This window comes from Rhinatrema bivittatum, chromosome 5 (assembly GCF_901001135.1).
Source record: "Rhinatrema bivittatum chromosome 5, aRhiBiv1.1, whole genome shotgun sequence".
Taxonomy (NCBI): Eukaryota; Metazoa; Chordata; class Amphibia; order Gymnophiona; family Rhinatrematidae; genus Rhinatrema; species Rhinatrema bivittatum.
In genome coordinates, this window is record NC_042619.1 from 310,284,609 (window position 1) to 310,348,190 (window position 63,582).

General features: G+C 44.5%; 1 protein-coding gene across 2 annotated transcripts; it reads left to right on the top strand.

The window, feature by feature from the left end:
* Positions 1–3,412: 3,412 nt before the first annotated feature.
* ANKRD23 (ankyrin repeat domain 23) lies at positions 3,413–49,695 on the top strand. Of its 2 annotated transcripts, none has more exons than XM_029604305.1 (9): positions 3,413–3,563; positions 22,068–22,223; positions 22,977–23,114; positions 23,591–23,698; positions 24,829–24,927; positions 25,396–25,494; positions 34,182–34,280; positions 35,926–36,024; positions 43,859–49,695. In XM_029604305.1, exons 1-9 carry the CDS (start codon positions 3,537–3,539, stop codon positions 43,958–43,960), a joined length of 927 nt encoding a protein of 308 aa, XP_029460165.1. In that variant the 5' UTR covers positions 3,413–3,536; the 3' UTR covers positions 43,961–49,695. The 2 variants fall into 2 exon arrangements, with proteins under 2 accessions (XP_029460165.1, XP_029460164.1); XM_029604304.1 differs by lacking the exon at positions 3,413–3,563 and adding an exon at positions 21,204–21,248.
* The last annotated feature ends 13,887 nt before the right edge of the window (positions 49,696–63,582 follow it).

A 63,582-nucleotide genomic window follows, 5' to 3' on the forward strand; every position in this document is an offset into this window, starting at 1 on the left:
ACTCTCACCTGCAAGCATTGACTTGGAAATTCTCACATTATAATATGGCCTCCTTCCCTCTGCCCTTAAGTTCTGCCTGCGAGACATCTCCCTCGTCTCTATGGAATCCTTGACTTCCTCCATACCACAACATTATAGCCAATATCCCATCCTTATATCTCTTAATCCCCTAATCTCTTCTACCTGCAAGATTTATGTTAGTATTCATTGTGAGCCTGTTCTGATGAAGGCATTTACTTTGTCTAGTGCTGTTTACATTATAGGTGTTGCGTATGTTCTTATAATAACAACTTCCTGAGCCATATGGGCCATTACCATTGGAAAAAGTGGTGATGAGAGTAGCATGCTTTGCAGTACATTAGCTCATCCAAACTGTCCCTGAGGAGTCTTAAAGTCCTGCACTGCAGATTTAACCTTGATTTAACCTTGAAGTGTTTCTCTCGGAGTGGGGAGGAGCGGGTATGGCCAGGAAAGATAAACAACATGGGAGGCGGAGAATAAATGACACACAATCTGCTCCAGTTATTTACAACCACCTGGCCCCTTGTTTTCCTAACCCAGAATATCTGCTGTCACCATTACAGAGTTCCTTACATAGTTCTGTCTCCCGATGGAATGCTTTCAAACCCAACTTCCCTCGCTCCCTCCCCACTTTCTTTCCCCTCCTGCTCCTGTTAAATTCTCACTTTTATTCAACAAGAACTGAGGTCAGAGGAAATACAAATTCCTCGGCAGCAGAGGGAGAGGAATGAGGAGGGATAAAAAGAGCCCCTGAGAGAGGGGAAAGAAAGCTTAAGTTATGAGGCAGACACTGATCAAACACATAATATAGATATTAAAAATATAATCATATAACACCAGTGTATACTGAAACAAATAATTACACTTAACATTTATTTTTTATTTTATTCTTGTGAAATTGAAACATAATTACAAATATTTCTTGCACAGAAAGTGAAACATGCAGCAAATTAAGAAAAGAGCGTTGTATTTTTTGGTAGCCCAAAATTAAAGGGAGAGGTGGAAGGAAAAATCTCTAGGATGTAGGGTATAGCAAAGCAAAAAGGTAAAAACATTATAAAAGAGAACATCAGTTTCTCTTTAACTGGCCTCGCTTTACAACTTATCAAGGTCTATTACCCTCATTAATTAGATGAACCCAGCCTTTTTTAATCCAGAAATAATCTGTTGTGATGGCCCAAAAATCAATTTGTAAAATGAAGATTTGTATTATATTTCTTTTAAATGTAATCCATCAAGGTATATGAATGATCAGTGAATAATCAAGTATAAATAAATAAATAAGATACATTTACAAGAAAATTGGACTACAAGAAAAGCATGGAGTGCCTCAGCTCCTGGTGCATTGCAAAACATTTTTTCTATGCTCTTTGTGTTGATCGGGAAATATCTGGAAACATCCAGTCTTTTTGGTCATACAGTAAAGCTCTCCCTTTACAGAAAAGCCGTCTAATGATGGAGTCCCTATCTTGAGGAAATACATAGAGTCCCTCTCCGCGGTGATCTTCTTCTTGGGGTATTCACCTGTCCAGGTAGTGAAAAGGAAACCCTGCTGATAGGTGGTAGGTCTTCAGTCAGGACCTTCAACACCTCCAAGAGGCATTTCCTATACAGGTCAGTTGAAAGATTGGCAGGAAAGTTTGGAACGTTCAAAACATGTTGAAATGTCTTGCATAATTTCCCCAATTCTCCACATTCTGATGTAAAACTGACCTGTTCTGTACCAGTCCCTTCTAGGTAGAGGACATCTAGGTGAATGTTGTTCCAGCATCCCCACTTTCTCCATCTGGGAAGTCAGGGAGACCTTACTTGACTGCATCTGTTGATGTATATCCAAGGTCAACTAATGAGGATACAGCCTGCTCTAAGGAGGCTAAACTGTCCACACTGAATCTAGTTATACTGGGGACTTTGACCAAAGAGGGTCTGGTGGAAAGCCCTGCTAGCATCAAATTACACTTAATTTTCAACAAATAAGAGAAGACTATTTTCAAAATTATTCTTAGCATTATCATATAAATTTCATTTTTCCACTTAGCTTTGGGGAAAATGGGAAGCGCTCATCAAAACTGCACTCTTGGAAAGCAACCAAGACCCTAACATGAACCATGTTTCACTTACAAATACATTGCTCATGCACAGACACAAATGTGCATGAGCGTTTCTTTTCACGTGTTATAGTTTCAATTTCATTTTACACCCCCTGTTAACTGTAAACCAGCATGATGTGATTTTATCATGAATGCCGGTATAGAAAAATGCTAAATAAATAAATAAAATAAAATAAATAAATAAAATAAATAAATAAATAAATAAATATATGGATTGGATATATATATATATATATATATATATATATATATATACAATTTATATATACCGAGAGAGCGAGACACACTCTGACACTTAACATAGAAAATGATGGCAGAAAAGGTCCATCCAGTCTGCTCAGCAAGCTTATGGTAGCATCTGCTGCGCCATACAAATCACCCCCTTTCTTGGTTTCCCCAACCATCAAAGTCAGGGGCCCTTCTCGGTTGCTGTGCAAGTCCAATTCCCCGTTACCCCGTGCCATTGAAGCAGAGAGCAATGTTGGAGTTGCATCCAATGTATCAGGCTTATTGGTTAAGGGTAGTAATCACCACACCAGCAAGTTACCCCCATGCTTATTTGTTTTCCCAGACCGTAAAATCCAATGTCCTTGTTGGTTGCTGTCTGAATCTAATTCCCTTTTTCCTCTTTTCCCCCTGCCATAAAAGCAGAGAGCAATGAAGGAGTTGCATCAACAGTATGAAGGCTTATTGGTTAAAGGTAGTAACTGCTGCACCATGAAGTTACACCATGCACTCTTTTCTTCATTCCCATCCTCTAGCCTTTAGGGATCCACAGTGTTTATCCCATGCCCCTTTGAAATCTTTCCTGCATAGACCCTCTTCCCCATTCACCTCCCACATGCAACACCCCTGTCCCCAGTGCACACACACTGTCATTCGCTTAGAAACTGATAGGTAATTATAGTTTATTCCTGATCTCTTAGCATACATCTCATTGTATTATGGGATTTGAGGTCCATCATCTATTTGACTTCATCACTACAGGCACTACGATGAACCAGAGGAGGATGCCAGAAAACCAGGATTGGCCTAAAATCTTTCTTCAGAAACTGAGTGCTATAGGGGGACCTGACCCTTGGCAGGACTTGCCTCAGGGCACAGCACACTCCTATAGCTGAGTGGGCAGGTGCATGGAGTGACTTGGAACACTGAGTATTTATAACAGTGACTCCGACACTGTGTCTTGCAGAGTGCTGAAGTATGCCAGCTATCCCCAAGCCTCCGGAGTCTCTGCCTGGTGAGCACACCACAGGCCTGGACTCTAGCCCAGGCACATGCACGGGCAGAGACAGGACCCCCCGGGGGAGAGTGCCACACTGCAATAAAAGAGTTTAAAGAGCGACAGCTCCCAGCACTTGTAACCAGACAGGACTCTGGAGCAGACGGGGGCTCGGGGACAGCATGGAGATCATCAGCATTCAGCAGCTGGTAAGTGCTTCTTTCTTAGTACCTGCAGGGTGTTCCATCAGTCCCTCCACTGTGTCACTTAGGGAGATCTCTACCCCCAAATCCAGCTCTGAGACAGAGAAGCCCCCACAGCTCTCTCCCTGCTGTCATCCCTCCTTTAGCTGTGTCAGTAATGAGTCACTCCACAAGCCTCCTCTTGCTGTGTTGGTTATGAGAGAGGCTGTGCTGATGATCACTAGGTGATGGTTAGGAGGATGTCTCCCTAAGAGGGGTTTCTCTCACAGTCAGAAGAGAGGGTGACTGTCTCGCTATGAGAGTGTCTCTCACAGTGATGTGAATAGAGAGGATGACTCCCTATGAGAGTGTCTTCCTCACAGTGAGGGGAGGTGACAGGGTTACTGTCTCCCTGTAATAATTTTTGGATTTTTCCAAATGATTCTCAAGGCAGTATACAGCATTAGTAGAATTCAGATGCAATAAGTCCCTTTTCCAAAGAGCTTACAATCTGAGTGCCTGCTATAATAAGACATGAGTAAACAAATGTGTCCAGAACATCACATTTTCTTTAATAAAAAAAAAAAGAGTTCACGCCTGATGCAGTAAGGTAATGGTATGCTGATGTGTTAGGAGATAAAAGTACACAAACCCAAAAATGTGAGCAGAAAGACAGACATAGAGCACATAAAACATGACTTATACACATAAGCCATCTTTTCTGCATAAATCATGGTTAATGCACATAAACCCTTATTAATCAGGGCCTTGGCTATTATTGCACAATGCACAGAGGTGCACTTTTTAACACTGGAAATTTAACTCCTGGTCAGAGTTGGAGTAAAGTTGCTGGGGCTGAAGCTAGAGTTCATGGTCCCGCAGTCCTGTACTTGTGATTTTTGTGCAAAGAGCATACTTTGAGCACAACTTATGTAATTACATGGAAGAGGGCTAATTTGTGTGCATATTTTTAACTCAGGTTGGTGCACACATTGTACACTAAACTCCTTGTTAAATCAGGAGTAGAGTTGTGTGCACAAGCTTGTATTAACATTTACCTTATTACATCGGGGCCTAAGCAGGTACCTGAGGAAAAGGGGCGATAAAGTCGTGTGCTGAAGGTCACATGGCGTGTCAGTGGGGAAGGTGGGATATGAACCCTGATTTCCCAGGCTCTCAAGCTATGGCTCTAACCACTATGCTGTCTGTCTCACAGTGAGGGGGAGACTCCCTAAAAGGTTGTCTCTGTCAGTGGGGAGCGGTGAGATAATGGCTTTCTCCCTGTGAGGGTTTTCTCTCACAATGACAGAAGGAGAGAGGGTGACTGTTTTCCTATGATGCTGTCTCAGAGTGAGAGGAGGCAATGAGCAGGGCCGGTGCAAGGGTATTGGGTGCCCTAGGCGACCCTTGTGCTGCCGTTCCCAGTCGTCCCCCCCACCCCACCTGTTTCGGCGCCGACTGTCTCTTTTTCTCTTTGCCGCGAGCGGGGTAGGCCCCGTTTGTGGCACCTCTTGGCTGCTCTTCGGTGCCCCCTACGGCTCAGCGCCCTAGGCGACCGCCAAAGTTTGCCTAATGGACGCACCGGCCCTGGCAACGGGGTGACTGTCTGCCTATGAGGTTGTCTCTGTCAGTAAGGGGAGATGAGAAGGTGACTGTCTGCTTATAAGGTTTTTTCTGTCAGTGAGGGGAGGTGACAGGATGACTATCTAGCTATAAGAATGTCTTTTACAGCGAGGGAAATAAATGTTTTCAATTTCTTGCCCACCTTTACAAATAATACTCAGGATGGTTTTCAGCATTATTAGAATTCAGGTACAAGAAGTCTTTTCTCCAAAGAGTTTACAGTCTAAGTGGGTACCCAAAGCAAGGAGAGATAAAGTGACCTGCCTAAGGTCACACAGAGTGTCAGTGGGGAAAATGGGATTTGAACACTGATTTCCCTGGGCCTCGGCCCATTGCTCTAACCACTCACAGTGAAGGGAAGAGAGATGGTTACTGTCTCCCCAGGGGGCTGTCTCACATTGAGAAGAGGCAAGATTGTGACTGTCTCCTAATGATGTGGTTTCTGACAATAAGGAGAGGTGAGAGGGGGACTGTCTCCCGATGAGAGTGTCTCTCTCACAATGAGGAGAGGATGACTCCCTAAGAGAGTGTCACAGCAAGGTGAGAGGGGGACTGTCTCCTGATGAGAGTGTGTCTCTCACAGGGAGGAGAGGAAGACTCCCTAAGAGAGTGTCACAGCAAGGTGAGAGGGGGACTATCGCCAGATGAGAGTGTCTCTCTCACAGTGAGGAGAGGATGAGTCCCTAAGAGAGTGTCACAGCAAGGTGAGGGGGGACTATCTCCCTATGAGAGTGTCTCTCTCACAGTGAGGAGAGGATGACTCCCTAAGAGAGTGTCACAGCAAGGTGAGAGGGGGACTGTCTCCCGATGAGAGTGTGTCTCTCACAGGGAGGAGAGAGTGACTCCCTAAGAGAGTGTCACAGCAAGGTGAGAGGGGGACTATCGCCAGATGAGTGTCTCTCTCACAGTGAGAAGAGGATGAGTCCCTAAGAGAGTGTCACAGCAAGGTGAGAGGGGGACTATCGCCAGATGAGAGTGTCTCTCTCACAGTGAGGAGAGGATCACTCCCTAAGAGAGTGTCACAGCAAGGTGAGAGGGGGACTATCTCCCTATGAGAGTGTCTCTTTCACAGTGAGGAGAGGATGACTCCCTAAGAGAGTGTCACAGCAAGGTGAGAGGGGGACTATCTCTCTATGAGAGTGACTCTCACAGTGAGGAGAGGATGACTCCCTAAGAGAGTGTCACAGCAAGGTGAGAGGGGGACTATCTCCCGATGAGAGTGTCTCTCTCACAGTGAGGAAAGGATGACTCCCTAAGAGAGTGTCACAGCAAGGTGAGAGGGGGACTATCTCCCGATGAGAGTGTCTCTCACAATGAGAGTGTCTCTCTCACAGTGAGGAGAGGCGAATATCTCTCAGCAAGCAGAAAGAGTCATAATCTCCCAAGGAGAGTGTCCCTTTCACAGCGAGAAGCGGGTGATTGTCTCCCGATAACGGAGTCTTACCACAAGGAGAGGGGAGAAAATGACTGTTTCCCAATGACAGCATCTCTCTTACAATGAGGAAAGGGAAGAGGCTGACTGTCTCCCAATGAGGAGAGGAGAGAGGCTGACTGTTTCCCGATAGTGTCTCTATTATAGTGAATGAATATTATTTCATTCTTTTTTTAGCAAGCAAGGATTATTTTGTTTGCCTAATTATAAATGCAGAGCTGAATTTCCTATTGCATCACAATATTGCGAGATGAGTGCTATATATATACCTGAGGGTAGCTTTATAGCTACTTTTAAGCCCAGCAAATTCCTCCTGCTTAATCTGGGCTTTCAGCTCAATCAGAACACGCCTCCATTGGGTTACAACTCTATACCAGGGATATGCCCTCATTTTTACCGCTCTCCCCACTGCTTTCAAGCCCAACCATCACAGTCCCGGTCCCTAGCCAGGGGCCAGAGATTGTGGCTTGCTCAGTAGCCCCTTCCTTTTCCCTCGAGTCTGGCTTCTAGATGTCACTGCTGCCCAATGATTGGGCTTCCCACCTCCAGGCTCTGTGACTGCCACCTTGGCAGCTTCTCCAACCCCATTGTTCAGTTCCATTCCGTGAGGTAGGCTAGAAATGATACACCGAGAAAAATGGAAGCAAGGTTCCTGGGGATGGTATTTATTCCCTGTACCTTGTGATGCGGTGAGATAGAATATTCTTTATTCCCTACAGTGAGAACGAGGATAGAAATGCTTGGGGATGTGTGTTACCCTGTTCACATAACAGAGTATCTGTTACCCCGGCCACATCGGAGAATGTCTGAGTTGTTTTTTGTTTTTTTTAACAGGAGGTTAATTCTCCCGATTTAGCCAGTGCACAAATGTATTTGTGGCCCCAACTGGCAGGGTGTTAATCCTCCATTTCCCTCCCCTCGTCAGCACTTGTAGTATTGTACAGGTTCTCAGTGTCAGCAAAAAGGCCAAGAAGGGACTATTCTCATCACATACTTTGCTTTTGATCTTAGCCAAGAGATCTGAAAAAAAAAAAAATAAAAACAAAACAGGCAGACTAGATGGGTCAATTGGTCATCTACTGTGTTACTGTGAGGACAATCGCATGATATCTGTTACTGTGTCCACATAATTACGTCTTACTCTGTCCATACCACAGAGGGATCGATTTATCCATTAGAGGCAGGATAGGAGGACTGGGCAAATAGCTTTTCGGGTCATTCAACCAAATATTGTATTTTCTGTCCTTTGTTAAAAAAAACCCCCTCACTATTTGGGAAGCCAAATAGCAGCAAAAACACCATTAATAAGCGGATAATGAGGGATTTTGGATAGGGCTCTCTAACGGGCCGATACAGTAAAGTCCGCGGGAGAGTGGGCAAACAGGCCACTCTCCTGTGCGCGCGATTCTCTATTCAGATGAGGCCCGGCAGTAAAAACAGGCAAAAGGAGGCACTAGGGACACTAGCGCGTCCCTAGTGCCTCCTTTTGGACCGGAGCAGCGGCTGTCAGCGGGTTTGACAGCCGAAGCTCAATTTTGCCGGCGTCGGTTCTTGAGCTCGCTGACAGCTACGGGCTCGGAAACCGTACGCCGGCAAAATTGAGCATCCGATTTTCGACCCGACATCCGCAGGCTGACTTCACTTTTTTTTTTTTTTTTTTTTACTTTCTGAAACTTTCGGGGCCTCCAACTTAATATCGCCATAATATTAAGTCGGAGGGTGCCCAGAAAAGCAGTTTTTACTGCTTTTCTGTGCACTTTCCCGGTGCCCAAAGAAATTAGCGCCTACCTTTGGGTAGGCGCTAATTTCTGAAAGCAAAATGTGCGGCTTGGCTGCACATTTTGTTTTCTGAATTGTGCGGGTGCGGGTGCGGGTGCGGGTGCGGGTGCGGGTGCTATTAGGTTCGGGGGGGTTGGACGCGTGTTTTTGGCCCCTTACTGAATAAGGGGTAACGCTAGCGCGTCAAAAACGCGCGTCCAATGGCGGGTTAACAGTGCGCTTGTCGGAGCGCACTGTACTGTATCGGCCCGTAAGTTGTGGAATTCAGTATCACCCTTGTTAAACTATACATAAGTCTCATTATCCCTTTTACGACATGCAAAGTCACCCCTCTGAGGCCAGGCCCCTATGAAAAAGGCCAATGCAATAAAGTGCATTCAGCAGAATACACAGTTTTGCACATAGTTCTGGGCAAATGTGACTCCCAAGGCAGCAAGGATGTTTGTTCACAAAAATAAATGTGCAGATAGAACTCTGCATCCTGCTTAGTGCCCTCACATGGAAATCACATGCAAATTGAAGCATTAACGATTACTCCTAATACAGAGAGGTACGCAGGTTTTCTTAGCACTGGAAATGTTACTGCTGGTCAGAGGTGGAGTACGGTTTCCAGAACTTGTCAGTCTATGGGCAGAAACTGAAATTTCAACATCAGGACCTGGAGTCGGGATTTATACACAGAAAACACACAAAGTATGTGCACACAAAGTATGTTTTCTGTGCACACAAGAAATGGTTTCTGCACTGAAAGGATTTTTGTGCACATAAATCATGTTTTATGCACACAAAACATTTTTATTTTATTTATTTATTATTTTTGTTATACCGAGTTTCATGACAGATATCACATCAACCCGGTTTACAATTAACAATGTGTGTAAAGCATAGCGTAACGTATATTCCCAATAAACTGTGAAACTTTAAATACAGTGTATCAATACCGTGTGTGAGAAAGTTACAATAAAACAGGGAAAATTAACTTGGAGCTGGAATAGGGGGAAAATTGAACAATGCAATATATACATTTCTTCCAATTAATGAAATAGTATAGTAGAGTAAATAAATAAGCCTATGTGGATACATGTGATGGTACATAAATAAGAGACGGTAAAATAAGTGATCAAGGGAATAAATAAGACACAGTAGTGCCTGGAAAGATATGATAATAAAATGAAACGGTAGTGAGTAACCAAGAGAATAAATAAATAAGACACAGTAGTGCAAGGTAATGATATGATAATACTCAGCAGGTAAAGACGATAGTCCTCAGCAGGTAAAGATGAGTATAAGTTTATGGTAGGTGGATTCTTGGTTAGATCCAGTTATTGTAAACAAGTTTATGAAGATGAGTAAGGGTTTTATTCAAGGCTTGGAAATGCTTTTTTAAAAAGCCAAGTTTTAAGTCTTTTCTTAAATGTTAGAGCGCATGGCTCCTGTCTCAAATCAGGAGGGATGGAGTTCCACAACGCTGGACCAGCTGACGAGAAGGCTCTGAGACTCAAGGCTTTATGTTGGAAACATGAGTTTTGTGATCATAAATCACATCCTAGAGATCCCCCTGCTCTCCCAAGTTTAAAATGAGCATTCAGTAGCCTATGCTGAGTGCACATTTAACTCGAGTTTGTGTGCACATTTTCATTCGGCACACTTTTTTAACTCCCAATGCATTATCATACCATTAAGCTTACCTGTGCATTAAGAAACTATGCAATTAATTTCAGCACAGTTTTAACCCACACGTTATTGCATGGACCCCAAAAAGGGCAAAGGATATGCACAGAGCAAGAAGCCAAAATACCCACACTTCAGTCATCTCACTGCCTGTTTAAATATTCTCTCAAATATCTTGCATCCGGGTTCCACAGGAAACAATGGACAAACTACAGGAGCAGCAAGGCATTCTCTAGACAGATCAGCTCATTTATAAGAGAAGAATTGTTGGAAAACACACCCAGAAATGTGTAGAAATAGTAACTTATGCTAATTACCACACCAGAGCGCAGTGGCGTAGCCACGGGTGGGCCTGGGTGGGCAGCTGCCCACCCAATTTAGACCCAGGCCCACCCAACTGACACCAGAACTGCAAGGCTGTCGCGGGATCCCATCCCCGCGACAGTGAAGAGGAGAACCCATGCTTGGCACGCCATCACGGCACACGTGGGGAAGCGGTCCTACAACCATATGGCCGACTGATCTTCCTGTTTGGGGGGGGGGGGGGGAGGAGAGCGGAAGCGCCGCGCACAGTTTCCGCTTCCTCCCCCCAGAGCAGGAAGATCAGCTGGCCTCTCCTGCTGCCACTGGCCTCCTGCGTACGGCCGACCGATCTTCCTGTTTGGGGGGGGGGGAGAAGAGCGGAAGCGCTGCGCACAGCTTCCGCTCCCCCCCCCCCAGCAGGAAGATCGGTCGGCCGTATGGCTCGAAGATAGCAGGAGAGGCCAGCTGATCTTCCTGCTCTGGGGGGAGGAAGCGGAAACTGTGCGCGGCGCTTCCGCTCTCCTCCCCCCCCCCCCCCAAACAGGAAGATCGGTCGGCCATACGGCCCGAAGATAGCAGGAGGCCAGTGGCAGCAGGAGAGGCCAGCTGATCTTCCTGCTCTGGGGGGAGGAAGCGGAAACTGTGCACAGGCTTGAATGTGTATGTGAGGATGAGAATGGGAGCCTTGTTGTGTGTGTGTGGGTGAAAATCGGACCCTGGGTGTGTATGGGAGTGAGAATGGAGTCTTGAATGTGTGTGGGTGATAATGGAAGCTTGAATATGTGGGTGAGGTTGGAAGCTTGAATGTGTGTATATATGGGTGAGGATGGAAGCTTGAATGTGTATATATATGGGTGAGAATGGGAGCCTGGGTTTGTGTGTGTGGGTGAGAATGGAAGCTTGAATATGTGGGTAAGAATGGGTGTTTGAAAGTGTGTATGTGTGGGTGAGAATGGGACCTTAAATGTGTGTATGTGTGGGGGAGAATGGGTTTGTGTGTGTGGATGAGAATGGGTGCCTGGATGTGTGTCTGTGTGTGCATAAGAATATAAGCCTGGGGAGGGGTGAGAAAGTGAGAGCTTGTATGTGTGTCTGCAGAGAATGTGAGCTTGGGGGGGGGGGGGGGAGAGCATATGAGAGTGAGAGCCTGAGTGTGTGAGGGAGTCTGTGAGAGAAAGCATTTATGTATATATGTGTGTGTGTGTGGAAGGGAAGAAGACAGTAGTAGAAAAGACACTGAAGAGGAATTAGGAAATGAGCGACAAGGGAAAAAATGGGAAAGAGAGACCAGGACCAACTGATTAGAAAAATACAAAGATCAGACAACAAAGGTAAAAAAATATATATATAGAGAGAGAGAGAGAGAGAGAGAGAGAGATGTTAGCAATTTAAATATCTCTCAAAAAACTGCTGTAGCATCACAATTTTAACAACAAGAATTCTGAGTCACCTCAAGTGAGAGAAATTTTTTTTGAAATACCAGACCTCATAAACCGGCATAATTAGTAATGCTAAGTTAGCATAAATTGTATTTGCCCACGTTTATAATCATAGGTCACAGCTCTATATATTTTTTTATGCTTCCGTGTTTTTTATGCTTCCGTGAGAATAAAAATTGTCACTTATTGGTGGTAAAGATATAGTAAGTCACATTGACATGAACTTAACTTAAGTGAAGAAACGCCATGTTTTTCAGATGAGGCTAGCATAGAAAAAGCCCGACACTGGATCCGTGTTTCGGCTCGTGCCTTCGTCGGGGGCCGAAATAGATGGTGCTAGGGACGGCATGGGATGGCGGCGTCTGCCGATGTTGCGTTTCTTCCACCCAGCGTTTCTTCCACCCAGCTGGGTGAAAATTGTGATGCTACAGCAGTTTTTTGAGAGATTTATATTTCGCTGTTATCACTGCATGTAATTTTTGTAGAGAGTCTTTTTGGCATATAGCAATTTAAATGTCATCTTTGGGAATGTGCATTCTTATATTTTTGTATTTTGCTCTTTCTTAAGTATTCCACTGTTCAGACATTTTAGTTTCTCAGGCTTTCTATTTTGGCTTTATCTACATGTTTCTGTTTCTAATTTATAGTCTCTTATTTCTATATTAGGTAAGGGTCGGTCTCAGTTTTGCCTGTTTGTGACAGAAATGAGTATTTCTAGCATATAGTTTCTCTGTAGTAGTAGTCCAGCCTGTTCTGTTATTCCCGTAGGTGATGTATTAATGTTCTAGGGCCTGGTGTAGTATTTGCATTGCTGCTTTTTCATAAGGTTGCTGTTTGAATCCTGAGAGTCAGTGCTGTGATTGTTTGGCAAGGTTCCAGATGCCTCTTTGCAAGAGTTTGTTACTTCACAAAATAGCAGTGGAGGGTTATTTTTTGCTGAGATTACACCAGAATTTGAATTTTTTTTTTCATGTTACTTGTAATGTGAATTGCCCTAGCTCTGCGCTGCACCTGTTCTGATGATTAATTATATTTTATTGTATTTATGAAGATTTCTGGGTTTCTGCAAAGATGGTTCATGAAAGAATACATTAATTTTTGTTTTATTATATGATTGGATTTGATTGTTTTCTATACTTGAAATAATTGAAGTAAATTATTTTAAAGTTTCATACATGACACATAATGGCTGTTGCAAACTACTTAGAAAGCCATTCTAGGGTGCAGTATATGGCATTATTTATCAGTAAGAAAACAACTAGTAGACCTGCATGCCTTGTGCCCACCTATGTTAACCTTGTGCCCACCCAAAAAATCAATTCTGGCTACGCCACTGCCAGAGCGGGAAAGTAGTATTTATTTATTAACCGTTTTTCTATACTGTCGTTTGGAGACACCATCACAAAACGGTTTACAATTCGCACAATAAGAATATAAAATAATAAGATTACAATTCAAAATGTTAAAGTTTAAGAAAATAGTAAAATGAATAATAACATCAAAGGATAATACTTAAAACATAATTACATAAATATAAAGCCGTTAAGAGAGCATAAAAATCAAGTAGGAATAAAAACATAAAATCATAAATACTAAGAAAATACCAACTATTTCTACAGCATAAAGCTATCAACAAAGGTTACCAGGAAAGCATGAAAATGAATAAGCTATAGGTAAACTAGCTATAGATTGAAACTAGATAAAGTGGTACCTCAGTTCACCCCACTCCTTTTCCTGCTGTACTATGGAAGCACCTGCTCACCTCACAATCGGGCCGATACAGTAAAGCGCGGCCGCGGTTACCCTGTTTCTAACCCGCTTTGGACACTTAAGGTGAACCCGCGATTCAGTATCCGGTTTTACGCGTCCTTACCGCTTGCCGAAATGGACATGTATCCGTCTCCGCCCGCCGTATGTATATGATATGTTAATGATCGATTTAGCTATTCCCTCCGATACAGTAACGTGCGCCCAGATTATCGCCTTTTTAACCAGCTTATTTGCCGCGTCTTTAACCTGCATATTTACTGCCTACCCTGACCCTGGCGTTAGTGTGGTGTTCAGTCAGCTTCCCGCTGCCTTGAGCTGTATCTTCGCCCCCTCTGGATATCCCTCCTTCAACCTTCTCTGCACAAAAGTCATTTAAAACATGTTCCTTTCACTCTAGTGCCGGGCGGGCAAGGTCAGCTGGGAAGGCCCCATCTGGGCAGGCTTGCCCTGTCACCGCAGGCATAGAATCAGAGTTGGAGGCGCAGCAATCCCTTCTCCACAGCTGCAAATGGAGTGGTGGAGAGTGGAATAACATCGATCTCTTTCGCCAGCCATGACGTGACTCAGCTGACCGAGGTGATAAATGGGGTGAAGAGGACAAAGACTGACTCTGTAAACAGCTGTTACTTCCATTCTAGAGCCTTGAGCGCCCGGCTGGACGTCCAAGCCACGACCTCAGACATCCAAGGTCGCGGTGTCCATGATCGGAGGCAGCGGGAAGGTCCATGAACGGATGCCACAACCTCGGACGTCTGAAGTCGCGGCGTCCGTTCATGGACCTTCCCGCTGCCTTGAACGCCCGGCCGGACGTCCAAGCCGCGACCTTGGACGTCCGGCCAGGCGCTCAAGGCAGCGGGGTCTGTAGAAAAGAACCATCCACTTACCTGGTGGAATGACATTTCAAATGACATTTGTAATGACATTTCAAAGGACAGGTACCAGTGCACCCTGGATACTGTATAGGCGCTGCATACCGCTCTATACAGTAAAATGGATAGCGAGCGTCTACCGCTTCATTGACGTGCTTTGGACGCCGCTTGGATTTGCGTCTAATTTGAATACTGAATCGAGCGGTATGTGAACCAAAATATGCGCGCGGCAAACGAGCGGGCGCCCAGCACTGCCGTATTGTTTCTTACGCGTCCTTACTGTATCTGCCCGAATGTGTCTTTTGCCTCCTCCCAGTCAGTGTATCTGTGTCTCTTGTCCTGCCCTTATCATAAAGTATCTGATTACCTGCCCACCTGACATTCTAGCAATTCTCAAAAGCCATTTACCCACTTTAAGTGCACTCAACGTGGGTAAAATCTATGGAGAATTCAATTCAACCTCCTCCCCGGTTTTCCCCTCTGGGTGCAGCCACTTCCAGGCAGCAACTTTAAGCCAGTGAAATAATTTCCTAGGATTCTCTCCAGCCTGTAGAACTCCACTACAAAATTTGTGGTGGTAAGCTTCTGAGGTGAGCCCCGTTCTCCCTAGGATTGCTGCCTTGACTTCAGGATACGTGGCTGTCCCCTCCGGGTTGCTTGTTTGATAGGCTTCTTGACTCAGTCTGGTAAGTAAATTTCCTAAATATGTAGCCTATCTGGCCATCCTGCCAGTCTTGTGGTGCGCTCAAAATTCTTCAAGAACACATCTGGGTCCTCCCGAGGGATCATCTTCAGAAATATCGGCGACACCGATGGTGGGCAGGTCACAGCAGTTTGCACTGCCTGGGCGATCTGCATAATCATGGTATGCTGCCGCCTCCCCTGTGCTTGTAACACTTCCTGCTGGGTAATTTGCGCTTGCAGGGCATTCTGTAGCTGCTGTTGACCAGTAGCAAGAACTTGGATTACCTATTTCGTTTTTACGTCTCTCTCCGGGGATAGAAGAGCGGAAGAAAAAAAAAAATCTGCTGGCCTGTCAGGCCCTTACTTACTCCTCGATTATAGCCCCCTTGGCCTGTGCACAAGCTGGGTTGGATCTGGGAGGGCCCCAGGAAAGCAGTGTGGGGGGGGGGGGGGGAACTCTGCAAATGTTTTTTTTTCCTCTGCTATCTTGCTGCAGCTGTAGGTCCTTTGTTGTGTTTCACGCTTTAGGCAAGTGATCCCACTGCTGACACCATATGGTGTGTGCAGTTGGTGGCTGGTTCACAGCCAGAGGAAGACACTTGGACACTCTGTGTTATAGTGCTTTTTATTTACTGTGCAAGAAAGAATGGTTTCAACACAAAATAGCCATCAGCCCTCAGTTTGAAGTCAGCAGTGCTCTTCAGCAAACAAACCAAAACAGTCCCATGGTGGCCCTTATGGCAAAATTCACCCAATCTTTCATACAAGTAATCAGTGCGATTCACCTTACTTCAGGCTAGACGCTAATGTAGCTCAACTTCAAAATACATGCAGTTCACCAACCTTATAAATACGTGGTTCTTGCATAATCTGGGACTCCATCTGCTTCCCAGGGCCTCCCTAACCTTCTCAGGCCCTCAGGTTTTAAGGACTAGTAAAAAGTCCCTCCCTTCACCCAAGGTTCCCTATGGGATTCAGCCTTAAGGAGCACTGGGCGGAATAGATGTGCCAGTCTCTTAAGGTAGACTGAGGGAGTTGTTTATCAACTCCCTCACAATGCCCCACTCCCAAACAAGAATAGGTGACAGTTTTTAATTAGGTTTTCCCACTTTGTACAGACAGCTGACTTTTGCAGGTGATTTTAATACTGTTCTACAACCATACTTGAATTATTCTACACTGGATAACAGACATGATAAGAAGGTTAGGATGCTTTTAAAAAAAAACAAAAAACTATACTAGTGAGTTTGGATTGTTTGATGCAAGGAAAATGGTTATTCCAAAAGTTAAAGATTATACTTTGTATTCACATCCCTTTGATGCCTACACCAGAACAGATTATACATGAAAGCAAGGGCTGGAGGAGAGTGCACAGATTGGCTCCATTACTTAGTCAGGTCATGGATCTCTTAGGGTGGATGTTCATATCGCTCAGGATTCTGAGAGATGCTGCGTCTGGAAACTGAATCACAGAAGACTCTCAGATTTAAAAGTAGTAGATGAGATAAGGCACAAATTCAGAGAATATTTTACATTCAGTACTAGTTAAACTACTTTACAATCTACGTCATTGGATATATTTAAATGAATAACTTCACAACACACTCTGCTAGGCATAAGAAACTATCAACAGAGAGTAACTTGAACAAATAAATGAAAGAGATGGAAACTAAATACAAAAACAAAATACAAATAAAAAAACATTTTAAGAGAGTTGACTTATGCTAGGAAGAAACAAGAAAATTTTGCTGGAAAAATTCCAGTATTATCTGCTGATGTAAAAACAAATATATTATGAAAAGGGTAACAAGGCAGACAGAATTTTGGCTTTGAAGTTAATTAGATAAATTAATAAAGGGAATATTGATTCTATTAAATATGGAAAAGAGATGAAACCATTCCCTAGAAAGACTATCCCAAATGCTTCAGGGAAACACTATCTACATATCAACTGCAAATAGATTATCAAGCATAACCTTTCCCAGACTAGAACAAGAGAATTACAACCATTTACAGTGGAGGAACAATGAAAACCTTTACATGAATTGCCTGGGTTAAACAGATTTACTCCTAAGTATTATCAAGTATTTGGTGAAGAATTTGCTTGCTATATGGCAAGTCTGTTTAATGATTTCTTAGCTGATGTAACATTGCTGGAAATCACGATGAATGCAGGTATTATTGTAATACCAAAACTAGGTAAGGATTATACTTTATGTAAATCTATTTCCTTCTTCAATTCAGATGTCAAATTATTTGTTAAAGGTCTTGCCATAAAATTGAACAAAATTCTACCTGACCTGGTTCAGAGAGACCAAACAAGGCTTTGTACCTGGAAAGTAGTTATATAATCATATCTGGAAAATGATATATGTTTTCCATGTAGCCAAAATTAGTAATACACCAACTATGTTCCTCTCTCTCAATGCTGAAAAAGGGTTCAATAGAGCAGATTAGACATTTGTAAATTAGTGCTTTGGAAAGTAAGACTGGATCCTAATTTCTGAATTTGGATAAGAACATAAGACTTGCCATACTGGGTCAGACCAAAGGTCCATCAAGCCCAGCATCCTGTTTCCAACAGTGGCCATGGCCAATCCAGGTCACAAGTACCTGGCAGGATCCCAAAGGGTAGATATATTCCATGCTGCTATCCCAGGAATAAGAAGTGGATTTCTGCAACTCCACCTTAATAATGGTTTATGGACTTGTCCTCCAGGAACTTGTCCAAACCGTTTTTAAATGTAGCTACAATAATATCCTATGGCAACAAATTCTAGAGCTTAATTATGCATTGTGTAAAAAATATTGTCTTTATTAGTTTTAAATGTATTACCTATTAACTTATGTGTCCCCTTGTCTTTGTATTTTCTGAAACATTAAACAACCGATTAACCTTTACTCATTCCTCTCAACTCATTATTTTATAGACCTCAATCATATCCCTCTCTTCTCCAATCATATCCCTCTCTTCTCCAATCATATCCCTCTCTTCTCCAAGTTGAAGAGTCCTAACCTCTTTAGCCTTTCCTCATTGGAGAATCATTCCATCCCCTTTATCATTTTGGTTGCCCTTCTCTGTACCTTTTCTAATTCTGCTACATCTTTTTTAAGATGAGGTCGCACCATGGAGCGATGCAAAGGCATTATGATATTCTCTGTTTTATTCTCCACTCCTTTCCTAATAATGCCTAGAATTCTATTTGCTTTCATGGCTGCTGCTGCACACTAAGCAAAAGATTTCAATGGATTATCAACAATGATACCTAGATCCTTTTCCTGAGTGGTGACTCCTAATGTGGAACCTTGCATTGTGTAGCCATAATTTGGGATACTCTTCCTTAAGTGTACCACTTTGCACTTGATCATATTCAATTTCATTTGCATGCCCAGTTTCCCTGTTTTGCAAGGTCCTCTCTGACAATCCTCAGGTGATGGTGAAGGTAAATGGGGGTACTCTAAAGAATTTAAGGGGAACAAGAGGGGTGCACTCTGTCCCCATTGATCTTTGCTTTAATGATGTAGCCATTGCCTTCCAAGTTACATAAAAAATCTCAGTACTGTAGAAATCAAGATAGGAAAACCTGAAGAGAAATCAATAGATGATACCACCTTGGCAATCTCTTATATTTTATTGTTGAATTTACTGATAAAAATTAAGGGAATTTGGTAAAGCTTCATATTTTAAGGTGTACTGAAATGGCAGCCCTATTTGACTTTGGAAGAGGTAGAAGTTCAAAGGATTCACATGAACTTTCCATTTCAATGGAATGAGTATTAAATATTTGGGAATACAACTGATAAAAAAAACTAGATGTTAATTTCCCAGAACGAACTTCTAGGAAACTTTTAAAAAGTTCTAAAATGCTATACTAGATAAAGTATTTCATGGATTGGAAGAATCAGTACTTTCACAAAGTCAATAATGCCAAGGGTAGGCTATCTTGTTCTGTCCCTTCCAAAAAAAAAAATGCAGATTTTATGAGGAATTATAGGGTTTCCTGAATTTTCAAGAAAATATTACATAGGAAGAAATTAAAAGGAAGACTGGCAGTCCTGAACATGCAAAATTATTCCCATTCCTGTCAATAGACATCAGTTAGTGATTGGCACTAAGGACAGAATCTAAAACCCAGGTATAAACAGAGCAATCCTGTAGCCCTCAGTGGGAGCTGGAAGATGCCTTATGGCTGTCCGTGAAACATAGAGGAATTAATGGAGATAGTCATCCCTTGATAAAATTTGAGATTAATATATTAACTGTAGAGTGTCCATCGAAAACTTATCACAATTAATGCCAATACTGGATAACCCATTATTCCTTCCCAAAATATCCCCAGGTGTATTTAGAAACTGGAAAAGGAAAGGAAGGCCTAGTTTAGGTTAGGTTTTTATAGGTGCTTAGAGCATTGCTGCCACTGCCGTGCCTCTATATCGGGGCCTGCTGTGGCGCCACTTGTCCTCTCCAGCAGCAGTAACTGGAGAAAGAAAATTCAGCACGGGGATTCCTGCAGCCGTCGCACGCCGACAGGGCCTGCGGCACTCCGCTCCCCCCCCCACGCGCCAGCTTCCGGTTACCATGGAAACCCGTTCCAAATTCCAGGCTCAGAATTACAGGGCTGCGGAAAGAGCCCAGATGTTTGATCTTAATGAGCTAGGGTAGTTTGGAGAGGATATAACACACACATAGGACCCAAAAAGCACAAAGGAAGGCGATCTATGATAGCCTTCCTTTGTGATTTTCTTCTTTTCATTATAACACACACATATACACACACACCCTCCCGGATAGCTGTGAAAGGAATGTTTATGGGGCTGGGTCCCAGCCACAGTTCTGACTGAGCTGGAGCAGGAGGGAACAGCTGCCCCCTCCCCCACACTCTGCCCCATCACTAAAAGATGAACCCACTCCTGGGCCGTGGTCGCCAGGCCCAGCTCTGTCCCTGGGACAAGTCACTTTTCATCTCCCTGCGCTTCGGTTTACTCCACTGCACGTGGGTAATAGCAAGAATATGAATCGTCGTGGCTGCTGTCCCTGGGATTAACACGGCCAGATTTTATTTCTGAGCTATTGCAGTGAGGCTAGGGCAAAAGGCGCGCTATAAACCTACGTTATTAACATGGCGTTAAGCTCTTGTTTAGAAACAAAAATGACGCTAACCTGCAGTCAGAGCCGCAGCGGCTCTATTTATGATTTCCAGAACTGCATTGTGGTTCTGGGCGGTTATTCAGAATCACTTCCGAGGCTGTGACTTAATTCCTCAAGCATGACCAGCTCAGCCTTTATAAATAGGGCTCTGCTGAAACGCTGACGCCGTCTGACAGCTCAGGAACAGGTGTAGTCTATTAAATAAATGGCGGCTAAGCACTTGTGGGTATGTGCAGAATGCACGGGCACAGCCAAGCCACTTAATCAGATTCAACAATTAATATTAACAGCAAAGTGCCTGCTCCTAAACGGCAAAGGGAGAAGGGCACTACAGTCCCATGGAATCACCGCGCTGTGGAAGCGGTGAATTGCGGGTCGATGATCCCCTGCTCACGTGGCTGTGGCAGTTGTGAATTATATTCTGCTGCAGTTTAACCAGCAGAAAGCGTGATCTCATTTTGGCTGATCAGTAAAGCTACTGCCTCTGCACCTCAAGTTTTTTCATTTTTTTTTTATAGCCAGCAATTTACTCCTGCTCCCTTGAGTTTTTAGATCACTCAAAACCAGGGCTTGAGCCTTCATTTGTAGTTATCCTTAAATTTTTCTTCTATTTTATACCCCATCCCTACTTGCTTTAGTGCAGTCATTAAAGCATTATGATGATAGGCCTTGGTAGTGGACCATGCCCCCAGGGCTCCTTCTGGAACCCCCCCCCCCCCCCCCCCAATCATGAGACCTAAATTCTGCCACTAGGGGTCACCATTGTACACCTAGTGACTCCCTCTCTCACTCTCAGGGCTATGAAAGCTGCCCCCGCAGCATCCCTAGCCCTGGCTGACCCAGGAGGGATGTAGTTTCGAGAAACTAACCCATTTCCCTCCGGGCCAACCCAGGTTTGCTGATTCTAGCTCCACTTACCAACTACGAGAGCTGCAAATTAAAGGGCAATAATTCCATGGTCCCATGACTGTGCAAGCGGTGAACTACAGGCTGGTAATTCTACTTTGAGACAGTTATGGCAGCTGTGGATAATTCCATGCCTATATGACACTGGGATGTAATCTGTGAGTTCTAGGTGCTTAGCCACGAGTGTCACATTTTCTTAACCAGTTCCTCCAACTTCCCATCCTATCTTTCATTTTTTCATTGCACCTACTTTCCCACCCATCCACTTCCCTCTGTCTTTCGCCCTTTGCGGCCTACCCCCTTCATCTACCCTTCTGTCTTGCCCTTCTCAAGCTCATTCTCGCCTAGCTCTCTTCCTAAATTGCCTCATCTCACTCTCATCATCTCTTTCCTGTTTCCTGATGTTTCTCGCATCCTTGTTTCTTTCCCCTGCTCTGCTGGTTGTGAATGGGAATGTGAGCCCTGCCCCTGAAGGGTTGGAAGAGGACTGCATGGGCCGGCAGGCAGGAAAGGCACAACGAAGAGGATGGAATGAAAGAGGAGCAGGAGAGGCTGAGGATGAAGCAGAGATAGGAGAGGCTGGAAGGGCCAGAGAAATAAGAAGATGAATGAGAGGGGTGGGGTCTCTCTCGAATCTCTCGCAGCAGTGACATGGACGAGTGAGGGGTGGGGAATCTTTCTCAATAATGATTCTGACTATTGATGGGTGTAGGGTCTTTACCAGTAGCGACGCAGATGAGTTACTGGTGTGTGGCCTCTCTTAGCAGAGACGTGACCGAGTGAAGGATGTTGGGTGAGGGGTGTGCTGTGATCATTGTAATCGGTCTCCATGAGCATAGTTTCTCCTGACACTTTGTGAGGGGGGTGATACTTGTTGCTCAGCATACTTGTTCCCTCTCTACGTAGGTGAGCAGTGAGAGGAGCGAAGAGAAAGTGAGAGGGTGCGGAGTGTTGGCTGGAGATCTCATGCCAGAGGTCAGATGGCAGAAACAAGGCATTCTGGGAATCAAAGAAATCATCAAACAAGAAAAGCAGAAGGCAGAAGATGAGAAGAGGAAGAAGGTGATTGTTAGCTGACTGTGAGGGATTGTGGGTAATGTATAAGGTCACCTCTAAGAGAGACTGTGAATTTGATATATAGAAGGGTCTCTCTCAGAAATAGTTTCTATATTGGGTTTTTTGTGCTAGGGTAAAAGTCCGGAGGTAGGGAGGATGTGCTGGGGCAGGAGTGGGGGGTGTTGTAGGGAGACTGCCTCACCCCAGGTCCACCTGAAGAGGCTGAGCAGTTCTGATTTTGCCTTATTGCAAGCAGAGTTGTAGTTTTGATTTATCTAAGAAATGTAGGACTGCTTTTCCATGCATGCAGTGGGGACTGGTCAGAAGTGAACCAGCCTCTTTGGCTTGGTTCACTTCTGACATGGAAATCTGAGGGTGTGGGAGGAGAGGCTTGGATAGGAGGTGGGGTGGATCAGGACATGGAGCTGGGAATGGAGAATTAATCAGCAAGGCAGGTCTTGGCAGGAAGGAGTTGGGGTTAGAGCCAGGGAGGCAGGAGTATTCACTGGAGTAGAGCTTGGGAGTATTGGGTGTGGGTGCCCAGGTAGAGAGGAAGGGCTGAGGTAGGAGCTGGGGCTTGGGGAAAGGAGTCAGAGTACAGGGAGGAAACCCTGGGGTTGGAATCGGGGTGCAGGGAAGAATCACTAAGGTAAAACTTGGAGGTGTCGGGAGGTGGTGCTGGGGAAAAACCCAGAAATCATAGACAGACATTGTGGTTCGTCTCGGTTCCTTGTCTACATACGTATACCTCTTTGTTAGATTGAGACCTTCAATAACTCACGGATCCGTCTGGAAAATTTGGAGGATCTGCAAAGCATCGTTCGTGGAAGGAGAGAGAAGAAACCAAGAATAGCAAAGAAGGAGCCTGTCCCTTCAAAACCTGAGCCCCAGGAGACTGTGAGTATCCAAATCCTTCTGAAAGCCTTTCCCCAGAAGACAGTGAGTGCCAAAACCACTTTTAGCATGTTTCATGGAAAAGCAATTTAGAAATTAGAAATATGAATAAATAAAACAAACAAAGCTGAGCCCTAGGAGACTGAAACCCAGGAAACAGACGGCATCAAAGTCTCTTCCCCCATAGCCGAAATCCCAGCCCCAAGATGCAGTTCCTCCCCAGGAGGCAGTGAGTGACTGGCACTCCCCTGGCAAATGTACTTTCAGCACAGCGTGGGGTGGGAGTGTTTCGCTCCGCTGGGATTACAGCCCTGATTTCTGTCCTTTGTGCACTCTGGGCTCAGTATGGGCTGGGGAGTGGGTGGCAGAGCTCCCATTACCATGGGGGTCTGCGGTGGAACTATAGCGCTTTTCCTGTTCTCTGTGCACTCTCAGCCTGGGGTCTTTCTCACTCTGGGATCTATTGCTATTTCCTGCAGACAGAACCCGTGGATGTGCCAGAGTTCCTGAAGTCTGCGCTGGAGGGTAGAGTCCTGCTGGTAGACAAGTACCTGTCTGACGGGGGGAACCCAAATGTACATGATCAGGTAAGACGTACACCTTTGGGGAAGAGGGGAAACCAGCAGCTGCACTGAATCTCAGGCACCATCAGGGAAAGGGGGAGGCCTGTGTCGTGCCTGATCTCACACATCCCACCAAGAAGGGGACTATCATACTCAGGGGAGGAGGAGAGAAACCCCCTGCTATCCCTGGTCTCATGCACCCTTCAGGGAGGGACTGGAACCTTGCATAAAAACATGCTGGGGCAGATTAGGGGTGTGCATAGACATAGTTTTCATTTTGTATTGCTTTTTTTTTTGTTGTTGTTGCTTTTACTTTTGTATGTGGTTTAATTTGTTTTGTTTGTTTAAAAAGAAATAGAGAAAATGGAAAGTAAAATAAAATAGAACAAAAAAAAAAAGCTGCACAACTCAAGATCTCCCCTTCGCTACCAAAAAAAAAACAACCATTGCCAGTGCCATAAAAATTTAGAAATCCAAATGGAGAAGGAGCGATCCCCAGGTATTTCTGCCTCACTGGGTTGGGTCCCTTCTTAAAAATGGTGCCAGCCAGCCAGCCTTGAGACTGCCACTATTTTATTATGCAGAGGTTGACCTGTACAACAAAATGGCACCAGCAGTGTTTATTTGGAAGGGCAGGGGGTATGCCAGAGCTACTGGCTTCTTGAAACAACATGAAAGAAAAACAAACTTACTTTTGTTTTGCTTTAAAAAAAAAAATTGAAACGAAACAGGAAATGTATTAAAATTTGCCCAAGCACCTCCCTAGATTAGACCTATGATCCATCGAGTTCAGCATCTGACTCTGCCAGTCCAGATCACGCAGAAGCATCAGCGAGGTGGGGATGTTCTGATCCTGCAATGTGCAGCTCCACGTACTGTACTGTGCCTACCTCAGCAAGGGGGCAACCTGCACGGAGCGGCGGTTACTGCTGTGGGAAGCTTGCTGGGCAGGCTGGATGGACCATTTGGTCTTTTTCTGCCATCGTTACTATGTTACTGAGAGGGGGGTCCTGCAGAGATATGGCTCAGGTCTCTGCAGTGCGTGTGCACAGCGCTGCTCTGTCACTGTCTCCGTAGTGTGTGTTTTGGTGGGGACACGGGTGGGGGAGACAGAGCAGTGTCCTGCATAGATAACGTGTGATTCCTTTTTGCAGTTTCTGTGTACTGCCCTGCACCGTGCTTGTCTGAGAGGTAACCAACAAATAGTTGAGAATTTGTTGGACGCAGGAGCAACACTGGAGTCGAGGGACATGGTGAGTGAGGCTTAGGGGCCCCTGGTTACTGAGAGATCTGCCCTCTTTCCACGCTGCCTTGGTGTTTAATCTGAATGGGTGAGGCTGGGGTCGGAGTATTACATTGACTCCGTCAGCATTACATGTGGAGCAGGTTAGGAAATGGCTGAAACCTGCTCCTGCAACGTTGATGGCGTCAAGGGTAATGCTGCGAGAAACCTTCCCCCACAACCCTATCTCTTGGTGAGTAATCGGCATGGGTGAGGCTTGAGTCAGGGTACTCCTGAGACCATCCTCTTCCCCTAACCTCGGTGTCTAAATTAAATGGATGAAGCCTCCCTTGGTGTATAATCAGAGGCTGGGGTCAGGGTATTACTGAGATAATGCCCCCCTCCCCCTCAGTGTGTAATCTAGATGGGTGAGGCTGGGTCATGCTGTACCTGACACACTGCTGCAACATCTAATTTCTTATGCTTGTGTTTTTCACAGCTGGGAGGGACACCACTGCACTGGGCCTGCCGTGGGGGGCAGCTGGAGATCATCAAGCTGCTGCTGAGCAGGGGAGCAAAAATCTACCGGAAAGACAAGGTGAGAGTGGGGAGGTGGGGGCAGTATCCTATCCTACTCTGAGTATGTACCTACCTTAGAGGGGTTGTGAGGTGGAAGAGAGAGGGGCAGAAAGAGAGGAGGCAGACAGATAAGATTGGAGGAGTGGGCGATAAGGAAGGGAGCACTGAAATGAGAGAGGGGGGGGGGAAATCTTGAAGTGATATACAAGAACATAATATTTTCCATACTGGGTCAGATCAAAGGACCATCAAGCCCAGTATCCTGCTTCCAACAGTTGCCAATCTAGGTCACTGCCAGGATCCCAAAAGATTAATAAATTCTATGGTGCTTGTCCCAGGGATAAACCAGAATTTCCCCAAGTCCACCTTAATAATTATTTAATGGACTTTTCTTCCAAGAACTTGTCCAAACCTTTTTTTAAACCCAACTACACTAACAGGTTTTACCACCACCTCCAGCAAAGAATTCTAGAGCTTAATTATGCAATGAATAAAAAAACTATTTTCTCCTATTTGTTTTAAATGTATTACCTAGTAACTTCATTGCATGTCCCCTAGACTATGTACTTTTTGAAAGAATAAACAACCAATTCGCATTTACCTATTCCACTCCACTCATGATTTTATAGACCTCAATCATATCCCCCCCTCAGCCCTCTCTCCTCCAAGCTGAAGAGCCCTAACCTCTTTAGCCTTTCCTCATACGGGAATTGTTCCATCCCCTTTATCATTTTGGTGACATTTCTCTGTACCTTTTTAAATTGTACTATATCTTTCTTGAGATGTGGTGACCAGAACGGCAGACAATACTCGGGATGATGCCGCACCATGGAGCCACACAGAGGCATTAGGATATTCTCTGTTCTATTCTCCATTCCTTCCCTAAAAATTCCTAGCATTCTATTTGCTTTCTCATCCGCACACTGAGCAGAGAATGTCAACATATTCTCCACGATTATGCATAGATCCTTTTTCCTGCATGGTGACTCCCAATGTTGAACCTTGCATTGCGTAGCTATAATTTGGGTTGCGCTTCCCTATGTGCATCACTTTGCATTTTTCCACATTAAATGTCATCTGCCATTTGGATGCCTGGTCACCCAGTCTCCCAAGCTCCTTTTGCAATTTCTCATAATCTTCTTGTGATTTTAATAACTTTGAATAATTTTATATCATCAGCAAATGTGATCACCTCACTTGTTCCCATTTCTAGTTCATTTGTAAATATGTTAAAAAGCAGTGGTCCCAATATAGATTCCTGAGGCACTCTACTATTCATGTTTCTCCATTGTGAAAATTGACCATGTAGCCCTACTCTCTATTTTTCTATTTTTTAACCAGTTCTCCGTCCACAAAAGAATATTGCCTCCTGTGCCATGACTTTTTAAATTCCTCAAGAATCTCTCATTCGGTACTTTATCAAACACACTTTTTGAAAATCCAGATACGTTATATCAACTGGCTCGCCTTTGTCCACATGTTTATTCATGCCTTCACAAAAAAATGTAGCAGATTGGTGAGACAAGACTTCCCTTAGCTAACTTCATGTTGGCTTTGTCTCATTAAACAGTAATTGTGTTCATTATAATAGTTTCAATTATTTTGTCTGGCACTGATGTTAGGTTCACCGGTCTGTAGTTTCCTGGATCACCCTGGAGCCCTTTTAAAAAAAAAAACAAAAAACTGGCATTACGTTGGACATCCTCCAATCTTCAGGTACCATAGCTGATTTTAATGATAGTTTACAAATTGTTATTAGTAGGTCTTGTGAAAGGATATACATAAGAAAACTCTAGACACCTTAAAAGACCAGCACCAGAGAACTGGCCCAGTCTACCTTAAACCTAATACAGCAGGAAATCCTGGTCTTGAGCAGAGGTCCCTGGGAAAGGAATATAACTAGCCAGGCCCAGACGGGAACAGGAGGACCAGGGGAGAGAAGGAAGCCTATAGAAAGATAATACTGCTGAACTATAAGTTCTATTACTACAATTGTTCTTTTTGACTGCAAAGAATAGCAGAGCTGCTTTTGTTTGTTTCTTGACACAAATAAAGACATTTATGAAAGATTTTTGCCAGAGTCCAGCCTGAGTCTGTTCTCTGGCTACCCCAAGTCTACTCACAATGCCACATATGGTGTCAGTTCAGGCATTTCTGTTCTAAGCCTTGCACACACAGAGAAACCTCGCCAAAATGAAAAAAAGGGATGGTAATTATTTTTTCGCCTTTCTTTACTTTATCCTTTATTGGGCCTTGCTGCAGCAGCAACTGAAAGTTTAATTTTACAGCAGACTAAAAAGGATAGCTTCGTCTGGAGTGAGGGATTTATATCTATAGTGAATCAGAGCCGAACAGGCAGGTTTTGTTTTATTTTCCTGCAAGGAGAAAGAAAGTTATGTTTGAGTGCTCCAGAACAAGGCAGAGCTCTTCAGCAAGCTTTTGTGGTACCAGAGCCAGTAGGCTAGCATGTAGCGAGTCATAAAGGCCCTCAGTGAAAGGCAGCAGAAAACCTGGGAGTGGGGGAAGGCAGCGCACACCCTGAAGGAACAGGAGACCTAGGGGAGAAAAGGAAGCCTAGAGAAAGAGAATACTGCTGAACTGTATTACTACAATTGTTTGTTGAACTGTGAAGAATAGCAGAGCTGCCTTTCTGTTTCTTGTCACAAATAAAGATTTTTGCTAGAGTTCAGACACCCATTGCCTGTCAAGGCAGCTCAAAAGAAATAAAAAAAAAAATTTAAACATAGAAATATTTTCATATGGCAATACCCCCTCCTTTCAATACCCTTCCCCTTTTCACTAAATTGAGCCAAATAGCCCCCACTCCAATTCAAACGCCTCTCCCAGCCTCCCCAGTAGCAGCCCTCTCCCCCCACTGGATGTCCCTCCTTATACAGAATAAATTCCTTGGTAGTCTAGTGGCCCCCACCCTCCTCCGACAGACCACTCCCTCTGCCCCCCCCCCTGATCCTCCCTTACCTTAGAAAGGTACTCTGATGGTCCAAAGGTGGCTCAGAGCACCCCTAGGCCCCGGGCTGGTCAACAACATTTTCCAAAATAGCACCAACTGCCCTTTTCTCCTTTAAATAGCAATCCTGGTGGGGCTTTGCCCCTTTATATAGGGCATCAAGACGTGCCCTATATAAAGGGCACGTCTTGATGCCCTATATAAAGCACCCAGAGCATAGGGATGTGCGTTAACATTTTGATGCTCCAGGGAACAGTTAGCTACAGTTCCTCAGTTGGTGCAATTTGGGAAACAACATGGCTTCAGCCAGCTGCATTATTTTAGTTCTATAGGATTACCTATGCATTAGCTACTTTGCCTACATTAGTAAATTTTATGCATGCAAAGCAGCTTATTTCAATAGGGGTGGATTTTTAATAAAGTATCACACAATATTGCTGTGATTTGTGATTATGGCTCAATAAACGCTGTTTTTGTGTGTTAATCACTTATCATGGCTTAGTAAATGTACCCTTTAGATTGTGAGCCTCCTGGAGATGAGGAAATAACTACAGAACCTGAATGAAATTTGCTTTGAAATGTCACAAAAGGTGGAATATAAGTAAAAACTTATTAATATTGTGCTTTCTGACTTCAGCATATCACACCTGGCAACAAGATGTGCTACAGAATCTGCATTTGCCTGTTTTCCCGTTTTGTGCTTGAAGCATCTTCTCTGTAGTTCTGTGTTGCAATGATTAATCTCTCATCTTTAGGTTGAAGTTCTCTTCTCTTTAGTCATCCCTGTGTCAAGTTTTGATCTTCATGTGGTAATTGAAGTAACGTTTTATATTTCCCACTGTATTTTTGCTTTTGCCACTTATTTTAACTTGTTTGCTGGTTGAGCTTATCTTTAGCAAATTCTGTTGCTTCTTTCTTCATATATGCTGGTGAATACTCGCTCGTTCCTTCTATGGATTGCTTGTCCAAGTTTAAGGATGGAGATAGATTGTGATACTGTAGCATTTGTGTCTGTTGATGCTGATAAGTATATCTAGAGGCCTATGGTGCTTGCTCTGTATGTATAATCTATTTCTATAAGACAAAGTCCTACTTCAGCTCTTGGGATGTACAGTTTTAGCATATACTGGTTCTTATAGATCAGTTGGTGGTTATGTAGGAGTTTTCTTGTTCTTATATTCAATTGGTTGAGATATTCCTGGGGTCAGACTATGATTCCAAAATTATATGAAAGTTGAGGGATTGCAAGTTGATTGATGGCTTGTATCTTATTCCTTGCTGTTAAAGCACTTTTCAGTATTAGTTTCAGTCTCCTGTAGTACACTATGCTGATCTTTTCTCTTAGTGATTTGTGTTGGATTGTGCCCCTTCATTGACTCCTAGATATTTATATACACTTGCCAGCTCAAGTTCCCTTATATAAGTTTTCAGTCAGAGAGACGTTTTCAGTTTTGCTTAGTTTTTCTTCTCAGGAAAGTCATCTAAACACATGTGTTCAGGCCATATGTCATCCTGATGTCATCTGAGAAGCTTTTTACTTGTTGGAGTTATTATACTAAGTGATGATCACAGGAGCCATAAAGCTTCAAATCATAAATAGTAGGTGTGATGTTATCTGTGCATCATTAGCATCCCCTAAAATAATGCTAAATTTGTAGCCCAAGAACTTAATAACAGTACTCCCAGTTTGTTATTAACTAATATACCCGGGACTTTCCCCTGGTTAGTGTTAGGAAGCAATGCCCCCATTTACCCCCTTCCCCAACCCAGCAAACTGAGAACCAATGAGGTCAGGGCTCAGATCTCACTTCTGCCTCTGACCCGTCTCCTGACCTTGGGTAAATCACTTTGCCCTCCTTTGCCTCAGATATCAACTTAGATTGTAAGCACTCTGGGGCAAGAACCTATCTATTGCATCCGAATTGTAATTGCCTTGAGCAGAGGTTTGGGAAGGTGAGTAATTAAAACCAAATCTACCACTACCCTTTCTGTGGATATCATCCTTCCTGTCCCCTCAACACATAATCTTGGGGGTCATCGTTGATTCCTCCCTCTCCTTCTCCGTATACATCCAAAACCCGACTAAAATGTGTTATTTCTTTCTCTGTAACATCACCAAATTTTGTCCCTCCCTTTCTGAACAAATTACTAAAACCCTTATCCACTCTCTCATCAGCTCCTGCTTAGACCTTAACAACATTGCTCCTCACAGGTCTCTCCACTACAGGCTATTGAATATTCAGCTGCATGACTTATCACCTTCCAATGTCACAATGCACTGACCATTAGCTTCCCATCCATTTTCACATGTGGATGAGCACAAGCTTGAACTCTAAAGTTCCTTCATGCTACGGCTCATTATCTCTTCTCGCGTATTCCTGATCTCTCCCTGCACCCCTGCTCCATTCATTGGGCCCTTCCCCTTCCATCAGCTCCGCGCTTTCCAGCTTGCTGCACCTTATGCCTGGAACAGGCTTTCCAAACCAGCGCGTCATGCTCCCTCTACAGCACTATTCAGATTCATCCTAAAAACTCACCTTTTTAGCTGTAATCAAAATAAGGCCCTGTGATCCAAATCTTAAAAACTTCATAGTGAAGAAGAAAACTCTCTCTACAGCTGCATCAACATTTTGAAACAAACAAACAAAAAAAATGTAAACCAAGTGAGAAAGATGATGGAAGCTCCATAGAGTGGGGGCTGGCGCTTCTGTGCTATAGAAATGATAAGTAGCAGTGTATGTTGCACCTTGTGCTCTGCATACATTACTGCATACCTTTCCACATTAAATATCATCTAACTGACTGCCTACACAAGAATGTCCTTCTGTAAAATGGGTGAGTTCCTGTTGTGTATTTCCAAGCACTTATTTATCTGAGATCACATCTTCTAGATGCAACGTTTGACTGCTCTGGAGATGGTGGTACGATCTGGATGTGGGGAGCTTACATCAACCGCCTCCTGAAATGCTTTGGAATGTGAAGGGAGATGGAAGTAAAACTAACCTTTCTGGATGATGGGCGAGGCAAGGACAACTGCCAGAAATGTCCCTACTGTGAACTCATTAGTAGGGATGTGCAGAAGGGATGGATTCGTCCAATTCGGTATTCGAATTCGTCGGGACCCAAATACGTTGCATTTGTTTTCATAGGGGGGAAACCCGATTCGTCTATTAGTTGAATTCGGTATTCGTTTTCCATTAAAGTTGGAAAAACAAAAAAACCCCCCTTCCCAACCCTTTAAATTTAATTAACTACAACCCCCCCACCCTCCTGACCCCCCCCCCCCCCCCCCCAAGACTTGCCAAAAGTCCCTCGTGGTCCAGCGGGGGTCCTGGAGCGATCTCCTGCACTCGGGCTGTCGGCTGCCAGTATTCAAAATGGCGCTGATAGCCTTTGCCCTTACTATGTCACAGGGGCTACCGGTACCATTCGTCGGCCCCTGTCACATGGTAAGAGCAATGGATGGCTGGTGCCATCCATTGCACTCTCCTGCACTCGGGCCAGTGCCATCTTGTGCTCCTACCATGTGACAGGGGCTGACCAATAGCACCGGTAGCCCTTGTGACATAGTAAGGGCAAAGGCTATCGGCGCCATTTTGAATACCGGCAGTCAACGGCCCGAGTGCAGGAGATCGCTCCAGGACCCCCGCTGGACCACCAGGGACTTTTGGCAAGTCTTGGGGGGGTCAGGAGGGTGGGGGTTTTATTTGTTAATGATACGTTGCATTCGTGGGGGTTCACCATACGTTTCGGGAACCCACGAATGCAACGAATAGGGACCTATATATTGCGGATTGTGCATTCGTTCAAAACAAATGCACATCCCTACTCATTAGCAGACTGCAATATAAAGGACAAGAGCGATCAGTCAGCTGGTACGACACATGGAGGCGCTGGGACACCGTGAAGATAGTGTTATGCTGTATCAAGGTCACCAGCGACACCAGCACGATGGATGCAAAGGAAAAAGACAAAAAAGGACTGTCCTGGATAAGGAGAGAGATTTTGCAGGCAGTCACACTCTATAGCTAGCAACTGGGATGGATCTTTTAGAAGTGAGGACAAGAAAACTGGATGGACTGGACAGGCCGTTGGCCTTTTCCTGCCATCATCTACTATGTTACTATTATGGAGTTTGTGTGATTAGTGTTCATTACCCGAGGTTCAGATCTCTCGGGGAGTTCAAAGAATCATTACCTGAGGCTTGTGCACTCAGGGAGTTCAACCATCCTCTGCTACCAAGAATATTAAAAATCTTGAAACTTACCCTGCCTGGCTTCCTCCCCAGAGATAGTCAGTGATGAAACAGACTTTCAGTTTCAAAACATTAACATTTATTAAGCAGCTTAGAGATCTAATAAGAAATGGCAGTATCTGTTTATTTCATGCATGTATACAAAGTTAAGATAGAGGAATCTATAAGGAAATCAGATTGTGTTTCCTTATGGGAGTAAAGGAGCCTATCTTACAGAATATATTGTTTCGTGAGCAATGTCAGTTTACTCAAAGTTTTAAATTTGCCTTAGATTTTTATACTGTTATACATGGCTCGCATATGCTTACCCCTCCCCTCACTCATTCCCTACGTTTGCTGGTAATTTTCCTTCATGTGCCTCTCAAACATCACACATTCTGCTTACTCAGTACTTCCTTTGTTTCATGTAACTTGGCGCCTTTCTTATCAGGAATTCACTCTGCATTCTCACTCCGTTCTCAGCCTTGGGCTGATAATTACATTTTTCCCTCTTCAGGCCTTTTTATTCCAGTTACTAGTCAACATGAGGCAGTTTTCTTAAAGCAATAATTTAACCTAATTCTTCATTAGTAGAAATAGCAATATTGCTCTTTATTACTTCCTCTAGATCATTAGTAAAAATATTAAATAACAGTGGTCCTAGCACAGGACTACTAGTCCTAGTGGTCCTGTGAAATCCGGCTTGTGATCTTGTTCTAAGAGGGAATGAGAGGACGGAATGAAGTGGAAGGATGAATGACTGGGCGGGGATAAAAGGATTAATAGATGGGAGTTAGAGATGGGGGGAAAATGAATATTTGTCTTTATATGTGAGGGAGAGGGTTTGGATGATTGATTTTATTATTTTTGGTTTTCTTTATAGATTGAGGTGTTTGAGTTTTTTTTTTTGCAAAGTGGGTGAGGATAGGGGAATTGTTGGTTGTTTACATGGTTTGAGAATGTGATTTTTTTTTTTTGTACGTATGTTGATGGGAACACTGAAAACTGTTTAAAAGGTTTGAATGCTTGTGGCAAAATTGAAATTATGGTTTAGTAAATTCATACACTTTCCCCTCTTTGATGATTTACGTACAGTATGTCACAGCATCATGGCGCAGTATCCCAGCATCAGTACGTTACCGCCCAGTGTATCACTGCACACCCCCACAGCACAACGTCACAGCATCGCTGCACAGTATATCCAAGCACAGCATCACAACACTGTGACACAGCATCATTGAATCACAGCACAGCACGGTATGCATAGCATCATAATGTCACTGCGCAGGGCGTCTAAGCACAGCATTACAGCCCAGCGTGTCACAGGATCACGGCCCAGGGTCACATAAAAATGCCTTCCGTTTTTTGTTCTGCTCCCCTCCACTGGAGCCTCTCTCCTTATGACTTCCCATTCTGAATTTTAAGCAATAAATGGCACAGTCGCAAACCAGCCATGCAGAGGGAACAGTACGGCCTCACTGATGTCAATGTGCTTCCCTTGCAGCTGTGGAGCACGGCCCTGCATGTCGCTGTGCGAACAGGACACTGCGACTGTGTGGAGCATCTCATCGGCTGTGGAGCAAACATCAATGCACAAGACAAGGTACAGTCTTTGTCAATCAATCCTATGGTAATCCAAGCTCAGGCCATGAGCCACAGGTGCTGTCCAAGCTAGAGATGTGAATCGTGTGATCGATCGTCTTAACGATCGATTTCGGCTGGGGGGGGGGGGGAGGGAATCGGATCGTCGCAGTTTTGTTTTTTTAAATATCGTGTAAATCGGGGGAGGGCGGGAAAACCGGCACACTAAAACATCCCTAAAACCCACCCCGACCCTTTAAAATAAATCCCCCACCCTCCCGAACCCCCCCAAAATGCCTTAAATTACCTGGGGTCCAGAGGGGGGATCCCGGTGTGATCTTTTACTCTCGGGCCTCCGGTGCGTTGTAGAAATGGCGCCGGCGCTACCTTTGCCCTGTCATATGACAGGGCAAAGGTAGCGCCGGCGCCATTTTGTTTTTTGTCCCCCGACGTCAGGAGCGTAGGAGATCGCTCCCGGACCCCCGCTGGACCCCCAGGGACTTTTGGCCAGCTTGGGGGGGCCTCCTGACCCCCACAAGACTTGCCAAAAGTCCAGCGGGGGGTCCGGGAGCCACTTCCTGCACTCGAATCGTTTTGCCGTACAAAATGGCGCTGGCCATGCTGGCCAAAAGTCCAGCGGGGGTCCGGGAACGATCTCCTACTCTCCTGACGTCGGGGGACAAAAAAACAAAATGGCGCCGGCGCCACCGTTGCCCTGTCATATGACAGGGCAAAGGTAGCGCCGGCGCCATTTCTACAACGCACCGGAGGCCCGAGAGTAAAAGATCACACCGGGACACACACCCCCCCACTGGACCCCAGGTAATTTAAGGCATTTTGGGGGGGCTTCGGGAGGGTGGGGGATTTATTTTAAAGGATCGGGGTGGGTTTTAGGGTTGTTTTAGTGTGCCGGTTTTCCCGCCCTCCCCCTTCCCCGATTTATGATTTTTGACGATAAATCGGGGGAATTCCTATTAAATATCGCCTCTAACGATTTTTGACGATTTAAAATATATTGGACGATATTTTAAATCGTCAAAAAACGATTCACATCCCTAGTCCAAGCCAGAGTCCTCCTAAGGCTTAGGACAGTCTTATACATGTCCCGTGAAACATAGAATAGAATAACAATTCTGAGATCTGTCAAAACATCCAGAGCCAACATCTAGTCACATGATCCCTCCACAACGTATAACTGTGACCCCGCATTAGATTAGGGAGGAATTCCCCTGTGTAGAGAGGAAGGTGTCCTGGAGACTGCCTTCCCTCTACCATGACACAGAGCATCCCCTCCCCTTTACCACAACATGGAAAAGTTGCCTACCTAATCCTTTACCATGAAATGGAACCATTTCCATTTCGTTTCAGAGGAGGGTGTGGGAATAATCTCTGCTTCTCTCTCCACCATGCAATGGAATAGTTCCTGGATGCCCCCCTTACATGACATGGAAGAATCTCCTTCCTCCCGCTTCTATTGTGATGCATGACAATCTCCTGCCCCTCTATCTAATATGCCAGGAAAGAGTCTGTTGTAGCCATCCCCCCATCTATCAGTCCCTGCCCAGCTGTTTAGCAATAAGTACCAACACAATCCAATGTTTAAAGACAGGCAGCATTTCCTGGTTGACTGGATATCCCACATTATGTCTGAATTCTTCCCTTCACAGGAAGGGGACACACCAATGCACGATGCCATCCGGCTGGGCCGCTTCAAGGCTATGCAGATGCTGCTTATGTACGGAGCAAACCTCTCCATCAGAAACGAGGTCAGGCCTTTCTCCTCCCCTCTGCTCCCTGCGTCCCTTTCGTGTGGGAACTCGTCCTCCTTTCCTTATCATCCCTCCTCCTTCACCTGTCACCACTCCATTTTTCCTTCCTACTTGTGCTTCTCCATATCTTCTTCATGTGTCCTTCATACCTCTGCTCTCTACCACTTTTCCCCTCTCCTTCCTCCATTCCACTCACGTCCTTACTTTTCTGCACCACCACCCCTCTTTCTTCAATTCACCTTCTATTCACTCTTCCATCTGCCTCCTCTGCATCCCAACACCCGCCTTCCTGATCTCATTCTCCAATCAGTCACCCTTCATCTTTTCTACTTACTTCTGCCCCTTGACCTCATTCTCCATCTCTCGACCTTTTGTGTCTTCTTATGTCTGCTTCTCATCACACCCCTTCGTGGTGACCATGTCTGTCGTCTCTCGTCTATCTCTGTTCCCCATCACCCCATCTTCCTTCTGTCACCCTTGCAGGTGTCCTCCTTATCTCTAATACCTACCACTCCTCCTGACCTTGCTCTCTGCCTCGCATCCTTCTATCCATCTCTCTTACCTCTGCTGCCCATCACCTCTCTTTCCTGACCTCACCCTGCATTGCTCACTCTTCCTAGTTACCTCTGCTTTATCTCTGACCCTTACATCTGTCCTCCTTATCAGAGATGGATGATGACGTCAGGGAGCAGAGATAAGGAGGACAGAGTTTGTACTCGTTACCCCACCTTCCTGATTCAAATTCTTTTTGTTACTCTTCCATCTGATCTTGTCTCTGCTACCCATCACCTCTTTTTCCTGACCCTTCCATCCATCCTTTTTACCTCTGCTCATCACGCCTCCTTCCTGACCTCCTCCTTCTGTTACCCTTCCACCTCACTTCCTTCCCTCCTCACCTTGACACTGCATGTGTTTGTGAGCGTCTAGGGGAGTGCAGTGTTTATGATTATTTTCCCTCATAGAATACAGCTATGTCATTATGAACAAGAACACTCACCCCTTACTGTATAAGGGGTAATAATAGCGTGTCGAAAACGCACGTCCAAACCCACCCAAAATTAATAGCACACTCAACATGCAAATACATGTTGATGACCCTATTATTTAGTCCTGCTCAATACAGAAAGTAAAATGTGCAGCCAAGCCTCACATTTTACTCTCAGAAATTAACGCCTTCCCAAAGGCAGGAGTTAATTTCGGCCGGCACCGAGAAAGTGTACAGAAAAGCAGAAAACTGCTTTTCTGTACACCCTCTGACTTAATATCATAGCGATATTAAGTTGGAGGCCCCAAAAATAAAAAATCTTAACAAAAATCGGCCCGCGGGTTGGAAAATGAACGCTCAATTTTTCCAGCAGCCGTTTTCCGAACCCGTGGCTGTCAGCGGGTTTGACAACTGACACCCCCCCCCTCCCTCCCCCGGGTGCAAGCAAAGCACTGGCCATCAGTAGTCCTTTCGTGGAAGTTGTCGGATGTCCAGAGATGGTACAGATCAGGGTTCAGGAGGCAGTAAGCCTTCCCAATGAGGCCAGAGGCCCCCACTCCCACATAGAAGCTGTAGGAGATAGATTATCCAGCTTCTATGAGCAGTGGGAGAAGGTAACCTCAGACCGGTGGGTCCTGGAGGTAGTCAGGCACAGTTATGCTATAGATTTCTTGTGTCCAGTACAAGATGCCTTTGTAGAGTCGCGTGTGATTTCTTGCGACAGGCAAGAGGCCATGTGGGCGACGCTCCAGTGGTTACTCAATCTAAACGTCATTTGTCCGGTTCCTCTTGTGGAATGGGGCTAGGGTCGGTACTTGATATACTTTGTGGTTCCCAAGAAGGAAGGCTCCTTTCGTCATATCCTTGACCTGCAGAAGGTGAACCGGTGCCTACAAGTGCCCAGGTTTCACATGGAAACGTTTTGTATGGTGGTTGCGGCAGTGCACAAAGGGGAGTTTCTGGCGTCCTTGGATCTGATGGAGGTGTATCTGCACATTCTGATTCGACAGAACCATCAAAGATTCCTAAGGTTCATGGTTCTGGGTCAGCATTATTAGTTTAGGGCTCTTCCCTTTGGTCTGGCCACGCTCCAAGCACGTTCACCAAGGTAATGGTTGTAGTAGCAGCAGCTCTGCGCAAAGAAGTGATCTTGGTGCATCCTTATTTGGACGATTGGCTCATCTGGGCGAAGTCTTGGGAGGACTGTGAAAGATTGCTCCAGAGAGCAATGAGCACATTACAGTCTCTTGGTTGGGTTATCAATCTGCAGAAGAGCCAGTTGATGCCCACACAATGCCTGGTGTACCTGGGAGTGCTATTCGACATGCTGAATGGCAAGGTCTTCCTGGCAACAAACAGAATTCAGAAGCTACAGGCTCAGGTGAAAGGCCTTCTTCGTCTGGGGGTGCCAACAGTCTGGGATTATCTCCAAGTCCTGGGCTCCATGGCATCCACTTTGGAGCTGGTCCCTTGGGCCTTTACAGCGTGCACTGTTGTCCAGATGGAGTCCTGTTTTGGAGTAGTTCCATATACCATTACCTCTTCTTAAGGAACTCTTGGTGGCTGTCGCATCGCAACTTAGAGAAGGAGGTGGAGCTGGACTCCCTCGGCTTGGATGGGCATCTCTACGGATGCCAGCCTCTCCAGATGGGAGCTGTGTGTCAAGACAAGACAGCTCAAGGCCTGTGGCGAATGTCTGAGAAATCTTGGTCCATCAACAGACTCGAAACCAGGGTGGTTCGCCGGGCCCTTCAAGTGTTCCTGCCCTTGGTCAGGGGTCGGATGGTGCGTGTCTTTTCCAACAACGCGACCATGGTGGCATACATCAACAGGCAGGGGGGAAACAAAGAGCCCTGCAGTGATGCTGGAAGCGCGATGTTTGTTCGCCTGGGCAGAGATTCATCTCAGGGATCTCGCCATGTCGCAAGAGTGGAGAGCATGCAGGTGGACTCCCTCAACTGACAGCAATTGGACCCCGGAGAGTGGGAGTTGTCTTCTGAGGCGTGGAATCACATTTGTGCCAGGTGGGGTGCTCCGCAGTTGGACCTGAAGGCAACACAAACCAACTCAAAAATGGATCAGTATTTCAGTCGACGGAAGGAACACGGATCAGTGGGGCTCGATGCTCTGGTGTGTCCATGGCCCACGGGAATTCTTCATTACATCTTACCTCCATGACCTCTCATAGGCCACATCCTAAGGCGGATAGAGGTGCATTGTGGGTCGTGGTGCTCATGGCTCCAGAGTGGCCTAGGGGTCCCTGGATTGTGGATCTGGTATGGCTGGCGGAAGATGGCCCTCTATAACTGGCCCATCTTCTGCGCTTCCTCTAACAGGGGCCCATATTCTTGGATTGGGACGATCACTTCTGTCTTGCGGCTTGGCTTTTGAGAGGCAGAGGTTGCGCCTGAAAGGTTATTTGGAGTCTGTTATTTCCACTCTTCTTCAGACTAGGAGGCCTGCTACGTCTATGGCGTATGCCAGGGTCTGGAAGATGTTCGAAGGGTGGTGTTTGCAGAAGAAGCTGAGCCCTGTGGCTGTGGCAGTGTCACAGATATTAGACTTCCTGAAGCAAGGGTTAGCTAAAGGTTAAGCCTTTAACTAAGAACTAGAAGATTTAAAAAACCCTGTCCTTTGGTTTTAATGTATGGTTTCTCTGCCTTTATTTAATCTAGTCTATTAATTGCCTTATTTATTTACTTAAAGTTGAGCTTAGTTTTTGGTTTTACCTATTTATTTAGATCAAGTGTTTTTTTCTTGTTTCAAGTCTTGTTCAATGTAAACTGTTCCATGTAAACTGTTCTATGTAAACTGCCCCCCGGCAGTAGTTCTTCTGTTAACTGTGAACCGGAGTGATATGTATTGTATACAGGAACTCCCGGTATATAAAAACTATAAATAAATAATTCACTTCGAGTTCAGGTAGCTGCCTTGGGAGCCCTCTGAGACGATGCTCAGGGTCGGAAACTGGCAGTGCACCCTGATATTATCAGATTTCTTAAAGGTGTGAAGCATTTGTGTCCACCAGTGTGTAAAGTGTGCCCAGAGTGGAGCTTAAATTTGGTATTCCGTGCTCTCTGCGAAACTCCGATTGAGCTGTTGAGGAGGGCATCATTGAAGGATTTGACTCTGAAGACTGTGTTCCTGGTGGCTATCTGTTCAGCAAGGAGGATTTTGGAGCTACAAGCCTTATCCTGTAGAGACCTTTTCCTGCGAATTTTCTGGGACAGGGTGTCATTGAGAACAGTACCATCCTCCGTGCCCAAGGTGGTGTCTTCTTTTCATGTCAATCAGATGGTGGAGCTTCCAGCATTTCTGGACTGGTCCCGAGATTCCCCCCAGGAGAGGGAGCTGCATTTGTTGGACACATGACACGTCCTTTTATGCTATTTGGAGGTTTCTAATGCCTTTTGATGGTCAGACCATCTCTTTGTCTTATTGCTGGGACCAAGAGGGGAGACAAAGTATCGAAAGCTACCATTTCTAGATGGATTAGGGAAGCCGTCTCTTCCGCATATATTTCTAAAGAGAGAGACTCCTTTGGGGTTAAGAACCCACGCCACAAGAGCACAGGCGGCCTCCTGGGCGGAGTGTCAACTTCTTTCTCCACAGGAGATTTGTAGGGCGGCTGTCTGGTCTTCCATTCACACTTTCACCAAGTTTTATCCTTTAGATGTAAGGGTGCAGGATGAGGCGTCCTTCGGTGAGAGCGTTCTGTGAACAGGTCTTTCTGAGGCTCCCCCTGTGTAGGGTGGCTTGAGTATGTATAGGAAAGGAAAATTGGTTCTTATCTGCTAATTATCTGTAATACAGCAGATCATTCCAGAGGCCCAACCCGTTCTGACTCCGAAAGACAGTCTGTGGAGCTTTTAGTATTCTGAATAATTGGTTTTCTATTATATAAAGCAGAGCTGGTGGCTTACCGGTATATGTTTCATTTGGTTTTCGGGTGACCTAGACCTCTGGTTAGTTGGGAGGGGGTCCAACATTTGGGGCCAGGTCGCCATTAGCTGAAGTTGAAGTTTTGTTTCAGAAGCTTGGGTACAGGCTGCTACTGACGGACTGCAGGTGTCACTCTCTCTTATGTAGCAGTGTCCAACGTTTTTGTTCTCTGACTCCATCTGCTGGTAGGGATACAAAACCCACTGGTCTGGAATGATCTGCTGTACTACAGAATTTTAAAATGAGCAGGTAAGAATCAATTTTCCTTTCTGCTTTTTTGACCCTTCAAAGCGGATTGCATTCAGGTATTGCAGGTATTTCCCTATGCATGACCCTGCATTCATTCTTTGCTTGCAGACTCTAGACCATCCTTCCAGCTTCACTAGGTCCCTCATCATGTTTTCCACACTTTCCCAAGATATCAACCCTCTTGCAGATTTTGGCATCTTCTGCAAAAAGGCAAAGGCTTTGCCAATAGCCCTTCCACGGTATCACTTACAAAAATGTTGAACGGAACTGAACTGAGGAAGAGGGAAAGCCACCTGAAAGGGGAAGGGAGGAAGAGGAAACTGAAAAGGAAGAGATGAGGGAATAAGAAGAACCTGAAGGAGTTGAAGTGGTGAAAAGAGGGGAGAAATTGTTGGAGTGAGAGAGGGAGGTATGAAGAGGAAGAGAGTAAGGAAGGTGGGAAAGAGAACTTACAGGGTACATAGCAAACATCCATCTGCACAAACAGAAACCAGATCCCTTCTACAGGGTGACCTTTGTGAGATGATCCCCTCTAGCCAATTAAATGACATCTAAGTGTCTTAATGACATCAGCATCAAACAGTCTTCATTTTGCAGCAGAGTTATTCTGAGAATGCCTACTCACATAAAATCTGTTTGGTCTCTATGTAGGATATTTTTAGGAGACTTATCTAGCCCACCTGCTAAAATTGTAATTCTTTTTAAATCAACAATTAGGAGTGATATTGAAGGGTAAGAGGAAGAATTGTTGGGCTTGCCCTCTTTCAGGACTATTTAATAGAAGGTGCGGGAGAGCCGGCGCTCTGAGTTGAGCACCTGCTCTCCTGATGCACGCCCAGGTACCTCTCCTGGGCACGCGATTCTGTAATTAAATTAGGCCGGGCACTAATAAGGAGGTGCTAGGACAATAGCGTGTCCCTAGCACCTCCTTATTAGCAGAAGAGTTGGTTGTCAGAGGGTCTGTATCGGCCTGTTTTTGAGCGAATGTGGTAGCGGCTTTATACACAGCTTCTGGGAGAGTTTGAGGCCAATAGCTTTCTAAAAAGAGCTTAAAAAAATCTGAGAAAATATTCTCCCAGTGACTTGAAAATTTTTCACAGAAAAATCCAACAGCTCCTGGAGTTTTATCATTCTGTAGTCTTTTCAGCTTCTTGAGAAGTCATAAATATCTCCAAACGTTTACCCTCTTCATGTGACGATTCAGGCAATTTTAGCTTTCCCTGGTGTTCCTTTACATGAGATTGGCTAGCTTGATTTCGACTAGTGTAGCAATGATGGTAATGGTTCCTGAAAATGCTCAGCACACATTCTGCATTCATATTTTAGCTTCTTATTAAGCCTCAATCAAGTAAGTAAATTATTCTGTTTTCTTTCTTTTAGTTTACTCTCCTTAAGCTGATTCTGAGCCCAGTGCTATTCACTCATACATACACAGCCTTCTCTTATATTTTTAAATTGCTTTAATATTTGGTCACTCATCTTACAATATTGGATATCCGCACTCAGGGTTAATTTAGATCGGGATAATTACCAGTCCTCAAGTGCTGCAAACAGGTCTGGTGTTCAGGATACCCACAAGGAATATGGATGATATAGATTTGCATTTGTTATGTGTCCCGTCTGTTTTGACTAGATTGTAAGCGCCAAGGAGCAAGGATTGTCCATTATGGGGACAATTTTCAGATGGTTTGTCCAACTTAGTTCAGGACTTAGATAAAGCGCAGGTTTTAAATTTCCTGCTACTCCACACATACCTTCAACTCATCCGACTGTTTAGACAGTTAAGTTAACTGATAACTTTGCCCTGGAATGACTCCAATTTAAGTTAGCCAGATAACTTATCCAGCTAAGTCTGGTCATGCTGGAGATTAGTCCTAAAGTTAGCTGGATAAGTTTATCCAGCTACCTAGAACTTTATCCAGTTATTTTCAGTGGATCACCCAACTAGCAGCTTTCTGCTGACTGTCCATGATAAGTTATTTGGCTGACTTTAGCTAGATACTGTAAATAGTCTGCTTGCCATGCTGCTGAATACTGACCTCCTATCTCTGTACAGTGCTGCGAACATCTGGTATGCGCTATAGAAATGATGGTAACACAGAAATACAATTGTAATGCAGCACTCGAGGACCAGAGTGGCCTATACCTACTACAGATTAATATTTTCTCAGTAAAGTTCTGGTTTTTGCTTAATCTCTTATGGTGTGCCTAGAATTTTATATTCAGAGGCAGATATTCAGTGCTGTTTGTCCAGCTAAGTTTAAGCTTAGCCAGATAATGTGTTATCTGTCTAAAAAGTTATTCAGCTGGCTTGCGGATGTTCTGGGGCAGAGCCAGTTTACCAGCTACGTTAGCTGGATAAAAACAGATTTTCAACATCGTCCAGGTTATCCTGAAGTGAACTGGATAAACATATCTAGCTAATTTTAAGGTAGCTGGGTACATTTATTGGTGTGAGCCCACCACTGAATATCCCAAAAAAGGTTACCCAGATAAGTTTATCCAGCTAACATTGCTGGCTGTACAGTGGCTGAAAATGGATCCCTTAGTATCTCAAGTAGCAGCAGCCTCGGTTGCAGGACTGCTCATGTCTCACATATCATTGACCTCGGCTGCAGTGCTGCCCCTAATATTCTGACTGTGTTTTGGTTGCAGGAGGGCCTTACCCCAGTGGAGATGGTGAGAGACTGGCAGACAGGTATCAGGGAGATCCTACAATCATGTGCAGACAGATGGCACTCGAATCCCAGAAACTAAACCAGAATGGAGCTCCCATCTGGGAGTCTCCTTGATAGAAACTTGGCATTCCATGACAAAGTGTGACCTCCTCCACCATGGCACCTACTGTCTCTTCGTTTTAACCTTGACTCTATGATGGAAGGAAAGGAAGAACCCAGGGTTCCCTCATCGCTGCAGCTTCCTGATAATTTCTCTGGGGATTCTCAATCGAAGTTGGACTCAGACACCTCCCAGAGGTCTGTGGAGTGTGCTTTCCTGAAGATAGCCAAGCTCCCACTCATGAACCTTCTTGTAGCTGCAGCATGGGAATGCACGGTGAATGTGGATTCAGGAGCAAAACCAATGAGAGCAGAGAAGCTGTGACAATCACTGCCACTCCCACCCCTTCCCAACTCCTATTCTCACTCATCCCCTCTCCATCCCAACTCCTGACCATTCACACTCATACGTGACTTACTCCCCAACTTCTTACCATTCTTACCCATCACCTACTCAACCCCTTTCCTACCCTCTGCAACTCCTCATCTTCCCTTGTTAGAGCCGAACCATTCCAGCTCCTGACCATTTTCACTAAATCCCTAACCAGCTTAGATCCAAACCCCAACTCATTGTTATTTTCATGCACTCATTAAAAACCCACAACTCATGACTACCTTTGCCCACTCTCATTTCCTAGCTGCTCTCAGCCACTCACTACCTACCCCCATCTCTAGGCCAATCCCACTTACCCATTTATCCTTCACCAGCTGCCTACCACTCTCACCCAATCGCTACCCATCTCTGGCTCTTCGCTTCTCTCATCTACCCCCATCAATCCCTAGATATTGGCCACTCCCAGCATCCCTTCATCTCCATGCTACTCTCACCCAAGCCCTATCTACATCTCCTGTTAGCTCACCCCTCTCCACTGTCCTGCTCCCCTTTGCTCTCACCTGTCCCCTACCCACCCAAATCTTCTAGCCACTATCACCTATCTCCAGCCACCCTTCTCCCAAACACTACTCACTCCCACCTACTCCCTCCTTACTATTCCCAACCCCACCTTATCAGCCCTCAACAATTTATTGTTATCTGCTGTCTCACAACATTTGGTGGCACATGAAAGAAGATTTAAGAAATACAGTGAGATATGAAGGTGGTCACCACCATGATGAAATAGACGCTCAGTATAGAGGGCAAGCGATGAAGTTAGTCCGTCTTTGCAGGAAATCACACTGAGCCTGGGCTATAAAGACATTGGTTGGTAGCTGTGTACAGAGCTGAGATTATAGGGAGTCACTGGTTGGCGAATGTTTATATGACTGGGACTATAAGGAACTGCGGTTTGGATGTGTGCAAAGCTGAGATTGAAAGGACTCATTGGTTGCTGGATATGTGCAAAACTTATTGGATTCTGGATACTAGAAAGGGTGTTTGTTGGAGGCAGTGATGGTAGAATGGGGAGGGCTCTGAGGAGGGAATAAGGACATAGTACTAACGGCAGGGTTCAGCCAGGGATTTAGAACTGGGACAGGTTCAGCCCAGGGGCCATGAGGAGGGAATGAGGTTGTGATACTGGAAAAGACTCAGTCTGCAGGCAGCAAGAAAAGCCTGAAGTTATAGTATTGAAAAGGGCTCAGTGAAGAGCGAATTAGGCTGCAGCTTTGTCTCTGGAAGTTATACCTGAGAAACAGAGGGTAGTGGATGTCAGGAATTCCCATTTAAACAGAGTGAAGTCACTGGACAACATGACTTCCTGGGCAGGGGTTGCTTTTTGGTGCATCTCCTTTCCTTATGGGCTTGCATGTTGACTCAAAGGGACGTTGTGTCACCTGCCAGCTTGGCACCCAGGGTATTCGCCTTCTTGCCCCACCGATTGCAAGAGGCCTGCTAGTAACCAAAACTATGGCAGAATTCAAGCATGCTGGGGATGGATAGGGAGGGTATGGGCTTTTAGGAAGCTGCGGGTAAACTTAGACACATAGTGCCACCATACACATAAAACTTTACCCACAGCAGGAGAGATGGGGCCGGGCACAGGATGGGGAGAGGAGTTTGTACTTACACGCATACTTTTGAATTTTCGACATTACACATATAATTTTTCTAAAGCAAACTAAGCAGGTGTAAATGTGTGCCAGTAGTGAAAGTTCACATGTAATTTCAGACTGAAAGTTAATATAAAAGATACCTGTGGACTTTGCACCAATGTGGGCAGTTACAGAATTCCAGAACAGAGTAGGGAGATGGCCGGAGCAGGATTCGTAGCGATACAAAAGGCAGAGGCAACTCTCTCATCTCAACCTTTTCCCTCCTCCTCGCCTACTTCCTCGCCTACTGTCTCCCCTCCCTTTCTCTTTGCAGGGACTGACTTTCAGTACCTGTGCCTTTGTCTGTGAGAGGTTGGCGCCGGTCCATTAATCTTTCCATGGTTTAAGCGTGGCAGCTGTTAAAGGTCCTAACATCCTGAGTCTCAGCTTCTCTGCCCTCACTGGAAGGAATTCCTTCACTGCTTTGTCCTCAGCTGAGCTTCTTTCTTTCCTGTAGGAATTGAGTTTATCTGGACTCTTTTATATGGCACTTAATAGGGCTGTACGTGCTGCTGTTGGCGTCCCTGGATTCTGGCTGATGAGGATCTGAGCCTCTGCACTGCAGGCCAGGCTGAGTGTTCAGACGCATTAGCAGAGCCTGCAACTTCAAAACTGAGCCAGGAGCTGCGGTACGAACCGCGACAGCAGAGGCAAGGGAGGAGTGCTGCATCTGTGCTGTGCAAAGAAAGGCCCTGCTTTCCTGCTGAGCTTAGGCATTCACAAGTATATTGAGATGCCAGCCTCATAAAACAAGAAGGCACCAATTACCTTTAGTGCTGCCACTAGGGTGGCATCATGTAGGAGCCAGCCCCCTCCCGTGGATGCTATGGTGTTACGTCTAGTACCATTTTGGCAGCTTTTCTCTAAGCTGAGTAGAAGGGCTACCAAAATGGTGCAGGGTCTGCACCAAAAACAGAAGAAATAAGACTTAAGAACTGAAATATGTATACCTTAGAGAAGAGGAGGGTCATCCTAATGACGCAGTGGTAGCGCTACACACTGCCATACGAGAGATCTGAGTTCAATTCCCAGGGTAGGCTACTGCTGTCCAGCCCCTAGAGGGAAGGATCTTAGCTATTGCTCAATACTGACACCTAGTGGCCAGACTTAGGGTTCATGTTATGTGGGCTCCAGAGTGAGCCGCTGTCTTGTGGCTCCTGGACAAGTACTAGTGCTGCAGTTCTGGGAGAAGTTGGTCAGAGATATAAAACAGAGAAAAAAAACATGGGGGGGAATCCAAAGGAGCAGGGGGAAACGTCCAATTAAAGAACAAAGACGAGGAGGATGAGGGGATATGAGAGAGACGTTCAAACGCCTCAAAAGTATAACTAATGCACAGAAAATAAACATTTTTAGCGACAAGGAAGTTCTAGAATAAGGGCTCAGAAATAACATTACAAATATTTCTTCACAGAAAGGGTGACGGACGCATGAAACCGTTTGCCAGGGGAAGACAAAATGAAAACAAAAACACTAGCAAGAAAGTTAGGGATAAGCACAAAGTAGCCCTATTTGTAAAGAAGTGAAAGAAAAGGCAGAGAGCACCTGTGGTCTATGAGGCTACAACAGGAAGTAATGTGGGCAGATTATGTGGTCGTTGTGGCAGGTGCGAAGAGTCACACTGCCCCTGGCTCCTTGAGGTGCAGCGGCAGTCACGCAGCACAGGCCTAAACATGGGCCATTGAGGTGGGAGGTGGACCCCGCCTCCCCCTTCCCATGTCTGGCTGCATGGTGGGGCAGCAGCTTCTCAGTAAAGCCTCACCTACTGCACTGGCTCCAGTTGCATCCGAAGGAACAGTCCTGCTCCTGGCCTTCATCTGCCCTCATATTCTATGTGGTCTTAAAGGACACCGCCCATGGTTACAGCCCTAATATTCTGTCTTTGGGTGCACATGTGGGCAGGAACCTCTCTTTCCATTATGAAATCTTTTGCAGCGGGAATTACCTTCTTTCTCAGCTGCATTCACCTACTGCAGGACACTTTTATACTGTATTTATTGAACCAAGGTATTTATTTTCCAGAATTTTTTTTTTTTTTTTTTTAATTAAAACCTGGGTTGCGCTTTGGCCATTTGCTCACTTCATGGTGATCCCTGCACAGAAACACTGCTGACTTTCAGGTGGGATTTACTGCTGTGGCAAGTCTGAATAATCAGGCTCTGGAGTCCGGAGGAGCAGGCTGAGCCAGGTTTGGTCTTTTACTTCCTGCTCTGTGTGCTCTAGGATGCACAGTCCAGCTTGCTTGCTAGAAAGCACTAGTACAGGTGACAGGCTCTCCCCAAATCTGCCCCTCTCATTAAGGCACCCTTTGATGTCACTAAATAGTTTCAAAGTGGACTCCTTTGAAAAAATGAGGATTGGCTGAGCTCATGATTAGGGGGGAGCTGCTGACTGTACTAGGAGTAAGGTTGTGGCTTGAGCCCTGTCTGCTGTTCACTGATGACCTGGAAGTGTCCACAGGCAGTGAAAGCGCCAGGGAGCTGGGCTCTAATCTCTGCAGCATGGGGAAAATGGAGGGTTCCCCTCTGCCTTCCGTAAAGGCCAAGCCTCCCTGCCAGGCTGGGACTATCTGCACCAATTTGGGCACTGAAGGGCTCGATTTAAGAACAGGGTAAAGTTGCCACAGTATCGGGTACCCTTTTAGGAGTCACTGTTGGTTTATGTGCAGGGCTTTGCCTAGTGCAGAATTTTTTAACAGCTCATTTTGACTGCAGTGGAAGTCTTGTGAGCTTTTGCACACACTTTAATTTTGGTGCCAATGCAAAATGATTTTGTTGGTTATTTTTGCTTTTTTTTTTTTTTTTTAATCCCCCACCCTTTGGGCTTCAGATCATAAGTAACAGTTGAGTCAGGCCTGCTCTTCAGCTCCTGCTGCATGCCCTTCTGGGCGTTTCACAGTAGGAGACACTTTTGAATTGAGTGCGGCTCCTGTTGCTCAGTGACCTGGGGCTCTGCTCACACTGTAGGCACCTGTCGTCCCTTCCTGGCTGATAAGAGTTGACCAAACCAACTGGAATGCACTGTGCCAGGAGACCGGGCTGGCCTATGCCTTCTGATCCCCGTGCACTGTCAGGCTTGGCCGTTGCTGTAGCATGGAAGGAACCTGCACAGCTGGCCCCCAGTGCATTGTGGGAGTCGATCATCATACATTCTGTGTATCAAGTATAAAGTCTCACACTACTACCCCCGAAACTCTGAAATGGGACCACCAGTGCTCGTGAATTACCAGGGTGGTCAGCAGGCTCAGGTTATTAGTTTTCGCCGCTCCTTTTAAGACCTCTTGCATTCCTCTTTCCCAAAGAGCTCTCCAAAGGGAGCCATCACACATGGCTTCTGCTCTTACTCCTTCCCATTTGGCTCTCATCAAGGGGCCATCATTCCTCTTCCTGTTCCCAATATAGCTCGCGGCATCTCCAGGCAGCCAACCTTAAGCTTGCAGCCAGGTGCAGCCCCGAAAGGCAAATGTCAAAGTTCTTCTTCTGGAAAGAAAACCAAACCCTGATGTGAAAGGTTTCTCCTCCGTGTTCTGTATATCTGGAATAGTATTAAGAATACAAACGCATTTATTAGCAAATTCAAACCCGTCGTGGAGCAGAAACACTTTGTTTGCTGTAAGACAAGAGGAAGCAGCACAATTGTATTTATTTATTGTTTATGAATATAATTTTTTTTGTTGATCTTTAATTGCGTGTCTTTTTCTTTACAAAGGTGCTGGGGGTGCCACAGCTGGAGAACTGGTTCCAGGGTAGGGGGGGAACCTTATGCCACCTTCTACTCAGCTGGTGCTGCTGCTGCTCCAGGCATCTCCTGCTTTAATCTACCTCGGGCCCTGTGGTTGCAGGGGAAGGGGGGGGGGGGAGGGGCTGGCCGGCCGCCCACCCACCCGATGCAGTTCAAACAAAGAAACAACTACAGCAGTACCACTCAGCTACATGATGGTCAGAGTCTCTCCCGGTGCAGCTTAGGAGACACGCTGGCCGCAGCTGGGGATGGTCACGTTTTCCTGACACTGCACTCACACTTGCGTCGCATGCAGTTAAGACCCTAAGAGCCCTCTGCTTTGGAGATATTTTTTTTCCCATGGCTTCCTGCAGAGGAAATGCTGCTGTTTATGTCAACGCGAGGCCCACCTGGAAACAGCTGTATTTTGCCCACCCAGATGTTCATAATCAAGAATTTGTAAATACATTTTAATTTATAATAATGCTAATGTTACTCTCAAACTACTATTTTCTTTTTTTCAGAGAACTAAAAACCATTCTTTTAAAGTTATATAATCCCAAAAAACTGGCCATTTTTAACTTCTTCACTATCCACAACTTCGTAGCCAAAGGAGTTGTGTGCTTTTCTGCAATGAATGCTCTGAAACTTATCTGTGATTCGAGCTTATTTGGGCAAGTCAGATCAGATCAGGCCCAGCTTAACCAAACTTTTTATTGGTGCAAAGAACATGCGACTGGCAGCAGTAATCTCTCTCTCTAGGTCGAGAAAATTTATGAAACTCAACAGTTTGTCAGCCAAGACTCCTCTAGTTCAAGTGAGATTAAATATAACAGCTTCGCTGGTGAAAACACATTCATCAATGCCCAAGACCCTCATTTGGTTCAGTTTCAGAAAACACAGCTTGGGTTGGGATCCCTTACTGTGCATGCACTGTCGAGAAGACCTGCACCTCTGTTTCTGGGTGGCCTGCAACCCCCATTTTCCATGCTTTTACCTGCAACTATCCTACCTGGAACAAGAGGGCATCTTACTACCCCTTCTAATTACAGATCAAAGAAAATAGCATCAGCTGCTGCCCAGTGCAAAGCTGACATAAACTTCCCCTAATAAAGCATGTAGACACAACAAACTCATGAAAAGTGTTGGTAAATCCTGCACTAAAATACTAGGTTAACACGTTCAAGGGCAATTTTCAAAGCCATTTCTGCACCTAAAACACTAATGTTTGGGGGTTACCCCAACTGAACACCAATGCCCACAGTTTGTTTGGTTTTTTTTGCCCTAAGTGCCTTGGGGGTGTTGATGCCTCTGCTGCCACTGCTAGTTTCCCCTTTCTCTCAGCACCTCAAGATACTGAAGCCAGAGGTCGTCTATGCCAGCCTCCTCCATACTGCCCCCTCACTCTGTGCTTGCAGTGATCTCTAGAGAGGGACTTCCACTGTATGCAACTTTCCTTTTTAAAAATGAGGCAAAAATAAAGGCAACGTTACTAACAGCACTGTCGAAGTACCATAGAATAACCCCCCAACGAGAACCAGCTCAAAGCTGCTCCTTCCTGAAGGACAAAACAGTAAATACAGTTAGAAAGTGTCAAAAGACTATGGCTTAACCATACAAAACAGCATAAAATAATCTTCTTTCTGATACTACTCCAAGAATTAAAGGACCATCATAATAATGCTCTACAATGTATCACATTAAAAGCTTTACATGTAATCATCGGTCCTAATTAAACCACTTTTTTTTTTTTTGTAATTTTTCATTATGCAAATAAAATCATTTATTTTAAAACATCTTCTGGATCACTTATTTATAAATCCGTGCTTGCGCCATGGATGTAACAAACCAACATGCGAGTTTCGAACCATAATCTGCATCAGGAGTATCCTCCATTGAATTCTTCACATATTTCATTACGCTCTACGGTTAGGAAAGAAAGTCCATCCAGATCAAATCCTGCTACCAGATGCCGTGATGGACTTTCTGTACCAACCGCAGAGCGTAATGAAATATGTGAAGAATTCAATGGAGGAAGAAATGCAAACACACACCAAATAATATTAAAGATAGAGAGTGTGTTGCAGCTTGTTTTATGGTCTGATATTTCATATAATGATCAGAAATATTTAACTCTTTTCTATACCGACATTCATGAAACATATATCGGTTCGCATGGACCAGGGGTGTTATAACATTGATATTGAAGAAGAAGAAAAGTTACAATAAAACAAGGTTTATGGGAACTTGGGAAACTGAAAATGCCAGAGACAGAGGTTTAATGTTATATATGTAATAATATGTAATAAATAAAATGCAACAAAATATGTAATAATGGTATCAAATTTAATGACAATTGTAGGTAAATCACAATCAGCAATGTGTCTTAGTGCTCCCCATCCCCTGACACGGGAGCAACAAATCACATTGGAGTTTATTATAGGATGTAAGAGAATGTCACTTTGGAAACTGAAACAGTGTAACCATTTGTAAACACAAACTTGAAACAATGTCTGATCGTGACTTAAAGAGATAGCCACAGTTCAAAATATTACATATTTTTTGGTCATTATATTGAACTATCAGACCATTAAACTACCTGCAATACACTCACTATGGACAATACAGTAAGCCATTTCATAACTCACCAGTTGGCTGTACAAATCTCATGCACGGGGACATTAGCAGAGCTGGCTCATAAGTTTTTTAATTCTTCACTTTGCTCGCATTTGGAAGCATGCATGCCAGGAGGGAAAGCTTTGCATGCCATGGGTTGGGGCTAGGGTGGGGGGAGTTGCCCACCCCTGGTCTAGAGACTGAGACAGTAAACTTTTGTACTATAATATACATGAATTACATAGAAGCAAAAAGGATATCTGTTTTTTTTTTTTTTATACTTTTCAAAATTAAACAAAAACCAATCTTAATACAAGAAAAAAAAATGTGCTCCAGTTACAATCCAGCAATGAAATATAAGATAAAGAAATAATACTGAAAAGTTGATTTACAGATCACATTCTGAGGAGGAGCAATCTATAATAATTGCAAAAGAAAACAACCCACTAGTGACTACATCATTAGGCTGGAAGTACCTTATCTAGAAGAAAAGATTCCAACTTAGCAGGGTCATAAACATATCTCTGGCTCCCTGAAGTTTGATTATACATTTACATGGAAATTTTAACTGAAATATGCCACCCAACTTAGAACTCATCTTTTTTGGACAAAAACTTTTTTCTGCATTGTTGAGTCTCCTTTACTACATCTGGAAACAAAGATATTTTGTGTTCCATAAATACAGCATCCTTACACTAGAAAAGTAACCTTAATGTCCACTGTTTATCTGACTCAGGAGTATATACTCTACCAATATAGTTGCTCTACTCAAGGCACTTGAATTAGATTGTTCCAGAAAATTAGACATATCAAGAAAAGAAGGCACATCAGCCACTTAATTTAAAGGGGAAATATTAGATTCAGGCAGATAATATATCTTATTCACATTTGGAACAGTGTCTTTAGATATCTTTAAAAAATTAATATAGAACTTTTTGAGCATCTCAACTGGTAAAATTATAGGGCATTTAGGAAGTTTAAAAAACTCAGATTTAATCTCCTATTACCAATATTCTCTGTCTTATGCTTTAAGATTTTTAATTACAGAGACATTTGCATCAGATAAAGTAGAATGTTTCTCTTTAATCTGTGTAATCTGCCCAGCATGATCTTTAATCATTTGAGTGTTGGACTGCGTCTGGGTCACACTTTCTAGATTAATACTGAATCAATCTTTTGAATCAAGCTATTTTCCAACCTTGTGATAGCTGATTGTAGCACATCTAGTGCAACAGACTCAGACTGCCCCATATGAACATAAGCAGAACCATCTGAGCATCTCCAGGGTAGATGATAACAAACCATCAATGGGAAATTCTCCAATCAGGCTAGGAGGCAGAGAGGCATCTTCAGCCCTCCTATGACTAGCCCTAATTTCCATTTGTGTTAAATTAATGGTTTGAAGTGCCCGAGGACTATCAGGGCTTAGAGATACAGTGGTAGTGTCTTGCATAGAGACATTCCCTCCTAGTACTGCTTTTTCGGCTTATGTCATAAAATTAGGATCAGTTGGGAGAACTCTTACTGTACCCTCTCTCTTCTTCCCCATGCTTCTTAAAAAACCCAATGAAGAAAATTGGATGTATCAAAAAAATGTGCAAGGGGCACACCCCTTAGGTGTGCGGCCGCTGCCAGTGGTGTACCACCACTCCCAGCAATTCATATCCACCAAGTACCTCTGGCATTGGGGGAGGTTCACTACTGCAGCACCTGACTCCTGCTTGCAAGGGGGCTCTTCTCATACGGTCCTCCCAGCACTTTATATCCACTGAGGACCTCTAGCATCAGGGAAGGGAGACTACTGTAGTGCCTGACTCCTGCCTATATGAGAGCTCCTCTCACATGGTCCTCCTCTAGAAAAATTTGCAATTTCTTAATTGCCTAAAACATATTCAAGAAAATCTAACAGAGCTCTCTAGGGTGGTTTAGACTACAGATGATTAACTGATAACCTGCGATACAAATGCAATAAGGAACAGAAACTTACACTTTTCTTGAGGTAGTCAATCAGTTTTATTATAGCAGCATAATGGTTTACAAGCTTTAATATGGTAAATAGAAACTTAAAAACAAAAAACTATGTTTTACAGAGCAAAGCACTGTTATGAAAAATAAACAAACTCATGCTTTATCTCCAAGTCAACCTGAACTTGACAAATACACAATGCCAAACTAATTAACCCAACTGAAAGATTAATTAAGCCATTTTTATCTTATCCTTAGCCGTTGGTGGGTCACAATCCTGCACAGATCCAGGAACTGTCTCACAGCACAGCACAGGGGAATCCAGCAACACCCAACAGGGGCAGATAACAGGTTACATCACAATCCCATGGAAAATAGAATCCAAAGGTCTCACAGCTGCCTTTGTGAGGTGTGGCAGCAGGAACAGAGTGAAGAACAACTTGGCTGGCCAAGGTTCTGGCAGAGGTAAAGTTGGCAAATAAAGCAAGGCAGCTACTCCCAGATTAACAGAGTAGGCTATGCTAAGCAAGGAATTTAGTTTTAAACTAAACTAGGTATAGCGAACTGCAAAAGTTAAAGTTCTGGGGAAGAAAATCCTTGGGGGAAATGCCTGGGAAAAAGATCCCAGGAAAAGGTTTGTTGGGTAAAGGTCCCAGTCTGTGTAATTCAGAGTCTTTTTTTCTGCTTGGAATGTCATTAGATATTCAGTTCTATAGGAGCCAAAGTTGATCTTGATTGAATGTCACCACCATCTGTAGCAGCATTTCCCAACTGGTGTGCCATAGCTGTTTTTCTGGTGTGCCGCAATAGTCTTCAGTTTCTCTTTTTCCAACAGATGGCTTGCAGGATATGCTCCTGCCAGCAGGGGGAGTCAGAGAGAGGCTCTTACCTGCTGCAGCTTCTGCTTTCCCCTCTACAATTGAAACTGCACTGGGCCTTGTAGTCTCACAAGTCCTGCTGGCCCCCTGCCATTCCCATTACAGAGGGAAATAGGCAGAGGAGAAAGAAGCATCACCAGTAAGTGCTGCTGGAAAGGGCAGCAGAATTTGCTAGGAAGCTGGGTGTGTTGGGGGGGATGGAAGGGAAAGTGATGGGGTAGGGGGATGGAGAGAGAGAAGGAAAGAAAAAGTGCTGATGCCAACAACAGGAGAGGGTAGGAAAGGGAAGGTGGTAGAATGAGAGGGTAGGAGAGAGGTGATAGAAATGTCAGGGATGGATGGAGAAAGTAGGAAGGTGATGCCAAGAGGGTGGAGGGAGAGAGCAGGGAGGGAAAGGTGATGGTGATGATGCGGGGGGGGGGGGGGGGGGTAGGGAGGGGAAGGTGATAATGTAAGAGGTGGGAAAAGGGAGGTGATAATACAAGGGGGTGAGGGGAGTGAAAAGGGAAAAGACTGATGCTGCAGAGGGCAAAAAAGGATGACATGGTGAGGATTTCAGGGGTAAAAAGGGAAGAGAAGGTGATGATGCAGGGGGTAAAAAGGGAAGAGAAAGTGATGATTCAGGAGTAAAAGTGAGAGTAAAGGGAAGAGACTGTGATGATGTGGGGTAAAAAGGGAAAAGAAGGTAATGATGCTGGAGAAGGACGGGAGGAGAAGGTAATCATACCAGGGATTGATGGGAGGAGATGAAAGGGAAGGTGGTGGTGCCAAGGGTGGTGGAGAGAAGATGAAGACTGCACTGGAGTGAAGGGAGAGGGGGATAAGAGGGTGATGATGTGAGGGGTGAGAGAGAAGGGGGAAGAGAAAAGGTGATGATATGGGGTCTTCTGCAGCCAAATGTATGTTAATATTCTTGCTGTCAATAATGAGGCTCATCAGCAAGCATTTGCTGAACAAAACCCCCTTCCTAGCTGATTTCAAGGTCAGATACAAAGTTTCCACCATTCGGGTGTCCAAGGTGTACGAGCACCTGGGGAGGTGTAGACAGCGTTCGGACGGGGAAGAACAATTGCAGTTTCTTCTCCTCTGCGGGAATCACAGTCTCATCGGAAGTTGCCAAGATGGTCAGGGGGCTGAAGATTCCAGCTTTGTATTGCTCAGGCCTGTACTTTGATTCAGTCTGGGTGCACGGCTGCAGGCTCCTGTTCAATTGTGAACAGCCTTGTTTAGGGTGAGTACCTTCTAGCCTACAGCCCCAGCATTAATATTACCCCAGCCCATGGTCTGGTTCATCACTAACCCTCCCCAATCCTAGACACTTGATTTTAAAATAAAGTATCAACTATAGGCAAATGGATGCACTCAGACGGTGTAGATGTTATTTATACGTGCAAGCTTGAAAAAGCTTTTATTTTCTTTTGCCATCCAAACTATGAGAAAGATTGCAGGCTATGCAATACTCTGTAATATGGTCTGATCAATGAAATTATTAATTTGATGTTTGCCTGTCCTAGGTGGAAGTGGAAGGGTGTCCTTGTGTTTCTTCTATATTGTTACTTAGGTAACTTTTCAGGTTAGCTAAAATGGAAGGAATATTTTCCTAATATCTATTACAGATATTGTATTTGTACATTATGTTAGTACAATAACTTCATTTATTACATCTTGTTGTAGTTGGATATTATTGTACAACATGGCAGCTACAGTGGCTTGCAAAAGTATTTGACCCCCCCCCCCCCCCCCCCTTAAAAAAAAACAACAATCAGATTTGGGTGGATTACCGACACTTAAACAGATTGTTCCAGACATGCTCCAGCCAGTATGCTTATTGCAAACCAATATACTAAAAGTAAATTTTCAAAGTCACAATTACTTATTTTTCTGCATTTTTTGTAAAATAAAATTAAAAACTGAAAAATGCTGCTTGCGTGTGCTGAGGAAGCTCCATGATTACACAGATGAAAGATATTGCCCTAGTAATTGGCTTACAATTGGTGTCTACCTGTGACTCATTAAAAAAAAAAAAAGTCAATGCAGGAAAGCTGTGACAATGAAGACCAAAGAGCATTCTAAGGAAATTAAAGAGAAGGTTATAGACATGCAGAAGATAGGAAAAGGATACAAAATAATATCCAAATGCTTGGATATCCCAGTGAGCACTGCTGGCTAAACTGCGAGGAAATGGAAGCTGCATCATAGCACCCAGACACGGCCATCTCTCAAAACTCAGCATCAGAGCAAGGAGGAGACTAGTGAGGGAAGCCACAGAGAGGCCAACAATCACTTTGAAGGAGCTACAGCGTTCAATGGCTGAGACTGGAGTGGAGGTGCACCAGTCAACCATATCAAGAGCTCTGCATACAACTGGCCTGCATGGGAGGGTGGCTAGAAAGAAGCCATTACTGAAAAAAAAGCCACATCAAAACATGTCTGGAGTTTGCTAGAAAGCAGCAGAGTGACCCAGCCAAAATGTGGGATAAGGTTTTATGGTCAAATGAGATAAAAATGGCACTTTTTAGCCAAAATTCAAAATGCCATGTGTGGTGCAAACCTACCACTGCCCATTCCTCAGCAAACACCAAAGTATGGGGGGGCAGCATCTTGTTGGGGGGATGTTTTTCCTCAGCGGGGATTGGGCATCTTGTTAAAACTGAAAGATGGATGGATGGTGCAACATACAGGGAGATACTGCAAGAGCACCTGCTTCAGTCTGCTAAAAAAAACTAAGACTTGGGAGAAAGTTCACCTTTCAGCAAGACAATGATCCCATGCACAAGGCCAAGGCAACACCGGAGTGGCTGAACAACAAAAAAAGTGAATGTTCTACAATGGCCAAGTCAAAGTCCAGATCTCAATCCAATCGAGAATCTATGACACTATTTGAAAATTGCAATCCGTAAGTGCCATGCAACCAACCTGAACAACCTGGAGCAAATCTGTCAGAAATAATGGGCAAAAATCACTTCCAAATAGTATGCAAAGCTGGTAGAAACTTACCCCAAAAGACAAAGCTGTTATTGCAGCAAAGGCTGGTTTCTAGCAAGCACTACTCTGAAGGGGTTGAATACTTTTGCAAGCCAAATTTTTCAGTATTTTATTTTACAAAAAATGCAGAGAAATAATGAATTGTGACTGAAAATTTACTTTAAGAGCATACTGGTTTGGCAATAAACATACTGTCTGGCACAATCTGTGCAAGTGTCATTTGTAATCCACACAAATCTGCTGACTTTTTAGAGAGTTGAATACTTTTGCAAGCCCCTGTATATAAAGTAAAAAAAAAAAAAAAAAAGTTAGTTCAATAAAAAAGTATTGCCTTATTTTTCGTGTTAACCTTTATTTCAGTGCATTCTTATTATATTGTTATTAGTGTTTTTGTTTGCTAACCTTTATTTACCAATATGCCATTATGAGCATAATATATAGCCTAGGTCAGCACAAGCGTGGATAGAATGAAATATTGTGAACACTTTCTCCCCCGTAGGCACAGACATAGGCAGAGTGTATAATACTACCTGTGCCTCACGGTGAGACACTTGCTATTCTAGGAGCTAACAGGCCGATACAGTAAAAGTCACGAGAGAGCTGACGAGCGCCCACTCTCCCGATGCGCGCACAGGCCAGTGTCCTGGGCATGCAATTCAGTATCGGCCCATATGCAAATGAGGACCCATGGTAAAAGGAGGCGCTAGGGACACTAGCGCATCCCTAGCGCCTCCTTTTTGACAGAAGCAGTGGCTGTCAGCAGGTTTGACAGCTGACGCTCAATTTTACCAGCGTCTGTTCTCGAACCCGCTGACAGCCACGGGTTCGGAAAACAGACGCCGGCTATATTGAGCTTCCATCTTCCAACCTGCGGACCGCGGGCAATTTTTACTTTTTTTTTTTTTTTTAATTATTTTTTATTTTTTTTTTATTTTGCGGGCCTCCGCCTTAATATTGTTATGATATTATGTCAGAGGGTGTACAGTTTTTTCTGCTTTTCTGTACACTTTCCCGGTGCCGTTCAAAATTAACTCCTGCCTTTAGCAGGCATTAATTTTGAAAGTAAAGTGTGCAGCTTGGCTGCACATTTTACTTTTTGTATCGCGCAGGAATGACTAATAGGCCCATCAACATGCATTTGCATGTTTATTTATTTTTATTTAAAACCTTTTATATACCGTCGTTAAGTTATATAACAGCACAACGGTTTACATACAGGCACATAAATTAAAGTTGGTAAAGGTGTCTGGTAGTACATTCTAACAAGTGCCATTAAGGTTCGGTTACATCATTTCATAATAAATATTGTTTGATGAGTGTGTATAAGGGGTAAAAATAGTGTGTTGAAAATGCACGGCCAAACGGGGGCCAATAGTGCACTCAGCCTGAGCGCACTTTACTGCATTGGCCTGATAAGCAGAGTGTACAAAAGGATCAGGGGAACATCCTGTGTATCAGCACACCCTAGCACCAGGCCTGGTTGGAGTGCATGCTAGCACCTGTGCCCACAAGCAGGAGTTGCTTTTTCCACCCTAGACCAGCAATATTAGGGGTGTCACTAGGATTACTACAACCGTCCTAGACACTGGTGCTGATAGGGGGTAGGATTCTTCCAGCACATCAGCTGGAGCCCTGTCGATGCTGTAGGAGGGAGGAGTTCAGTGCAGTCCTCCTCTGTGCACTTTTACTAAAAGAGGAATTCTCATCCAGCTCAGACAAGAAGCTGAAAAAGTAAGAAAAGACCAGAACAAAAAAAAAAAGGAACTTTTAATTCCCCTGCCAAATGAATGCAGATAACCAAGGCAGCTATAAAATAAAGCCTCTTACATCTGCAGTAATATTTGTATAATAGCCCAGGATCCTGGTGCAAGAGACAGAGTCAATTTACTCTTTAAATACACGCACATCTATATCAGTATCAATATCTATGGCTATCTATATATACATATATATAAAGATACTTACAAGAATGGATACAAGAAGATTCATGACAAAGCGTATTTACCTTAAATTACACAATTTCTCTCCTTTATGCCAGTCCCTCCCCCCCATAAAAATAAAAACTCCCACCTCTGTTAAAAACAATCTAAAAATACTGTTGGCAGAACCAGAAAATAATGACTGCATTCTCTGCGTTATGGCCTCTTTCTGCTGCATATACACACATGCGCACACACCCACAAGAACATGAAAAATACTTTGAAATATCCTTGTTTTGCATGAGTTAGAACTGCTGTGAAGAATTGTCTGCAACAGCAGGTAATGTGGAAAACCATTAAACTCACCACGGAGCTAGGGAGAGGCCGGTACCCATCCCCAGCTTCTAATAAAACAGCAGTACATAAACATCTCCAAAACCTGCAGCCCAAGACTACTGCATACAATCTATCACTTCATCTCTGCTTCCTGGTCCCAACTCTGCAGAGCTGTAAACTGCCTAGAGCTAATTTCTGAAGGGAAGCTGCCCTGGTAGTCCCCCTTTGAAAACTGCCTGCAGATTCCCAAACCTGCTCTCTCTCTGCCCCTAGGAGCACTTTCCCTGCTACCCTAGCTAAAAGGAGGTGCACCGTGTGCAGGGAACTTCTACATTCTGCCAGGAAGGCAACTTTGCTATTCACCCGGGCGAATGGCTTTAAAAATTGCCCTCAACATGTAATTAAATCCAGTTTTAATCCACTGCTTGAGATGTAATCTGCTAAAGTTTCATTTTGCAATGTTCTGCGATACCACTGGCTCTGTCTTGGTTGGAATCTACCTCTCCTTTCTTTCAGGGCAATGCAATAAAACCTGCGGGAGAGCCGGCGCTATGATATTAAGTTGGAGGGTGTACAGAAAAGCAGTGACCGGTGCAGTCTATGATTAACGCCTGCCTTTGGGCAGGAGTTAATTTCTGAGTGTAAAATGTGTGGCTTGGCCGCACATTTTACTTTCAGTATCCCGGGCGACTAACTAATAGGCTCATCAACATGCATTTGCATGTGATGAGCGCTATTAGTTTTCGCGAGTTTGGTCGTGCTTTCAAGGCACTATTACCCTTTATAGTATATAGTATAAGGGTTAATAGACACGTGCCAAAAATGCACGATCAAACGGGTGCTGAATCGGCCTGATTGTCTTGGGCAATTTATCTTCATCAGGTGTCAGCTAATGCTAAGTGAAAGCCCCTCCCTGACTGTGATGACACTTCCTCTATCAGGAGCAGACTGGTGGAACCAGGCTCCTTCGTACAGAGCTCTCAGGGAGCCTCCTTAGAAGACCCTGCTCGTTACATAATGTCTTCACAACTTTAAATGGGTAGCCCCGCTTTTAACTGCTAATTTCATTCCTATTGGGGAAAGTCTCAGAGGCTCACCTACAAACAGGTCAGCACATGAAAGCTCTTCCCCGGAGATCTGGTATGGGAGGGGGATGGACAGGGCAGGCTGCAGTTTTTGTAAGTTTCCTCCCTCCAGCGAAACATTTTTTTGGCATCATAACTTTTTGAAAAGGTTACAGAACAGTCTCTTCCAAATAATTTTGGCACTTAAAAATGAATGATTTTTAGGAAGAAAAAGGAGGTTTGTACGCAATTGACATTTACAGTTGGCAAAAAATATGAGTGCACCGTGTTTGTGGCTTGTCCCCTAGGGTATATATAAGGCATAAAAAGGTTGCCATTATTTCTATCACTACACTGTCTTAACAGTCCACACCTTATCACTGGGTACAGCACACGCGGAGCTCAGGGGAGGGAACAGCAGACTAGGACTTCTCCAAAGCAGAGAAGCAATGGAATATTTCATGTCACTAAGGTAATGGATCCACACATGCTGCAACTGGGAGTAGAGGCATGACCACGACCCTCCTCCACACCTGAAAACACTGGCAGGGTATTGGTCCTTAGGAGCTAATTCACCTGTCCTAAAGTATTCTACGGTTTGCCATCCTGCTTTTATGTACAGATCCCAGTGTGCTTTGGATTTGTCCGTTCTTGGTGACCTGGAGTGAAGAGGAGCCATTTCAGCACAGGCCATCCAGAGAGGAATGACAGACTATGGCTCTTGCTACCTCTTTTCACTAGAGAAACTATACAGCTTTCTCCAGGACTACTGCTGTGAACTCAAAAGGGTGCTTGTGCTGTGTTCTGAAAAGGATTCTCCAGTTTTTGTTCGGAAGGGTTTATTTTTGTAGAACCTGGCAGTTTCTCCTGCTCCTTTTAGGCTTCCAGTTCAATCAGCACCAGGGACTGGGAACTCTTGCTATGAGCCTTTGTTCACAACTACACAGGAACTTTTTCTTTTCTTTTATATCCCCTTCCAACTTACTTTAATTTAGTCATTGCAGTACAGCCAGGAGCCATGCACTAGTGTTTCTTCTGGATCTCTGCAATCATGGGTCCTCAATCTGGCCACTAGGTGTCACCAATGCACAATGACTGGCATTCCCTTCCTTGGGGGGGGGGGGGTGGCTGCAAATGTTGCCGCTAGAGCAGTGATGGTGAACTCCAGTCCGTAATTACCACAAACAGGCCAGGTTTGCAGGAGGCCTACAATGAATATAGATGAGAAAGAGCTGCATGCACTGCCTCATTGTGGAGATCCTGAAACCTGGCCCATTTGTGGCAGTTGAGGACGGGAATTCACTATCACGGCTCTCGAGCATCCCCAACCCTGACTCGCATGAGGAGCAGACGATCCGAGCTGGGAAATAAATGCTGGGCCTTCTGCATGGCAGAGTACAGGCACCAAGAAACGTTACTGTAGCATCACAACGTTTTGCAAATACCACAGCGGAGTCTCTTTTAAACAAGTGTAGCACTTAAATGAAAGATTTGTAGGATTGAAAGGAGGTTCATATTTAATTGACATGTACAATTTGTACAAAATTAGTGCGCCATGGTTCTGGCTCGTCTCTTAGGCTATAAAAGGCAGAAAAAGGTTGCCACGATTCCTAACACTACACTGTCTTAACAGTCCACACCTCGTCCCTGTGTGTCACACACGTTCAGCACAGGGGAGGGAACACCAGACAGTCTGACTTCTGAAACACAGAGGAGCAATGGTCTAGTTCACAGCATTATGGAAGGGGAGCTATGAACTATGCTTCTCAGCAAACCCCTATTTCAATGCATCAGGATGTGGAAGCAAAAAAAAAAAAAAAAAATTGCTTATGGCACCAAACCAAAAGTGAAACGGAGGAGGGGGATCTGCTTAATGAGTTAATTTAAAAACATTAAAAAAAAAAAAAGGCACATTTATCTAGGATTGCTGTAGAGAAGGTGCCTTCTCTGAAGGAATCAACAATGTGAGCAGTGGTCAAAAATGAGAAACAAATGTAAAATTAAAAACAAATGAATTTCTAAACCTTAACTTAAATCAAAGATGATTTTAATATAGATACAAGAATTAGACTAAGATATCCAATTTTT

Bases quoted from the DNA above. Each gene is read 5' to 3' on its own strand.
- ANKRD23 (XM_029604304.1), top strand. From the start codon at position 21,219: ATGACTGTGCAAGCGGTGAACTACAGGCTG. The intron at 22,224-22,976 runs GTGATTGTTAGC...CCTCTTTGTTAG, and splicing joins AAGATGAGAAGAGGAAGAAG to ATTGAGACCTTCAATAACTC. The intron at 25,495-34,181 runs GTGAGAGTGGGG...CTTCCCTTGCAG, and splicing joins AAATCTACCGGAAAGACAAG to CTGTGGAGCACGGCCCTGCA.